The sequence below is a fragment of the Phoenix dactylifera genome, unplaced genomic scaffold, assembly GCF_009389715.1.
Source record: "Phoenix dactylifera cultivar Barhee BC4 unplaced genomic scaffold, palm_55x_up_171113_PBpolish2nd_filt_p 000285F, whole genome shotgun sequence".
Taxonomy (NCBI): Eukaryota; Viridiplantae; Streptophyta; class Magnoliopsida; order Arecales; family Arecaceae; genus Phoenix; species Phoenix dactylifera.
This window is the reverse complement of record NW_024067769.1, coordinates 196,123-268,211: the sequence shown is the minus strand read 5'-3', so window position 1 is coordinate 268,211 and position 72,089 is coordinate 196,123. Positions and strand designations below refer to the sequence as shown.

The window sequence follows — 72,089 nt, the reverse complement described above, 5'->3', positions numbered from 1 at the left end:
GTCGACCCTTCTCCGTCCTTTAGGTTCTTCATTCCATTTTAGGTCAAAATGCCACGTAAGACCGTGGTTAGGAAGAGGTCCCGTCCCGAGGCCGGTCCCGAGCGGCGCTCCAAGGCGCGGCACGATCCCGCGAGGCAACCACCTCCGGCTCGTTCCCCGCCTAGGGCGGTTCCCGCGAGGCCATTGGCCGGGAAGGTCGTCTCCATCGGGAGGTATGTCGATTTCGACTTCCTCTCCCGGGAAGGTTTCACCATAGGTGAAAGACTTAGGGTCCAGGGCTTAGAGTTCTTCCTTACATTGGACCTCCCCACATATCCAGGGCTCGTTAGAGAGTTTTACGGTACCGTCCATCGGGGAGATGGGGGTATCGAGGGCACAGTAGCCGGTGTCCCTGTGTTTGTCACGGAGGATCTTATTGGCCACATCCTCCACCTTCCACTAGTAGGGGTGGCTCCCACACATCCCGAGGACAGAGTTGAGGCCCTTACAGCCGTTCTCGGGCATCCACCCCAGTCACCCGTAGACGAGGTATCCGCCAGCTCACTACCGATTGAGATGCGGATCCTCTTGAGTATACTGTCTAGGTCCATCTTCCCTAAGACAGGGAGATTTGATTTTGTAAATGAGAGGGACCTAGCTCTTATGTTCTATATGCTTCACGACACCCCAATCAACTTCCCTAAACTCATATATCGATACATGTGTGAGCCCCTAGATAGACCTAGGCTCACCCTCCCATATGGCATGATATTCACCCTTCTGTTTAGGGAGTACGAGGTTCCCATTCCTGAGGGGGAGCCCTTTCGCGCTTTGCGATGGACTGATCGCACGCGTGCGGGGACCCTACACAGGATGGGGTTTCGGAAGAGAGAGGGGGTATGGGTTAGGAAGTCTACCCTCACCGCTCAGACCACTAGACCTTCACCCAGTCCTGAGCCCGATTCAGACTACCCAGACCTTCCAGACCATCCAGACCTTCCATCCACTCCTCCTGCTCCTACCACCTCCGCCGGACCTTCCTCCTCGGCACCACCCTCTATGGCGGTCCGGATTGATCCTGAGCAGCTCCGGGAGCTGCGGCAGGAGATCGTCCGAGATCTGAGGGATGAGCTGCTCCGGGAGCTCCGAGGTGCGGTGCCTGCTCCCACTCCTGCACCCGTATCTTCTCAGTTGGTCCCTTCCTTGACAGCCGTGACTGACATGACGGCTCATGTACGGAAAGACATCTACAATGTCCGGAGTTTGGTCCAGGCCCAGTTCCAGAGCATGAGTGAGGTCACGAGCACCACTCGACAGATGCGAGAGGACATAGGTCGTGACATGCACACCACCACCGAGGGGGCCGAGCGCTTGTCGAATGTACTCATCGACAAGCTGGACGCACTTCAGACGTCAGTGACTGGGCTTCAGACGTCGGTGACTGAGCTCTCCACTACACATAGCAGAGCCACTACGTCTATTATCACGCAGTTCGGACATGTTACAGATGCAGTCACCCTCCTCATGGAGCAGGGCCGATTGGGAGGAGGAGCACCATCCTCGAGAGGAGGAGCCACATCCTCGAGAGGAGGAGCCACCTCATCGAGAGGGGGAGATACATCCTCGAGGGGGGGATCTTCATCCTCGAGGAGACCATAGATTTTTTTTGTTTTGTTTTGTATTGTTTTGCTTTACTTATTGTATGCTCAAATGTATTCACATTCATATCAATACAATGAGTAGACATCTTATCTTCATTTCTGTGCCATTTGATGATTGGTTGTGCCATTTGTGCCATTGATTGTGTTTGATTACCTCCTTTTTGATATGATGACAAAAAGGGGGAGAAATATGTATAAAATATGTAAAAGGGGAGAAACATGGATAAAATATGTAAAAGAAATCAATAAAAAGATAAACTCTTAAAAACACACACAAATTTGTTCTAAGTGGATTCGGTACCTCGAGGCTCATTATTTCTCTTTTGGGGCTCCTAATGGAGTAATCTCCAGAATCTATTCAAGGGATATTCGGAGATTAGCTGAATCTTACTCATGAACAAATTGACAGATTTTTCCCTCTAAAAACCAAAAAAATTCAGTTCAAAAACTTCAAAGCATTAAAAGGAAATTCAGAGAATCAAAACATAGTTGAATGCATATGTTGAGGGGGAGAATCTGAATTTTAATCAAACTAAATCATTAATGACATATAAGCCAAACAATTGATTGCATAATATGAAGGCTTATATAATTCCAAATGAAAGGGGGAGCTTTAACTCCGAAATTTAATGTTTCACTCCTTTCAAGCTTGGATAAATTGAATTACCAGACATTTGAATTCATTTATGGATTTTATTTCATTATTTATTGAGCAATTCATTTTACATATACTCAATGTTTTGTCATCATCAAAAAGGGGGAGATTGTGGAGTGATTGATTAAAACCCCATTTGATTTTGATGAGCTCAAAACATTTGAGTATATCTTTTAATTACTAATGAATTCAATTGAGTGTTTCAGTGAAAATCCTGTCTAAGTGTCCCAAGACTTGGTTCATAATTGTTGGATAAGTTAAAGAGTCTGTTTAAACCAATGTCTGAGACTCGAGTCGACTCCCGAGTATCACGAGTCGACTCCAAGCGTATCAAGTTCACTGGCACGAGCTCGAGTCGACTCCAGATGAGTACGAGTTGACTCCGACTGAGAACAGACAGAAGAACAGAAAGGATCAACTCAGAACCTGTCAACGAGTCGACTCCTGAAGTGCGCGAGTCGACTCCAATGTTCACCAAGTCGACTCCAGGGAAGTAAGAGTCGACTCCAAGCAGTCACAGGCAGAAAAGTCAGAGAGCAGTTTTCGGGTCTGAGATTCGAGTCGACTCCAGTGGAACGCGAGTCGACTCCGATGGTTGACAGGTCGACTCCAAAGAAAGCAAGAGTCGACTCTCAGCGGTACACAAAGAAAGTCAGAGACCATTTTATGGACTCTGAGATTCGAGTCGACTCCCGCAATACGCGAGTCGACTCCAAGACACCGCGACCCCAAGACAGACAGAAAACCAAGTTACTGCCTCTGAGATTCGAGTCGACTCCCAGACAGCTCGAGTCGACTCCAAGACAGCTTCACGTCAAAAGGCAGAAGACCATCTTTCGGAAACTGAGAGCCGAGTCGACTCCAAGACTGGACGAGCCAAAAGACAGAGGATCGGGAGTTCGGGCTCTGAGATTCGAGTCGACTCCCAGGACAGTCGAGTCGACTCGAGTGGACAAAATTCAAAATTGGATCCACGGACTTCAGTGGATGAGCCGACTCCAAAATTGCCAAGTCAGCTCCAGAAGTTGACGAGTCGACTCCAGGTCAAGACGAGTCGACTCCCAGTCGTGAAGGCAACTTTAATTCAAATTTGGAACAGTTGCCGAGTCGACTCCGGAAAAGCTTGAGTCGACTCCCGCTACAGCCGAGTCGACTCCTGATCGCGCGAGTCGACTCCAACCCACCAACGGTCATATTGTCAGGCTGCGCAGAGTGTTCAGAACGGGCAGAAAAAGCACTCTAACGGCTAGTTTCCGTGGGGGTTGGCTTAAATAGCCACAGAGGACTGTAGCAAGGAAGAGAACAACTATTCCACTCTAACTAATCAAGGATTCAAGCTCTGCAACGTGCTCTTCAACGAAAAAGGGAAGATCTGCATTTACTGCTCCACCTACATCTTCACAGCAATTAAAGCCTTCTCCTCCAGCATTCAAGTCGACTACACATTCCAGAGGAGACCGGAGTTCAAGAAGCCTTACCTCTTCTTCAGCTTAAAAGCGTTTGAGGGCTTCTAAACTCCTCTTTGATTATATTGTTTTATATCTGCTTTTGAGAAGCTTATTTTCTGTTTTCTTTCTACTACTTGTATTTACTTGGTTCAATCGGGGGATTGAATCAAGGAGATTAAGGTTTGTTGGTGAGCCAAGATAAAACCAACGTGTGTAAGGGTTCGATTGTGATCCCGGGAAAACAATCGGGGGCGGTTCTAGTCGGTGAGCCTGGGAAAACCGACCGAGTTCGTTGTGAGCTCGTAAAACAACAAGTTTGGTTGTGAGCTTGCAAAACAACCGACTGTAATCCAAGGGGGTTATAGTGAATTCCCAAGTGAGACTTGGGGAGTGGACGTAGGAGCAAGGGTTAGCTCCGAACCACTATAAAACTTGGTGTTTGTGTTGGATTGTCTCTTCTTCTTCCCCTCACATCACTCACAGCACTTAGCATAAATTAAATAACTTGCAAAAGTTTTTAATTAATCAACCACATCGTTTTAAATATCTAAATTAATTTAAAAACCCAATTCACCCCCCCCCCCTCTTGGGTTGTCTATCTGGGCAACATAAATGTTTATCCCCGAGCTTATTATTTTCGAGGCAGCTTTGGCCCCTCGGATGGACTTCTAAGTCTCGAATCGGCATCGGCCCTAGAGTGGATTTCTATTCTCGGATAGATGTTTATCCCCGAGCCTATTATTTTCGAGTTGGCTTCGGCCCCTCAGGTGGATTTCGAAGTCTCAAGTTGGCCTCAGCCCTGGAGTGGATTTCTACTCTCGGGTAGATGTTTATCTCCGAGCTTATTATTTTCGAGGTAGCTTCGGCCCCTCGGGTGAATTTTTAAGTCTCGAGTCGGCCTCGGCCCTCGAGTGGATTTCTACCCTCGGCTAGATGTTTATCCCCAAGCTTATTATTCCCGAGGTAGCTTCGGCCCTCGAGTGGATTTCTATGTCTCGAGTTGGCCTCGGCTCTCGAGTGGATTTCTACTCTTGGGTAAATGTTTATCCCCAAGCCTATTATTCCCGAGTTGACTTCGGCCCCTCGGATGGATGTCTAAATCTCGAGTTGGCCTCGGCCCTCGAGCGGATTTCTACTCTCGGATAGATGTTTATTCCCGAGCCTATTATTCTCGAGGTAGCTTCGGCCCCTCAGGTGGATTTCTAAGTCTCGAGTCGGACTCGGCCCTCGAGTGGATTTCTACTCTCGGGTAGATGTTTATCCCGAGCCTATTATTCTCGAGTTGGCTTCGGCCCCTCGGGTGGATTTCTAAGTCTCGAGTCGACCTCGGCCCTCGAGTGAATTTTTACTCTTGGATAGATGTTTATCCCCGAGCCTATTATTTCCCAATTGGCTTCGGCCTCTCGGATGGATTTCTAAGTCTCGAGTCGGCCTCGGCTCTCGAGTGGATTTCTACTCTCGAATAGATATTTATCCTCGAGCCTATTATTCTCGAGTTGGCTTCGGCCCATCGGATGGATTTCTAAGTTTCGAGTAGGCCTCGGCCCTCGAGCAGATTTCTACTCTCAGGTAGATGTTTATCCCCGAGCCTATTATTTCCGAGGTAGCTTCGGTCCCTTGGGTGGATTTCTAAGTCTCGAGTCGGCTTCGGCCCCTCGGGTAGATTTCTAAGTCTCGGGTCAGCCTCGGCCCTCGAGTGGATTTCTACTCTCGGGTAGATGTTTATCCCCGAGCTTATTATTCCTGAGGTAGCTCGGCCCCTCAGGTAGATTTTTAAGTCTCAAGTCGGCCTTGGCCCTCGAATGGATATCTACTCTCAGGTAGATATTTATCCCCGAGCTTATTATTCCCGTGGTAGCTTCGGCCCCTCGAGTGGATTTATAAGTCTCGAGTCAGCCTCGGCCCTCAAGTGGATTTCTACTCTCGGGTAGATGTTTATCCCCGAGCTTATTATTCCCGAGGTAGCTTCGGCTCCTTGGGTGGATTTCTAAGTCTCGAGTCGGCCTCGACCCTCGATTCGATTTCTACTCTCAGGTAGATATTTATTCCCGAGCTTATTATTCCCATGGTAGCTTCGGCCCCTCGTGTGGATTTCTAAGTCTTGAGTCGGCCTCGGCCTTTGAGTGGATTTCTACTCTCTGATAGATGTTTATCCCCGAGCTTATTATTCTCGAGTTGGCTTCGGCTCCTCGAGTGAATTTCTAAGTCTCGAGTTGGCCTTGGCCCTCGAGTGGATTTCTACTCTCTGGTAGATGTTTATCTCCGAGCCTATTATTTCCGAGTTGGCTTGGCCCTCGGGTGAATTTTTAAGTCTCGAGTTGGCCTCGGCCCTCGAGTGGATTTCTGCTCTCGGGTGGATACTTATCCCCGAACTCGCCTATGCTCCTGAGTTAACAAGAGCCCTCGGGCGGGCTTCTATCCTTAAGCTAATCTACGATTGTGTCTTTTCTTCTCCGATTTCACTCTCTTGGGCAAGGCTCCAAGCAGCCCGCACTGTTGAACGAAGAGCTACGAGCTCACCTTACATAGGACTTATTTTTAAAGTTGGGAGAGTATCGAATCCAGAGATTTCTACAAGTACTAAATGCAACCCCTGCTTATGAAATGAGCCCAGATCTGGGTTACAGAATTCAGATCTTGATGTTCGAGCATGGAGCAGAAACAAACTCAAATACTGATTGAAAGAGAAGAGATTTTATTGATAGAAGAGGCCAAGAGCCGAATACAAGGGTGCCCAACATGTGGTCGGGAGAATTACAAAGGGCCTGAACAGCCAATCTTACGAAAACAAAAGTAACAAAATCAATTGACGTGGATGACCTCCGCATTGGTATTAGCTACGGCCTCCGACTTGGTTGTGACCTCGGGAGCGCCGTCTCTGCCAGCTTCGGCAGCTTCAGCTCCAACGCCGGCGTCGGGAATGGCTCTAGATTCCATCCCATCGGCGTCTTCGGGAGCAATATCCGGCCTGGCTATGGCAGCGGCCTCCACAGCATCCTCGTCCGCCTCGGCAGCCCCATCCTGGTCTGGTTCAAGACCACTAAGGTTGACTCCAGGGCAGAATTGCTGGACTTGGAGACGACAATTGTCGAAACCTTGGACCATCGCAATAGCAGCCCCTTTCGCCAGTTCAGCAAGGTACTCCCCCAACTGACGAAACTTCTCGATGGCCTCATGGGCGGACGATTCCACTAGGCCCTCGAGCTGCCCGACCTTTAGCTCCCGCTCTTCTGCCTCGCCCTGAAGGTGGATCAGAGCAGCTTCAAGCTCGGAGATATGGCTTGCAGAGGAGGAGCGAGCCCGGGAATGCTCGGCCTCCATAGCTTGGATCTAAGCCAGCTTATCCTTTATTACGACCTCGGAAGCACGTACCTTCTTTTTGGTCTTTCGAAGTCGCTGTACAGCAGCAGCAGCTTTCTCTTCGGCCTCACACCGTTGCTCCTCAATGGCGGCCGTCCGATTTTCGGCCTCCTGCTAACACTGCATAGCAGACGCCACTCGGACTTCGGCCTCTTGTCCTCGGAGCTTGGCACGCTCTGTCCTCAGCCCGAGCGTCTTCAGCTCCTCCCGATCGGCGAGTATGCTGGACATCAACACGTCAACCATGTGAAAAGACTGGCATAGAAAGAAAGGAGTGTCAGCAAAAACTGAACATCCACCAAAGAAATAAATAAGGGATGGAGGGGCGACATTACTTACCTGCACGCTTGCCGAGTAAACATGATGGATGAGGTCGCCAAGGTCCTCCTCCATCAATGTGCGGTCGCACGGGAGCATGATGCTACGCACGAGCCCGCAAGCGACCTCTACGGATCTGAGGGCCGAGTCACCCTCAGGTGTGCGTCGTGTTTGCTCCTCGCCGGACTCGGAAAACATCGGCTCAATTCTCGCCAAGGCCGGAACCTCGGAGAAGGTTGCAACCTCGGCGCATAATGAAACTGTGGGGGGGACTGAAGTCCCGAGCCCACACTTCAGCTCGGATTCCAGTCCAGATGGCTGGACTATCGCGGCGATCTCCGGGACTTGGTCAGCAGGTGCGACCGTCGCTCCGTCGGGAAGATCCCCCCAATCGTCGACTGGGGCACCTCGGCCTCTTTTGCGGCCCCCGGCTAGGTCCGGCCAGAGCAGGGGCGACAACCTCAGGCTCTTCCTGCTCGACCTCGAAGCCGGAGGCGACTCTTGCCTTCTTTGGCCTCCCCTCAAGACAGACCCCTTCAGGGGCGACCCTCTTCTTCCTATATATGGCCATCAGCATCTTGGTGTTAAAGATCATCCCTGCAATATCTGTAGATAAAAAGTCTTATCAGCATCCCCAACATAAAAGGAAAAGAAGGAAAAATCAAATTATTCTTACCCTCGGGACAAGCCGGACTCAAGCTAAGATTTACCAGAGCCTCCTCGTTGAGCAGGTTCGGGAGCCGGGGAGTTTCTTTCAGTCCGAGCAAACTATCCAAAGTTTTCTGCTCGGACTGCAACAACTGCAAGAGCCTATTGTTTACTGAGGCCAGCAGAAAGCTCCAGGTCGGGTTAAATCCCCACGACCGCTCGGAGGAGATATAGAAAAGCTTACGGCCTTCTTAAAGAAAGAAGTACCACCACCCTTTATCTACAGGATTGCCTTTTAATATAAAGCAAAGAAGACATTCACCAAGGGGGCAAGCCGTGTGCCAGGCAGAGGGCGAGGAAGCCGATGATTAGCCTCCATGAATTCGGGGCAAGCTGCGCAGGCACCAGGCTGTACGCCGTCAGAAGCTCACCCACAAATCCATACAGAGGAAACCTCAACCCTGCTTGGAGTGTATCTACGTACACTCCGACCCAACGGCTAGGTTGGTTGGTGACTCGGCCTCTGAGGTCCAGAAGTTCGAGGACGAACTTCGGAGGAATGAAGAATCGGACTCGGACCGAGCCCAGATCCTCGTCGGTCATGAGCGAGCCAGTTCCATACGGGCTCGGGCCTACCTCGAGTTCAACCTCTTCCATCTCGGAAGAGGCCTGAGCTCGCGATGGACCTACATCGAATATCGATACCCTCGTCGGCGAGTCCATTATCCTGGTCTTAAGATTATAGAAAAAGGTGGGGAAGACGAAAGACTCTCCGAGCGACCGAAAGAAGGGATAAAATGCCTACCCGAAAGCTCGCCGGAAAAGATGGGCGAATAGAGAAGGAGAATATCCGCCAGAAGAAGAAGGCAACAGCCGGCGCGAAAGCTGAAAGAAAGCTTCCAGAAACGTCCGAAAGGAAGCTCCAACACCCCGGCAATGGCGGCTAAAGAAAATTAGAAGCGGGAGAGGGTCGAGTAATGATCCTAAGACCCCCTTTCCAGGCTTTATATAGGCCACTACAGCGGCTCTAGTCAGGCGACCTAAATGATCAGACGACCTGGGATTCGCCACATGGCAAGCCGTAAAACGGCCTCAATAAATCTCCCCGAATCGCCCCACTAAATGCTGACCATTATGGAGGACGCTCTCGAGCTCAAAATATTGATGATTGACCTCTTGTATTCCGCCAAACAAGACGCTTCGAAGAAGGAAGCATTAATGGCCGGCTTCTCGCATTCCGCCAGACGGAGTGCTTCGGGGAATGGGGAATTAATAATCAAAACCTTCCTCGTCCTACTCCAGCAACCTCCCAGAAAAGAATGCCTACGTGAAACACTGGAAAATTTTCACGACGGATTTTACTCAAGAAAATATGGTGGCTCGGACCACCTAAGTCCGATGTCAACTTCTCGGCCAAGAAATGCGCCAAGGCTAATCCGGTTTGATACATACCTCTTCTTGCTTATGTGATTGAAACACTGGACAATCAGGAGTTTGCCTACTTTCATCGTCCGAGCAGCAAGGCAGCTCGACCTCGAATGTGGGGGCCAAATGATAGGGGAAAAATGGATCATCTAGCCCACAACTAAAAGGCCGCCCAGTTTCGACCTAGTAAACATCAACGACAATCGACTGAATCTTCACTTTGGCCCAGAGCCAGCTCGTCCTCGGGACTCCGCCGAAAGCTCCACCAACTCCAGATATTCACCAACTCCCCCGACCAAGCTCAGGGTACCTTCAGACAATCGTCGACCCGCTCCGACCAAGCTCGGGGCGCCAACCCCAACAACACGCTCCGACCCTCGAGCTCGGGGCGCTCCACCGAGCACATCTTAGAATCCGGAAAGCCGAGCTACTCCCAGCACCCGCCAAGTTGACCTCGTCAAACGCGTGACGCGACTACTTAACGAGCTCGGCCTCGCCAATGACCGCACCCATGTACGGGCCTACGCCCACCTACGTGGCCGTACTTCACCACACTACCATGTCATATCTCGATAACCGGCCAACAGCAGTCAGACGACACCTTGACTACTCCGACTATAACCGCCGCGACTGTCAACACCCTACCGTTCTCAAGAACGGACTGTACCACACATCACCAGCCCCCTCATGATGTGGGCTAACAGTACCTCTGTCACTTAGGCCACTCCACCGAGGCTATAAATAGCTCGGTCAGGTAACTTCTAAGGAACTTTTGGCTGGACCAACTTTATCCCACTCTAACTTGATCGTCGGAGGGCCCTCACCGGAAACACCGGTGAGGCTTTGTGCAGGTCTGTGATCGCCGCGCAGGAGGTGGCTCCCGTCTTCTCCTTCCAACCACCGGCGACTCCCTTGACTCTACCGGCGTGGTCACTCTCGGGCCAAATTTGAACCACAATAGTTCTTATATATTCTTTTGTTTTCAACGAAATAGACAGCATAACACTTCAACATATTAAGTGGATACCAATTTTCAATTTTTAGGCCATGACCTAGTCTGCTTGTCTTTTGTTTCATTTCTTTTCTTCCCCCCTCCCTTCTAGTGATAGCATTAATTTTATACTAACAGGAAAGAATTACGTAAAATTGCTTGTATAAACTCAATAATTGATGAAAAAAAATCAGTAGATTAGTCAAAAGGCCCCTTGAAACCCTCTTTGGTTGCTCCTCTCCCTCCTCTCTGAAACCACAGCTTATCATGGGAATCAGCTAAATTGGGGCATGCTGAAGAGTTTCAACAAGTCATATCTCAACATTGGAAGCTCTTTGCAATCACAAAATGCAAACTAGCATGCACACTTCGGTTCTTGGTATGGGAATATGTGAGTGGCCAAAAATAGAGTCCTTTTTGCTAGGTCCAAAAGCTTTCGCCAAAGCGAAAGATCTGATCCAACAGAAATCCCGCATATTGAGCACAGCTGATATGTGGCTTCAAGATGAAGGGGAGATGAGATCTTTTAGCGGGTTAGTGGCATACAACTAAAACAAGAGATAATGACCAATGATATGAGTTTTAAAGTATGGATGAAACCATTTAGTAGGAATTCTGGTTGAAGAACCAATCATCATTCAATGTCCTAAAAAAATAAAAAAGTGGAATCCATCTCAAATTTGCTGTATGAATGATTTGCATGTATTTTTTTTTTTGTAAACAAATGTATATACTTGAAGACAAGCAGAGGTACAAAGGTAAATATGGAGCTGTCAATGCAGCAAGATGAAAACAGAACAAAATCGGGCAAGAACAAACAGGATGCATCCAACAAGATAATAAAAATAATAGATTCTGGGGAGATGAGATAAATTACTTACAGAACTAATTCTACAACATGGAATAAATATGGGATAAATATACAACTTTGGGCAGAAAGTATTCTTCACTAACCGCAATACGGTTTCCAATTTAAATTTTGTTACAAATTTTGCCATAGCTTTAGAGTGCACCATGAAAGAGTCCCTGTGCTTGTATATCAAATCAGTCAGAGCTTTAATTAAAGATTTGGGGTTAAATTTGGTGCCCACCTTAGGAACATGCATAAAGTCTACATAATCTGCAATGACATCAAAGAATAAGTCAAACTATCGCATGCAAAAATATTAAATTGTGCCAGTAACAATCAGAGAGTAGAACAAAACAATATGAAAAAAGAGAAAGCACATGCCAAAACTCTATTCCAATATGACCTAAACCATCGTTCCATGAAAAACAGATGCAAAATTTTCTATGACAAATGTATTCTAGTAATAAACACAAGAACCAATTCAAGCAACCACTGGTTTGCATTCTTAACAATGTACCTAGAAATGTGTTGCAGACATAAACTTAACTGGCTCCAAGTAGCATAATGGTGCAAGACTTTTAGAAATCTGAATTTGTAAGTATATTAGAGGATTCCATAGACATTTGGATTTCCCAGGGAGCATCAGCAAATAAATAGCTAATTGAAGCAGAAAGTTTATAGAGTCCAAAAACTTGTGGAAATTAATGGATTCAAGAATAAATGGGTTTAAACAAGGCAACTCAATCTTCAAGATACTGACTAGAACTAAATAAAAAGTCAAATTCCACTTAAGGTATGTTGAGGGCCAACACTCAAGATGCGGCAAACAAAGTCTTCATCAATTCATTTCTTGTCCCGCATACATCCGAAGTTTAGAAGTACAGATTTTCTCACCCCCCATAATGAAGCATAGTAAAGTTATATAGTCATACAGCTATGTTTTAAACCTGGTGAGTTTAATGAAAAATTGTTTTGAGCGATATATTTTTAATGAAAATTTTATACAGATTTGTATCATATAAAATAATGCTAATAAACTTGTCACATGAAATCAGCTTTTAACAGGGCAAAGTGACAGAATAGGATTTGGCTCTAAATGAAGCTAATGAGTGGTACTCCATGGACACAGATACGAGAATAAGAATCGGACTCATGCCCAAGTATTTGATGCAGCAAGAGAGAAGAGGAAATGCAAGGATACATAAGATAAATTATAATATTGACTAAATTATATATACCTTTAATTGCTTGCCTAAACATTAAATATAAAATGTTAAGAAGATGCCATTTATTAAGGCCTTTCGATAAACATGTTTCTTATTCAAACTTTCCACATTAACCTAAGAATATAAGAAAAATAATATTTTGCAAAGTTATTTCAATACCTACATTCTTGGCCAACACTAAAAATATGAATAACCACTTCTAACATGAAAATGGAGGGTCAAACTCATTATCAGGAGTTTCTCTCTAGCAATCTTTAAAAATGGAAACAATAGAATTTCAAAAATATCCAAGTGCTGACTAGGCATCTGAGTCAGATACATATCCAATATGGATTTTTGGAGCTCGACATGAGTGTCTAGATAACATAGATCTACATAGTTGTGAATGAATGATGAAAGTGTTTATGTTTGATCATGGATTTCTCTTGCTGCTGTTCGAAATTAGAGAAGTGGAAGGTAGTTTTAGAAAGTGCAGAAGTCTCACTCTGCTCATCTCTCTATATAATTGGTAATGATATATTATTGCCTTGATTTTCTTTTGGAACTTTCAAATGACGCTTTTGTTACCTAAGAAGCATGGAGGGTTCCATTGGAAATGGAACGGGATCTTGAGAACTTATCAGGAATGGGACCCATTAGGTGTGGGTGGTTAACACAAAATCAGCGGTTGGAGAGGTAGTTTGGCTAGGTCTTAGATGGGAAAGGTGGGCCAGTGCTATGGCAATGGGGGGAAGCAGGGGTTAGAGAGGGAGTTTTGCCATGTCACAAATGGGGAAGGGGGACAAGTGCTGTGGCAATGGGAGGCAAGTGCTTCAACAGGTCAACATGTATAAGAGGATTTCAGGAAAGCAGGTCTGCCCCCCGATATTATTGGCTTCACCAATGCTTTAGTCAAGATGACTTGACAGCGTTCAAAGTTATAATGAAGACATTTCCTAAAGCAAGATACCTATTTTTAAATTACTTTGCTACACTCTATCAAGGAAGTACTTCAGTCAATTTATTCTGGTGATCATGTTGGTCAAGAAAGCTAAAACAAGTGTGGATAAGTAAGTGTACAAAATATAACCCCAACGAATATGGACCAGGACAATTCATTCGTGATATAAAATTTAAGCACAAACAGAGTTGACATGTCAATGAAAATTTATGTGAAAGATTTTTTTCCCTTCTTTTCTAGTACATAATCCATATAATATACAAGTCTAGAGAATGTCGAATTCAAACAATAGGGGCAGAACCAGGAACAACCTTTTGGTGGGACTAAAATGCACAATGAAGATGTTGAGATCAATAAGTAAAACTTAGGAAGAATAGAGGCGAGAAAATGCCAAGCAGGGTCAGGAAGTACAGAAATAGGAAAAAACTCTCAGATATGCACAGAAGTGGTAAAATGGGATTTGGATAATTACCTAAAATTTTCAAGATGATGTATAGTGTCGAAGTGGCCTGTAGAAGGATGTAAGATCGATTTATAAAAGCTTACAGATTGACTGAAATAATTTAAGTATAAAGCACTGTGAAAAGACACATTTTTAATAGTTCCTACAAACTGATTTATTTCAGATCATTTTCAGGCATTTGAACAAATAACATGCAACTATGAAAGTAAAAAAAGAAATTTACAATTTAAATGGCCAATATGAACTAGAATAATCTATGATGCACTAGCCAGCAGTAATGCATGATGGTGATGGTGAATCTAAGTTATATTAAGATAAGTTCATGATTAGTAATAAATTGGTTTCATTCCAATTCACAGCCATCAATCTCGTTTCCTTCATAGTTTTGAAAATCAACATGACTCGATGATATGATGTACATTTTCTTCCACATTGTTTACAGCATGCAGTAGATAAACATGCTTAATGGCATCATCTCCCACGGATAAGCCCAACTCTTGAGAAACAGAAATGATTTAGTTTACTAATAAATAAGACAAGTTAAGTGGTCGTTCTATTGTTGATTTACATGCAATATGTTGTCCTGTAAACATTGCAAGATTATTTGTAATAACTGGTAAAATATGGACAACATACCACATGAAAAATTCCCTAAGCAACCAAAGAATGAACATCACAGGAACTTGATCATCTCTAGGAACCAACAAAGCATTGATGTAGTCACTGGACTGCACATGAAATGAGTAGGACAGAATCATGAAAGAAAAATAAAACGAAATTTGTTTCCACCTAGTGGCATAAACTATGAGTAGAAATATATCAACCTTAAAAGGTAACTGACAAATGCAATAACCATACACAATAAATCTATAAAGTACGGCTTATATGTAGCCAAGAAGTTATCAGAACCTACCACACAAGGATTAACTTGAGATAGTCTCTCTCTCTCTCTCTCTCTCTCTCTCTCTCTGGTAGAAGAATCCTGTAGTCAATGGGCTTCACAACAAGGTGTCCCTCTTCCAATTACCCCTTAACCCTTAAAACACTAGCAAAGGAAGGATTCCCAAGTCATTTGGTATAACAACCAAGGACTTGCCGGCTTGAGTGAGTGTTGCCTTTATTTCTTTGGCATGCAAAGTGCAGGTATTGTACTTAATAACAGTATAAAATGAGGCACAAGCTCAGGGCTTGGGATCTTGTAAATTAATAGAGGAACCCTAGTCCTCTTCTCTAATACCTATTACTATAAGCAATAATTGCAATCTTTTCACTGTTGTTCCATGCTAAAGAACTTGACTTAAACCTTACCATACCAAACGGGTCGCCATTCGGTACACGCCAGGTACCGATTCAGCAGAACTTGACTTAAACCTTGACTCAAAGTACTATATATTGAGAAGAATAACATGACAAAGTGCAAATGTTGTAGTTGGGGGGGGGAGGGGGGGGGAGGGGTTCGGGGGTGTTGTTCTTATGCAAGTCTAGGTGTGTCCATCAATCCTTGGTGTATACTGAACTAATTATGATACAGTTATGTGTGAATTATCATAATTGGTTTACTAACTCATTACTGAAAACAGAGATGCATAACTTCTAATCTTGAAATAAGAACACTTCCTTGTTTTTCCCATGCCCTTTCCATGATTTAATAGTTGACTTCCTGACAAACATTATTCATAGTATTCAATCTGCAAACTAATTTTTGCTTCTTGCAGACGATCTCTCATAATATTCCACTCGTGGCAACATGATGTGGATTAGCCTTCTATTCCAGCATCTCATAAAGTGTTACAATGTTCTGAGAGAAGAAATATGAATTGTATCAACTTCATCCATCGACAGGAACACTTATGAAAATGATATGCTGACACTGGAAAATAAATTGAAGAATCCCAAAAAATCATTGATATCAAGACCCTAATCCAGCATGATCCTTTGGCTTAGGACTTCCAATCCAAATGAAGCACTCAAGATGACTAGCATGTGACACTTTCATAAAACGTTTGGATAGATTTTGACCTTATAACTACAATAATAACTAAAAGGCCTTGTCACACCTATTAGAAATTGGAAAATGAGTCTTTCACCATTCAGTGAAGACCTAAGGGCTACACCACTATCACTGCCAATTTCCCAGATTTTCTCCAACAGTTCTAGTTGATGTTAACGTAGGTCTTCCCCTTTCATGATCCTTTAGAATAATCCCAGGTTGCTCTCCTCACCTTGGCATCACTATATCACTATTGCACATGCCATGCCATTTTAAATGGTTCTCTACTGATCCTCATCTGGTAATTTAGCATGACATCTCATTCCACTACTATACTTATGTCTAACTGTATTAGTCTAAGTATTGCCACATATCTGACTAGCATTATCTTATCTTCAATACTTATCTTGTGTCCTTGGACTCAATATATTGCCAACATTTCAATACATATGTACAGCAAGCACTGGTCTTATCTTACAAAGAAATAAATGAAGCCTCATTTTCTGAAAGAAGTACTAAATTAAGTCTCGAAAGCATGATTCTAGTCCTGTATAAAAATTTAAAAAAAAAAAAAAAATCAATTCCAACATTTTCATTCAAGGTTTTGCTTTCCCCCAGTTGTCCCCGATTTTCAGTACATTTCCTTCATGGAAGTTCCTCAATTTGCTCCACTTCTTTCCCTCAATAACGATTGACTTGATGAAAAGAAGTAGAAGGCAGATTACAAGCCTCAACCTATACAACCTGCTCAGATATGACAATTTCTCAGCAGATAAAGAAGGCTTGATCAGATCTGGAACGAGAAGAAAAGACCTCTCCATCCTTCCCTATGATATTTTAGATAAGAAGATCCAAATTGAAGGAAAGTTTTCATAATATGAAAGCATATTTCCTTCATGATATGGATATACTTCAGATGCCGGGGCTTATATTGAAATATTTACCATTCTAAACTTAAACTTATAATACATATGCTGATTAAATTGTTTGTCCAACATATGGTGCTTCACTGGAACATGGCTTACTAGCATCCAATGTCTCAAGTCTTCAAGTTTATTGCTGAACGTGAAATTTGAAAGTAAAAGAAGACTTGACATGCCCAGAGGGAGCGTCATTTCTAAGAACTTGCAATTCGCCATAACAAGGACCTCATCTGATTTCTTCTTTTCATTTATATATCCAAACAAGGAAAAAGGAAAGGCAAAAAGAAATGTTCTTGCCTTAGCATATGTTGCAACCTCTGCCCAAAATCATCTTAATTCCTTGGTGCAGCTTATAGAAAAGATCTCAACTAGAGAAAATGTAATCAATGAATCTTCCCCGCTGGAAGATATACCTACTAAAAAAGCATTGATACCACCTTATTTTCATGTAACATTTGAAAAGCTGACTCAGTCCTACCAACGGACTAGTCCCAGTAAATCATTTACAGAAACATACATGCGATATATAGAAGATACAATACAAGAGATCCTACGGAAATTCTGCATCAATTCCCCAAAGATACCAGAATGTCAGAATCAGAGTCCTATCGCTAGGATGGAGTTCGTATCTTCATGCTGTAATAAGAAAGCTAAGAGCTATGAAAGCATTCTATTTTAGAATACCCAGCTGCAAAAGCTCCTAGCCAAAAGTCTGGTGGAGGTTACATTTATTAAATAATGACCAGAAAATCTTTACATCAAACAGAATGTATCTTGAACTAAATATTAGTACCAAAATTTTATTTTTAAAATAATAACACTAAGGCCCCATTTGACAAAGTTTTTGATGGGCTAAAAAGTCCTTTCTGACCCTCTAAAAGTACTTTTGGATAGTATAGTGGTGTTTGGTAAAAACTCGAAAAGTAATTTTGGCTTTGCCAAAAAGTTAAAAATGTCTATTTGAAAAAAGCTATATTTTGGAGCTTCTCCCTAAAAGTGCTTTATGACCAATATCGAAAAGTTGTTTTGGTTTTAATAATTTTTTTTTTTTGATAACCAAAATGCCCACCAACAAATCTCATTATTACATCTTATATTATATCATATTATAATATATTATTATATTATAAATATAATATTATATTATAATAAATTAATAAAATATTGTGTTATATTATATTTATTATTACATTATAATAGTATAATATATTATATTATGTAGTAATACATAATTATATTATAATATATTCTTATATTATATTATAAGCATAATATAACATATCATTGCAATCATAATATTATATTATTATAATAAAAATTATTATTTTATGATAATATGATATATAATTATTATAAATATATTATAATATACTATTAACAATATAAAAAGATAATATATTAGATTATATTACATTATATTATATTATATTATAATAATATTATATTATTATAACAAAATATATAATATAATATAATATTATTATATTAGAATAATATATTCTAATATAATAATATTTAATAATAATGTAGTATCATTATACTACAATATAACTTATTATATTATACTATATTGCAATAATATTATACAAAATAATAATAATTTGATACATAATATTATATTATATTACACTCTATTATGCAATATTTTTTATTGTCATTTTATCATACCAAAAAGACTTTCTTATTTTGGTTACTGAATATATGTTAAAGCTTCATAACACTTTAGAAATGTAATTACCAAACAGCAAATAACTTTTTATAAAAACTCTACTTCCCAAAAGCTCTATTTCTAAAAGCTCTGCTGCCAACAGTAATCCCAAGCAAAGCCTAGGTCGCTTGACAAATAAAGAAATAATCAGTCCAGATTTTTCAATCACTAAGGATAAGGGGCAAAGCAGAATAAGAAATTATCCGTCAGATCCATTCACTACTACATTGTTGGCAGAGGCCATAACATAAATACCAGCATTTTTTTGCATAAGAAAATATCACTTGCCATTGCTGAAACAAAATAATTCATTCAAGCGTCAGAGGCTCAGCAAAACAGGAGCTATCGTATAAATTCATGAAGAATTAGAAAAAAAGAAAGAAAGAAAAGATGGACACTAACTATGTCATCCCATTGTTCACGATGAGACCAACAAACATGCAACTATAAGGACATTTGGCACCACGGCTCCAAGAGTTTTAAAATTAAAATAAAGAATCCAGAATAAACCAAAGTATAGTGTATTGATCATGTTGTTGTTGGTTTACAAATGCCATCAAAGAATACATGATCACGTGATAGGATCATATAGGTGTTAGTTAATAGTGCCCGCAGTCTTCAAAATAACTACAGCCTAGCAATTAATCTAGGAATACTGAGTGGAAACAAGAGTAAAGAAAATCTTCAAGTTGTTATCTAGTCAACTTGAACAACACTATGAAACTTATTCCACATACATCAAACTGATCATCAAGGAGATTGGGTACCTGATTTTGGAAGTAAACCAGAAATAAACAGATTGTTTCCCTGTAAGGTTGTGATACACCATTCCACAAAGAATGCTCCCCCTCAACGATTTCATACCTGTCAAATTCTCAACTCACCACAATATTATTCAATACCTCTATCAACCTAGCAAACCAATAACTGATGTTCAGAAAATATTCTGATAGAATAATGTAGTGTTAAACTAGTAAAATAGTTATAAAGTGAAAAGTGAAACAGCCAATAACATGTCAACAGGTTAAAAAAAAAAAAACCTAAAACTATATGCCTCTAAATCTTTTTTTAAAAAAAAATCATGTAGACCATTGGAGGTTGTAACCCTAACTCCATAAGAATTTTAAATACTAAGAAGTACTGGATTATTATTAAAATATGTAGAACTCTAACTCCATAAGAAATAGTTAAAAAAACATAGCATATCATCCAAAACATAACATAATAAAATGATCTTAGATACATGGTTAGAATTATGGGCATTCACACTGGATTCTTTAAATCTGATATCAGTTGACAGACCAACTAGATATGAAGGGGTGCAAGAACATCTATTACCAAAGGATCTTCTTTCTTTGCTAATTTCTGTTACTTAGAGAAAGTTTTACCTTCTAGTTATGTCAGATAAGAACATAAATGATTCAGCGACTGGAAAAAGGCCAAACTATAATTAAATGTAGCCAAAAAACAAATAGAAGCCTACCAAGTACATCTAGAACTGAGCGAGAGAGCTTTAAACCTACCAAGCACACGAACGATCTCGGTCGTACTTCCTCCACCATCAGAAACCGGAAGAACATGTGCAACTTGAGTTATTACCTTTTTTAACTCTTCAACAACACCATTAAATGCAGTTCCCCCTGAAACAACAACATGACACAAGAAGAATTGGCAATTTGAAAAGAAATTTCATTTATACACACACACACACACACACACACACACACATATATATATATATGCTTCCTTTAAAGGAATACAATAGAGCTTTGACAGAAATGAATACTGAGTGTCTGATGCTCATCTACTCGCAAGCTAGTCTATATAGAGAATGCAAAAATAAAAATATAAACATCACAGAAGTGTCACAAGCATATGTACATAACTATCAATGATCAAAGGAATAAACAAATTATCAATGATATGCATCAACTCCTTGTGACTTTTGGAAGGTGTACAACCTATTTGGCTCATTATGGAAGCAAAAACTTATTGATCTAACACAGCTGAGTATACAGGGTTCAAGGCAATTTCTGTCTGCTAAAAGAATTCATCCTCCAAAAACCTGTCATAAAATAGCCTCCTTCTTCCCTTATTCTAGCAGCCCATCACACCTACTGCATCTTGACCATGAAACACTCATAGTGGTTTTCGGGGAGTTAATGATTGGTTAATCTTGTTTTTTCCCAAAAATTAACAGGTAAGGCTTTAATCTGTCCACAATTTTGTGGCCTCCATTCATCATCTCCCTTCTGACGACAGAACCAATCATTCTTTCACAAACATATGATTAAACGCCACATAGTAAAAGACTGAGATGTTAATCTGTACCTACGCTGTACCTGAGGACTCCATAATAAGGAGTTTGTAGAACTCCTTCTAACATGCTTGAAATTTCTTTTTTAGACAAATATGCTATCAACGATCAAGAAAGCACCGTACCTATCTCTTTTTATGGTGTCTCTTTGTAACCTTCGAGGTTTCTCTCTGTATGAATCCTTCTTGTAATTTGCCTTTTCCTTTTGGAAAGAATGCCGTTAGCAATCAAGAAAGCATCACAGCAGCCATTCTCTCTCTATACGGATATCCTTCTTGTATTTTATCTTTTCTTTACAAAATCAAGAAACAACCACAAGACTCATTCTTTTGGATTCCTATGTTGAAATCCAAGGAAGAATTAAAGCCAAAAGATGATTTGGATTAAGAACGCATCTATCTATTAAAAAAATAGGTACGACGAGAGCAACAAGAATGTAATTAACAATCAAATGATTGAAGACATATTCTTTCGAATTTCTATACTGGAACTCGATGCAAGAATTGAAACAAAAGCATGATCTGGATGAAGAATCCATCGATATATTAGAACAGGAATAGAACAGAGAAAGATGAGCTCGGAGAGAAGCGGCAAGCCTGAGAAGACGAGCAATGAGGGCGGAAGATCAGGGTTAGGGCTCGAAGTGAAAGAAGAGACCGCGCATGGAGAGGAAGAACCGTTGCAATGCCCCGCCGCATGGGGAGAACGGAGACAGAGGAGGAGGAGAAGGGGGTAAGGTAGGGGAAGAGACGGGGAGAATGAGAACCGAAGTAGAGGGCTTCGCACCGCCACGGGACCCAAACAGCCATTGGTCATTTCTTCTCGCCACAGCCATGTATCCTCTCGCCGCTGGTCTCTACACCACCGTCTCCGTTGTCTCTCCCGGCGAGAATGGGACGCCCCCACTGCGCGTTTCTTGAACCGACGGCGTGATTTTAGAAAAGAGGGATGGACGGTTGCTTTGATCGAACGGTGAAACCGCGGTGCTTTTCTTATAAAAAAACGGCGGTGCTTTTTATAAAAGAGAAAAATTCCAGAAAATCTGGGGACTCGGCCAGGACCTATATCCTAGTACGATCTTTAGAAACTTTATTTAGGGAAGAAACGGAGGTGAAAAGGGCATCCATCTTATAGCATGGGAGGTTGTATGTCAGTCGACGAGATTTGGTGGCTTGGGGGAGTCCTTGGTGGCGAGACGGGAGGTCCTAGCGGCACGGCATGCCGCTAGAGTTGTGTTGGAGCCTGATGGCATGTGGTCCTCACTGATGAGGGCCAAGTATGGCGGTCTGGTGCCTGGGGCCCGTGCTGGGCGTCGCCATTCACCGATCTGGAGGGAGATTTGTGCTAGAGCAGGATTAGTGTTTCCCGCGATTAGATGGGCTATTGATGATGAGCAGTCCATTGATGTGTTAGAGGATCGCTGGGTGACGGAGCAGCCTATGAGTAGACTTCCGGTTATGGTGGATACATCGAGGTTAGTTGGTCTCAGGGTCAAAGATTTAATGGAGCCCGGGGGGGACCGTTGGAGGGTGGAGTTGATTAGGGAGGCTTTTGGGGAGCAGTTGGCAGAGATGATCCTAGCTCTACCTATATCTGCCTGGGAGGGGTTGGATAGACTAGTCTGGATGCCGACAGGGCGATCGCAGGTGCGAGCCAGGGACATTTTCATGTTGTTGAGCCGAGAGCCAGCCTGACAGATAGAAGGAGATGGATTTGGAGAATGCGGATTCATCCGCGTGTCGCACTCTTCATATGGAAGGTGGCATAGGGTTGCCTGCTGACCAGGAGTGTGTTAGCACGGCGAGGGGTGAGGATCACTCAGTGTTGTGAGGAGTGCACGGAGACTGTGGAGACGATTGATCATGTTATCCTGCAGTGCCCTAGAGCTAGGGGAATCTGGAGTCGATCACCATCTTTGTTGCCCCATTCAGTCGAGTCGACACAGGATTTGATTCATTGGTTGAGAGTTTCCATGCGGAGGCCTAGTACTGTTGAGGCCGAGATCCGGTGGGCTTATTTGGCTCATTCTATCTGGTTGGACAGGAATGCTAGCATCTTTGAGGGCAGACGGTTACCCCCGAGGGTGGTGGTGGATAGAGCTATGCATCTTGCCAGGGAGGTTACCACTACTACCATTAAGTTTTCTTCTGAGATGGCCAGGGACACCTAGGGTACTCTTTCCGCTGTCACAGCGCCCAGGTTCGCCCTAGTTTCTTGGGTACCCCCACCCCTTGGTCATCTCAAAGTGAACTTCGATGGTAGTATGTCGGTGAACGGGGTGTCAGGAGGAGTTGGCTTTGTCATCAGAGACCATCTGGGTAGTTTGATAGCAGCTGGTGGCCGCCGTGCGCCGGGACTTACTGCAGTCGATGCGAAGCTGCGGGCAGCCTGGGAGGAGATATCCTATGCGAGGCGGGTACTCCGTGCTGAGCATATATGTCTTGAGGGAGACTTCTCTGTGGTGATCGAGTGGATTCGAGGAACGGACAGATATAGTAATTGTCATCCTCTCATCCGTGAGATTCGAAAACTGGCGCAGGAGTCGAGCGATTTCCGGGCTTTACATATTTTTCGGAAGGCAAATAGTGCAGCAGACTGGGTTGCCTCTTTTGTTACCCGGCACTCCGGGGAGGTCACATAGACATCTGTAGGAGATATTCCTCCAACCCTGTACTGTTTACTTTCTTTTGATATGGCTGGATGTACTCAAATTAGAGCTATATGAAATGCCGTTTTCACCCAAAAAAAAAATAGCTGCTGTTGCTTTTTTTTTTGCCCTTTCTTTCTCTTTTTTTTTTGGGGGGGGGGATAGATAATCTAATAGAAAAAATATTAGGCACTTCGATTTCGAATTAAACTGATCTCGATAAAAATTGAGGTGAACAACTTTGACCCCAGCTAAGGATCCATCGATCGAGGTGCCAATCGACATATGCCGACAATGACTAACAGTCCTGACAAGAGTCGTCGTGATAGAGACTAGCTGCTGCTGCAGCTTTTCATCCGATGCGTGGTCGATACCGTATGCCGCCCACACATTCTGGCTCTCACGCCGCAATCGTACTACTGGCCATTATCTGTCATCATTGTACGCCACGTTAGCCCAAGTAAACGACAAAACAGGCTCCCCTATATAAAAAGACAGCTCGGGAACCTCAGGTACGCACTCTATATTACTAATAGAGACCATACTCTAGTGTAATTCTCTTCCTTCTACGTTGTTGCCTCATTATTCTGACTTAGGTATCGGAAAATCCTCTGCCAAAAACTCTTCGGCAAGTAAACTTTTTTGCAGACCATCTCCGGAGGAGATCCACCCCCCGCACCTTGGCCGGCCTGCTTAGCTCATCTCCCGCCAACCTCAGGGTCATCCGAGCTGCTCTCTGACCTCAGCCCGAATTCGGTGGCAACAGATTAGAGCTAGAGGAAGGGTCCAGTCCCCAGCTATATCATCATCAATAGAAGGGAGGAACAACCAGCATGAGGTCGCGAGGAGCCCGCAGCGCGTCACATGCCTCGTTGTACAGTGCTCCGGCCTCGCGCAAAACTCGGCAAAGCACCTCGATGGCACTCGATCTCGCAGACTTGAAACTCTGACAACCTCCGTGTCTACCATCAGTGAGATCCGTTATAGCTCGAACTTATCTCTCATAAAAAATCTCCTTGTTGCATTTTTGTCTTTCAGATCGGACGACCGCAATAAATGTATTTAACTTGGGTCACCCCCGGAGATGATTGGGCCCCAATAGGGGAGACATCCCGGGGACGCCTGGGGCCTCCTTAAACCAAGTCCCATGGAATTCTTCTAGGAGTCAACCTTAGAGATGCCTCCGGGAGCATACTCTGGAAATGAATGAAGTTGCCAACCTCCTAAAGACCGAGCTCACTCGGATTTTCTCTGGTAGGCAACCCTGAAAATACCTCGGGGAGCATACTCCGAAGATGAATAGGAGTGTCAACCTCTTGAAGACTGAGTACACTCGAATTTTGTCTGGTAGCCAACCCTAGAAATGCCTTCGGAAGCATACTCCGGATATGAACGAAGAAGCCGACCTCCTGAAGACTGAGCCTATATGAATTTTCTCTGATAGATAACCCTAGAGATGCCTCGGGAGCATACTCTAGAGATGAACGGAGGTCGGCTCCCATGCCAAGTTGAACGCCACTTGACCTCTCAAGTCATAAACAGCCCAAGAAGGAGACCGACCTCTGTGCCGAAGGCTAGGCGCACCACTCGACCTCTCGGGTTATAAATGGCCCAAGTAGGAGACCAACCCCTGCATCGAAGGCTTGGCGCACCACTCAACCTCTCGGGTCGTAAATGGCCCAAGCAGAAGATCAGCCCTTATACCGAAGGCTTAGCGTGCTACTCGACCTCTTGGGTCGTAAATGGCCCAAACAGAAGACTAGCCCTCACGTCAAAGGCTTGAAGTGCCTATTAATCAACCCGGGTCGTAAATGGCCCGAGCAGAAGATCGAGCTCACTCAAAATTTCTTGGGAGCCGAACTGCGGGAAGATCAACCGATGAGCTCAAGATAGGCCACAGCCCCCCCAAGGGGAATAGCTCGGTACTACGACTCAAGCTCAAACCGAGAAGTGTCGAACACAAGTAAAAATCGAAATCAGGTACTTCAAAAAAAAAAATTTATTTTATTGTCTTTCTGCATATGCATTGATCTTAGCAGAACCCGAGCAAAAAGAGCAACAACAGAAGGTTGAAGGTTAGAACGACGACCTGGACTCAAACAAAAAGCAAACAACAAGGACAAAAACCGAAGATAGGTACTTAGAAAATTCTTTGTTTTCATGAAGTTGTGAACTTTCACACTAACCTCCACAAAGAACAGGTAGAACAAAAAGTACATTGAGCTCAGTTTATTCGAGCGAAAAGAAAAAGGACTTTATTTTTCATCGCCATCTCCTTCGCCTCCTTTGTCACCAACCCATTCAAGGCTCTCTGACAGAAGCTCTGTCCTCAATCGAGATGACGACATAACTTCCACCACTCGAACTGGAATGCAATTCGAACATCGAAAAGTAAGGGGCAAGCGATGGGAGAAATATTGGACACCTCGACCTCGAACAGGCCTCGGTATAAACCGATGTGAACAACTTTGGTTCCAGCTGAGGAGCCATCGGCCAAAGTGCCGATCGACACTGCTGACAAGGACTAGCAATTGTGGCAATGGGCCGTTGTGACAGTAACTGGTCGCTGCAATAGTAACTGGCCGCTGCAACAGCTCTGCATTCGGCGTGCGATTAGTACCGTATGCCGCCCATATAGACTAGCTCCCACGTCGCGGCCGTACTACCGATCGTTGCCTTTCCATCATTGTATGTCACGTCAACCCAGGTAAATGACAAAACAAGCTCCCTTATATAAAGGGGCAGCATGTGAGACCTCAGGTACACATACTATATTACTCATAGAGACCACATCCTGCTGAAATTCTCTTCCTTCTACGTTGTTACCTCGTTATTCTGATTTAGGCATCAGAGGGTCTTCCGCCGAAAACTCTCTGCCAAGCCGAACTTTTTGCGGCCATCTTCAACGGAGATCCACCCCCGGCACCTCGGTCAACATGCTCAGCTCGTCTCCATCCAACCTTAAGGTCACCCAAGCTCCTCTATAACCTCAGCCCAGATACGGCAGCAGCCAATTCAAAGTTGCTCGATATTATAAGCCTTGTTTGGGTTTATAGGGGAAAAGATACACAAATCCACTTCAAAGTGACATAGTTTCTGGACTTGCTCCTACACCAGTAGTCAGGCGACGAAACCGCACCCGCCCCCTCTTTCTGCCGGCATTCCTGCGCACGCTCCCACAATTCTGACGAGCGAATCCGGGGTTGGATTCCCTCTTCCACGGGTGATGCTACGGAACTAGCCCAACTGCCAGCTAGGGCAATTCGACTGTTCCAGGTAGACTGATCATTCATTGCAATAAGCCTTGCTGATTTCTGGAAGCCACGATGCTATTGGAAACATAAACAATGTGACCCAGTCGAAGCAGGACATGCATGTTAGAGCACCTGAGTTAAATAAAAAGGAAAAAACATTGCCAAATTCTAAATTCAGACATTTCTCCCATTTGGTGACGGGGTGCAATCAGTGGACTTTAACCAGATATAACTAGCGAGAACATTTATAACAGGGGGGAGTCATTGAAAAGTGGAACAAGAAGGGCCTCTACCACTCTTACACAGCTTGCTTCGGCCTAGTCTTAGTTTGTCTCGATGTTATCATTGACTCCAAATAGAAAAGGGATAACAAAGTCCTTGCCCAGGTGCTTGTGATTGTTTCGGGGCGGTTCCCTGTTGGACCTCATTTTCACTTGGAAAAGGAGGAAGAGGTGTAGGGTGAAGCCCACAATGCCAGCATCTTTCTGCTAGCAGCTGTTGGCACTCATTTCTGCAGCAAAATATGATCCAGAAATCTTTCTTCCAGATGATTGTATTAGTTATTTGGTGATTGGCAAGAACAACAGAAAATTGTTTACCAAATGAAGCACAGAGTGAATATAATTACTAAAATCATTGATTGATTTGTCAAGACATAGCAGTACGACTACTGGTATAGGAGCAAGTCTCGACGCCCTTACGTGCCTTGCCTAAAAAAGCACTATTGCCACGATTAATCGAAAGCCTTGGCCAAATCTCCCCCGTCGCATCCATCGTTTTCAACATCACGGTCCCCTTGTTGTTGACCAACAGGTTTCCAACGCACAGACGAGAGACCTCGAACTCCTCGTTGGTCATGTCCGCAAACTGGTTGAGGCCGAGCTTCTACCTGCTATCGCCGGCTCTATTGACAGATTCGATGTACTCGTAGCTGTCCTGGAAGATTTGGAACCGTCGCTCCCTCTCTGCTGCGTCCTTGTGGACCCGCCCATGGACGCGTTCACCAATAGCACGAGCCGTGGCCCCAGATCCAAGCACGAGCCGTGGCCCATTGATTTGATCCAAAACAAGTTTCAAACTGACCTAACAATATTCAAAGTTATAATGAAGATATTTCCTAAAACATGATGTTATGCCATTTTTAAATTACTTTGCGGCACTCGGTTTCAGGAATCACTTTAGTCGACTTTATTCTGATGGGCATGTTGGTCAAGAAAGCTAACCAAGCATAGATAAGCGTATGAAATATAACCCCAAGGAACATGGACCAAGATACTTCATAGGTGATATAAAATTTATGCTAATAAAATTTAAGCTTAAAGAGAGTTGACGTGTCAATTGAAATTTATGACTGAGAATATTCCAAAAAATATGTTTTCCTCCTTTTCAAGTACATAATCCATGTAATATACAAGTTTGGATAAAGTTGAATTCAAACAACCAGGGCAGAACCACAAACAACCTTTTGGTAGGGCGAAAAAGCATAATGAAGATGCTGAGATCAATAAGTAAAAGTTGGAAGAATAAAGGCAAGAAAATGCCAAAGCAGGGTCAAGAAATACAGAAACAGGATAAAACTCAAAAACATGCACAGAAGTGGTAAACTGAGATTTGGATAATTATCTAAAATTTTCAAGATGATGTCTCGTGTCAAATTGGCCTACAGAACACTGTAAGATCGATTCATAAAAGCTTACAAATCGACTGAAATAATTTAAGTACAAAGCACTGTGAAAGGACACATAATAGTTCCTACAAATTGATACATGTCTGAACATTGTTCGGGCGTTTGAATAAATAACACACAACTATAAAAATTAGAAAAATACACTAAAATGGCAAACATGCACTAAAAGAATCTATGATGCACAAGCCAACAATAATGCATGATGGAGAATATAATTTATATGTAAAGATAAATCCATGATTAGTTATCAAATGGTTCCCTTCCAGTTCACAGCCACCGATCTCATTTTCTTCATAGCTTCGAAAATGGCTTCATAATCAGCATGATATGGCGTATATTTTCCTATCTACTGCATGCTGCATTGCAGTACATAAACATGTTTAATGGCATCATCTCGCACAGGTAAGCCCAAACCCTCTAGAAACAGAAATGATATACTTCAGTAATGAATAAGACAAGTTAATTGTTCCATTATTGATTCAGATGCAACATAATATGTTGTCCTATAAACAGTGCAAAATTATTTGTAATGGCTGGTAAAATATGAACATCCACAGGAACTTGAACATAAAATAAATCTATGGAGTATGACTCATAAGTAGCCAACAAGCTATCACCACCTACCCCACGGATTAACTTGAGATAGTCTCCCTCTCTCTCTCTCTCTCTCTCTCTCTCTCTCAAACACACACACACACACACACACACACACGCTCACTCACTCTCACTCTCTCACTCACTCTCTCACTCACTCTCTCACTCTCTGAATTTTGCAGTCAGTGGGCTTCGCAATGGGGCAGCCCTCTTCCAACTCCCCATCAACCCATAAAACCCTAGTGAAGGAAGGATTCCCAAGTCACTTGGTATAACAACCAAGGACCTGTCAGCTTGGAGAACTGGCACCTTCATTTCTTTGGCATCGAAGGTGCCAATGTTGCTCTTAAAAATAGTAACAAAAGAGGCACAAGCCATTCTGAACTCAGGGCTTTGGATCTTGTCAAATTAATAGAGGAACCAAGTCCTCATCTCTAATAGCCATTACTATAGGCAATAATTGCAATTAATTTATAGTTGTGCCATGCTAAAGAATCAACCACAATAACCCAGCCTGGCCTATTTAGGGGTTTTATTTTGGAAAAAGAATAATTTAAACCCATTTATATTGACCAAGAGAAGATGATGCTGAGTTTAGCCATTTGAAAACATAAGGCCAAAACAATCCAGCGATCCCACAAAAAGAAGAAAAGAGCATGTTGGATAGGCCGATGCAATAAAGCCAGTGAAAAGCGTGTCCTGGACTCATGCTTGGTGCAGATTTGACCATCCTAATGATGGGCCTCAAACAAACCTTAGTTCCTAGATGTGAGATATATACATGTTGGTAAAATAGATTTTAGCTGAATGATGTCTTCATGAATCTATGATATTCTTATAATCATTTTACATAACACATGTTGCACAAATGACAAATCTCATACAGCAATAACTTCCTCAGCCCCAGGATGAGTAAATATATGAACAAACTGGCAAATACAGCGTGGGCAATCTGAAGATAAGAACTTACAGTTCCTTTAGACTATTAACAGGGTCCCCATAAGTTCGATTTAGAGCATCTGTTACTGCAGTTACAAAGCCAGAAGAAGATAAAGCAGTAGTTTCTCTATAACATCAACCATTTAAGAGAAGTACCTATATACAGCAGAAGTAACATAAAACCTAGAGTGTATATTGTAAGAGATGATAAATCGGTCAATCTTGTTCACCACTATTCAATAAATAAAAAGCAAAGCAACGTAATCTAACATGGAAGAAAATTAAATGTGCTACTTAAACCTTTACTCAAAGTACTATTTATTGAGAAGGATAAGATGACAAAGTGCAAATGTTGTAATTCCTGTGGGGGAAGTTATTATGCAAGTCCAGGTGTGTCCATATTAAATATCACACTGACTCTATACTGTTCTGATTGGCTCCATGAAACCATAAGCATGGGAAACAAAATAACCTTTCACATGTGACAATTCTTGCCAAGCAATGCATGCCTGTGCTATATGAATAACATAGTTTATTTCAAGTGAATGCAGAAAAGAAAAAAATAATGCCTAATCAACATAACAATACAACACATGCATAAGGGGTCAATAATTATATACAACTGTCCAGTTTTCTCTGTGTCATGACAACTGGTAAGATTTCTCCAGGATACAACAATCAGTAATAACATTGAAATATTTTGAATGATAGGTAGTTAAGCTGTTGGCCTTTTAATTGAATTCACCATCAAGATAGATGAATCCCAACCCAATGAAAGTAACTAGAATCCAACTTTGATAATTTTCAAAAAAAAATCAGATAGATGATAAAGTGGTCCGCACATACAATTTGGTCTCTATATTGGTCTTGAGAGTTCATCTGTTCAAACTTCAAAAAGTTTGTGCTGATGGTTTTTGCATTGCACATTACACATATAATTGCTTTCTTTTAACTTTTTATCAGTATAAAGATGCTAGAGAATTTATGGAGGGGACCTAAGCCAAGATACTTTTTATTATCAAGCACTAAAAAAATCCGCTCCTACCTCCAGTGATATCTTTCAGAGAGAAACTTCTTCACAAGTAGAACTGAAGTCATGACATGTCCAATGATGAAACGCCCATAAGTCATTAAGCAATTCATGGCATTTCCAAGTCAAAACTATGTATTGAACACTCAAATCCCGCTTCCCCTCTTCCCTACTTGTAAGTTATTAGAACGTTCATCATAACCAGATAGTCTAGGGAATCCCAAACAACATGGTCATTTGCTTCTTCATGCAAGATTTCTAAAACATTTCAGGGCGGTCTTATGTCAACAGCCAATACCTTGATGAGGTACCATTTTAATTGGGATTCAATAATATTCCACTACAAGCAGCTCATAATTATATGGCATAGCTTTGGCAATAGCCCTGTAAAATGCTAAGATTTCTGCTAAGTTTCAATAGGTCACACATAGAAAGTTTATCAGCTCAAGTCTTTTACATCCTTAATACATCCTTTTATGGAGATAATAGTGAAAGAGGCATTGGGAAACATCTGTGGTACCAAAAACTTTCAATTGAAATGCAAGCAAGTGATGATATGATTTTTGGGAAAAAATATCCTAACATCTGAAAATTAAGAGCTCGTTATACGCAAATATTCAGCAACTTGGGTATAAATCTCAAAGCAATAGACTCACCAATGCCTGGCAATACCTGGGAGCATCTTAAATATTAGGAAAAGAGAGAACTTTCTCTAAATAAAAGCATCTTATGGAAGACAAGAACTTAACAGAACAATACAAGCAATATCTAGAAGAATATATGATAATGCAAAGAAACAGATAGTGCTGGAAAACGCCTATTCTATCAGAGCTGATGCTGAAATACATTAATTACACTTTCATGATTATAAGTACAGAATACCACTTGAGCACCAGTCTTAGGAAAGGACGGGCATGATTTTCATGATGATAAACAAATAAAATAGATGATAAGAAATAAGTTGAATGCATGGATAAAAAAAATAACTGTTAAATAAAAAAAACAAAGAAATAGCATTAATAGTTATTTTTGCAAAGTTTGAATATCAAATCAAACTGCCACAAATGAGGTAGCATAAACTGATCCAGAGTTAAAATCTCAGACTTCGAGTTTGATGTGGTTGAGTTAATGAAACCAACAACAAATTGCAGGCTTTAGAATCCTAAAAGGTTAGTTAAAGACTTTCTTTGTGATTTTACATTGGTCAAATAATGTGAAAATAGTGTTCTTTAAACCTTCTGCAAAAGCAATGCACACTTAGAAATGTAAAAAACCCACCCCTCTCGGTATTTGCCCCACATTTTGAAATAAGGTTTGCAGAGTCAGCTTGGGTTTCAGCCGAGCCCATAAAGTTTTGTTTTTGGCAGTTCCAATCCAGGCCCCAGATTATTGGACAAGAAAAACGATAGACACAGGAAAAGCAGGGGAGGAAAGAAAGAAAATATAAAAAAAAAATCCAAAAAATCATATAGCACATAATTTTAGATTATTTTGTAACATTTGAAATTTCTGGAAGTACGGGTCCCAATATTTTCAGAACAAACTATCAAGAATTGCAAAAAGGGAAAGAAATCTCATTATAAACCAAAGAAAATGTTAAGCATCATGTTATGCACCAACTTAGAGTATAACATGTTCCATTGTTTAATAAAAATCTGACTGCCTAATATGTTACACCATAGATCTTAGACAGAAACATTCATACATAAAGTTAAATATTAATATAAATTTGATATGTTGGTTAGCATTATATTAAGTACCAAATACCAAATTATAAATTATAAGCTACAGCATTTGTTAATAAAATTGTAAATAGTTGCGTAATGTTTCAGATTATATTTGCTAATCAAGCTCCGGGGTGTTGAGGTGGGATGGGCATCAGGTGGCAGCAGGGTGTGCATCCTGTATTTCTGGAATAGAACTCTTCCAGTAACTTAAGATATTACAGCAAAGTGAGCAAACTCAAGATATTGCAACAAAGTGAGCAAACTTAAGATATTGCAGCAAAGTGAGCAAACGTACATTCGATCCTAAGAAAATTCTCCTTTGGATAGATTTAACACCTAGAATTTAGTGCTCAAAACAGGCACTGTTATTCATGGTTAGTTTTCACTTGAAACTAGTCTAAAACTGGTCAGTTTTGGCATTAAATCAATACAAAAGAGTTTCAGAGGTCAGATCAGTTTCAAATGTTTTTTGAAGTATAGTTTGATAAACCTGATAACTAATATGGGTCTCTTCCAAAACATCCATCACCTGGTTATTTAACTTGATACCTCGATACACTAAAGTAATCCAAAATTCATGTAAGAACACCAGGTAGTTAGCCTATTCGATAGACTCAATGGCTGACCTAGCTGATACAATCAGAACCCTTTGTTCTAGGATTATGAACATACACGTACAAAACAATGTCGATACAATTTTTGACCTGTTGTTTACTATCATTCTAGAAGATCTGATTCCCATGACACAGATACCAAGAAAGATGAGTCAAATGGAAGTGATATTGAACAAAAAAATATGATGCAGGGTGGTAGATGGACTTGCATGTTGTAGAGAAACCTAAAGAAATGTGCAGTACAGCAATGTCGGTCATCGAAATTGAAAAGCTGACACAAAATACATTTCATAATTAAAACCAACATTGGATCATCCAAATATGTTTGTAACAGATCAGATCACTGCAAGCTCATAAATGGACATGATCTAGCATAACATAGACACCAATTCTAGTACAGCATAAAAACCATCCAGAATTCCTCATAATGTACAGCGCATGACATTATTGAAAGATGGCATATTAAGAAGATCCACTAACGCTGAAAACAGGATAAATTATGAACCATGGCATTACCAATGACAGACAGATGGAAGTGAAAAGAGAGCCCATAGCATAGACAATGCAATCTACCATACTCAACTGCTCCCAAACTGTAGGGTTAGCATCAGGGAAGACCTACATCTAAGCCAGATGAATTCGGAAGATGTCCGTTTACTGTGCAAGTTGCAGTCGCCTGGCCACCTTCCTTAAGGTCTAACTTCCTATGCGTAGGCCAGCTACTAAATAGGTGACTACTAGGGAACCCTGAAGGGTAGAGTTTGGACTACATTAGGAGATAGCTTGGGCATTACATGGCAGAACAGGATAGTAGGCATATCAGGGGAAGAAATGAATACTGAGTGTCTAGTGCCCATCTGCTTATAAGCTAATCTATACAGAATGCAAACTTTAAAAAAAAAAAAAGTTAAAAACATCATGGAAGTGTCACAAGCATATGAACATAACGACAAATCATCAAAAGAATAAACAAATTATCAACATATATGCATAAATTCCTTGAGACTTTTGGGTAGGCGTACAATCTATTTTGCTTACTATGGAAGCAAAGCTTCTTGATCGAACACAGGTAAGCACATAGGGTTCACGGCAGTGTCTATCTGTTAAAAGAATTCATCCTCCGGGAACCTGTCATAAAACAGCTTCCTTCTTCCCTTATTCTAGCAGCCCTTCGCACCTACTACATCTTGACCATGAAAAACTCATAGTGGTTTTCTGGGAGTTAATGATTGGTTAATCTTGTTTTCCCTCCAAATTAGCAGGTAAGGCCTTAATCTGTCCACAATTTCGTGGCCTCCATTCATCTCTTCATTTCCCTACTGATGACAGAATCAATCATTCTTTCAACAACATCTGATTAAATGCCACATAATAAAAGATTGAGCTGTCAATTTGTACCTAAGCTGTACATGAGGACTCCTTTATGAACAGCTGCTGCTCTTGGTGGAACTCCTTCTAACATTCGTGAAATTTCTTTTTTCGTTTTTTTAGACAAGAATGCTATTGGCAATCAAGAAAGCATTGCGAGAGCCGAAACTATCTCTTTTTATGGAGTCTCCTTGAAACCTTCGGGTACTTTTTCTGTGTTCGTGGACGATATGCCTATTAGCGATCAAGATCTCTCTGTTTAGATCCTTCTTGCAATTTACCTTTTCCTTTTGGAAAGAGTGACGTTAACAATCAAGAAAGCATCGACGTTGTCATTCTATCTACCTTCACGGATATCCTTAACACCTTCTTGTACTTTACCTTTTTCTTTCTAAAATCAAAAAAACCACCGCAAGACTCGCTCTTTTGGATTTCTATGTTGGAAGCTATCCAAGAATTAAAACAAAAACATGATTGGACCAAGAACACATCTAACTATAAAAAACAGGTGGTATCAAGAAGGCTGTAAACGATCATGAAATCATCGGAAGACATATTCTTTGGAATTGCTGTGTTGGATCTTGATGCAGGAATTGAAGAGATCAGGGTTAGGGCTCGGAGAGAAAGAAGAGACCACACGTGGAGAGGAAGCACCGTTACAATGCCCCGCCGCCCTGGGGAGGATAGAGACAGAGGAGGAGGTGACGAAGGGAAAGGGATTGGGGGCGACAAGAAGCGGAGGAGAGGGCTTCGCACCGCCACGGGACCCAAACAGCCATCGGCCATTACTTTGCGCTTCAGCTCTATCTCCTCGTCTCGCAGCTCCGCTCAATCGCAGTCTCCGTTGCCTCTCCTAGCGGGAATAGGAGTATAGGACGCCCTCCCCGTGGGTCTTAAATATGTGAGCGAGGCTTGGACGGGAGCGTTGTTAATGGGCTCACTTCCAAGCCCTGAGTGGCAGCCCATCATAAGCTTCAATACATGGCTTGGCCCATAAGAAAATTAGTTTTGTACACTACTCTTAGAACCAGGGACAAGTCTAAGGCTCCATTTGATAGAATTATTAACATTAGAGCTTTCAGTAGTCGAGCTTTTTGAAGTAGAACTTTTATATTTATAGTATAATATAATAATAAAGATAAAAAATACTTTTTGAAGTAGAACTTTTATATTTATACTATAATATAATAATAAAGATAAAAAATATTATATTTTCTATAATTATAATATTTTATCATAGGTATTTTGGTCCAAAAGAAAAAAGTTATAAATCAAAACAACTTTCTGGCATATGCTAAAAGTGCTTTTCCGAAGAAGTTCCATTTTGAAGTTTTTTCCAAAAAGCTATTTTAGCTTTTTAGCAAAGCTAAAACAGCTTTCCGATTTTTTTATCAAACATCCTTACTCTATTAAAAAGTACCTTTAGAGGAATAGAAAGTGCTTTCTAGCCTACTAAAAGCTCTGCCAAATGGGCCTAAATTGCATGCACACCGATGCTCAATACCATGCCCGAACTCAATGGACCTGCAAAATGCGCTTGTGCCCCATGGTGTGGTGTATATGGAGGACAATCCCGAGATGAATCTAACCTATGAATTGAGATCGTAGAGAAATATGAAATCTCAAGTCATAACTGGGACCTAATCAATAGGTGGGGAAGAAATTAATAGCCAAAATTTAAACATAATTAAGCAATCCATATGGCCAAACTCACCATTTACAAATCCATAAAGCCAAAATTACCGCTTGCCATGTGCCATATGTTTTCCATAGAGTGGCATATTTCGTGGATCACAAAATGAATTGGGTGCTAATTCATAATGTCGTTTGATATTATAAGCCTTGTCTTGGTTTGTAAGGGAAATATATGCAACTCCACTTCAAAGTATCATAGATCCTGGATAAGGGTATCTTTTCTACCTTGCATAGGAAGTTTTGGATGAGCCTCTCATGAAGCTGTGTCATGTTCTGATGTAAAGCCTTTGGCTTTCATAAGAGAAACACTCGATGCTATTTTTTACTTTCGAGTCCCTTGACTCAGATTGGAGTGGTAAGGTTCTTAATTCTCAATTTTGAGTGAATGCTTCATTTAATCCAAAGTTTGGCAATCTAATTTAGTAACCTCGACAAATGTATAAATCAGTAGTTTGGCAATTCGGCTTAATTGAGTTTCCAAAATCGTCTTTGTAAAATATTTTATCTCAATATTATAATACCTAAAAATATTTAAAAATGTGAATATTATTTAAATTATATGTATACATTATGAATGAATCTATACTTATTTTGATATTACATTATTAAAATATTTTTAATATATTTTATTTATATTATTTGATTATTTTATGTTGACTTGCAAGTTAATTTGTTTGAGCCATGGAGGCATTTTAGATCATTAAAAATCCGAGAGAGCTTGATTTCTGTACTTCTAAACAATATTTTTTTCTTTTTTAGAAAGAGTAAGGAAGACCTAGTCCGCTTGTTTAAACATAGACTATGACCTAACCAATGTATTCACTTCTTTATCAATTTGAAAGCCATTGATATGTATAGAAATTTTTATATGACACTTCTTTTTCCAAATATCAAGATGCATTACAATCTTCACCACACGAAAGACTCTAACATTGGCTTATTGATCTTTATCAAACTAATAGTAATGGCAACGAATAGGGTATCCATGGAATTTACCCTTACGAGCTTGATTTAAGTATTTCTAAACACAAATTTTTTCTCTTTTAGAAAGAGGAAGGAAGACCTACTCCGCTTGTTTAAATAAAGATTATGACCTAACCAATGTATTCACTTCTTTGTCCATTTGAAAGCCAATAATATGTATAGAATTTTTTATATGATACTTCTTTTCCAAATATTAAGATGCATTACAATCTTCACCACATGAAAGACTCTAACATTGACTTATTAATTGTTATCAAACTAATGGTAATAACAATGGATAGGGCATCCACAAAAATTATCCTACCCATATCTGAATCCATTTAAAATCCTATTATCCAAACCTATCCTAAATCTGATTAACAACTTGTCCAAAAATTTCAAACACGTCTGATCAAAAAATAGTAAATCCATCGAGTACCCGGCCTTTCCAATTAATCTTTAGTCAGATTGGGCTATTCTGGTTGGATCGGGGACCCGACTTGAAATTACTAAAAAAAAAAAAAGAAAAAGAGAAAGATCTTTGCATAATGACCTGAATATGACTTTTATCAAGTAAAAATCAATAATACATCAAATGTGCTTTATAGCTTAGTGGGTATCTAAGGGTCAAATTCCAAATCATATAGAATTCTGCTAAATAGATCTTATTAGAATTCAGGAGGGATCAGATGTCCAAAAAATCCACTCAACTGTCATGCCTGCAAACTAACCTGCTCCACCGGTACATCCAAGGGCATGCTCTGTCAAAAAATTTAATAATAGAGAGCGAAGTTATTTAATCTAAGCAGGCATGGAAGTTTTTTAGTTTCAACAAAACAAGAATAGCTGAGGAGTAGGAAAAAGCTTTGGATATCCAGTATAAAGAGCAAGACCCTTGGACCTGCTAGCCACTAGCAGCAAAGGGGGAAAACTGGTTTCACGATTCATAATCATCAGAGAAGCACTACTTTAATTTTGGGATAGGTGCTGGCCTAATTGCTTTAAATGAATCAGTGGATGAGTCCACGGTCCTACTTCTTTTAATTTTTATAATAAAATATTGCATATTAACCTCATGATCAAGTTTGAAAGCTATTGATAACCGTGCTTATGAATTACTTTTTTCTTGGCCAACTATACCACCTCTTTGTTAAATTATTATTTATTTTCACATGTAGAGCCAGGTCAGCCTTTCCAGGGACCCAAGTCAAAATGGAAAATGAAAATTGGAGAGCCATCGCAAGAGACTCGGGGATCATTAACGGATTTCACCCGGCAAGAATAGCAAGTAATTTAACGGGGCTCATCCACATGGTCCTCTTTCTCCAGAAAGTCATACTGGGACGTGCAGCTCGAGGTCTCCCGTCTCCCCCTTAAAACCTCTTTACGTTCAATTTATCCCGTAGTCCTAACGATCTCGTTCCAATTTCACCATATTCGAAGGCCGTCACATGATCCACTTGTTTCCACGACTTTATTTTATTTCTCGTCATATTCCTTTCCACATGATCCAGCTGTTGTCGATGCCTCTTCCGGTTCTAGCAGTAATCAGTGACGGTGACAGGCCATTGATGACACGTTGTACTTTACTATAGCGAAGTTTGAAATAGATAGCAATAGATCAGCAAGGAGCAAGGATTGTTGGGCCCGAAAAAATAAATAAATAAATAAATAATCAAGCAAGAGCAGATATAATTTTTTTTATTCGTAATGGTTTACCCAATATAGCAATTTTGGACTTCATTCAAAATAACTAGCCATAAGATATTATTTGAATTCCTTCTCACATAAGTACTCAAGATCTTCTCGATGAATAACCAATGTGGGACTACACATAGTCCGCATGGATCCTCCCATACTCCTTCATTTAAATTTTGATGTCCTTGTCAGGTTAAAAATTCATATCCTTTCAAATCTAATCACATATACCGCGATAGATTCATAACCAATGTAGAACTAAACATTTGTTTGCATGGATTCTCACATCTAATAAATGCAATACAAATTTCTGGCACTTTGTGAAACAAGATCAGATTGCATTTTTCATATTAGGGATGTCAACCATTGAATTGCACGATAATTACTTCAAAATTTGTATGGACATATAGAAAAATAATATTAGGGTGCTTTGAGTACTGTACAATATGCGACCCAATGATAAACATAGCAAAAAAAGATTAAATTCTTTCGCAGGAAAGATACAACCCAAACCTTATAAGGAATGCCACTATAACACGAATTCGGAAGCCAAAAAAAATATAACTAAAAACAAAAATCTATCTATTTCTATATTATAACATGAAAGATTATCATGTCATTTCATATATGGTTGATTACCCGGGTTAGTATTTCCTTGTCACACAGAACTCCTTCTTATAATATATATTTATCCTTTCTGGATAAATATATCTTGGTTAGTAGAGCTTCTCTTTAGCAAAGAGATTAAAGTGGAGTGCACTAAGAGACGGTGAAAATAGATTATTATATATGTAATACATAAAAATATAATTAGCTAAATATTGTCACAACCGCTCCTCTTTCTCTTACATTCATCATGTCTCACAAAACTAAGGTATTTTAGGCAAGGCTTAAAAAGTGAAATTTTGAAGTTTTTAAGTTGTGCTAATAGGAAATGAGTTTGCTTCAATAATATCCAAAAGCAACCATAGATAGTTGCTTACGAAAGAAGTTTAGAAAATAAACTAGCTCCTAATTTGTATTTATCTGGAGCATCTACTTAATCAATTTAAGTTGCCTACTGTATTAGGTAGATTGACTTAACTGTAATTTAATTTGATCCCCCGAGTCAAAACCAAATATTTTAAATTCTCCGGATTAGTTTGGCTCACTTAATCCGAACTCAAATCTCAATGAGATAACATCTAGATCTACTTTCAAGTGCACCAGAAAAACATGCCTTTACATTACGTGTCTTCATTTTAACTCATTTTCTTAGCTTTTTTTGTGGTAATCATTTTATGAATAAGCACAAGCTATGCCCAAGTGTCAGCAACCAAAAGGCCAACTGAACTTCGATGGTAGTATGTTGATAGACGAGCTATTCGGAGGTGTTGGCTTTGTAATCAGAAAACATCTCGGTGGGATGACATATAGCAGCTGATGGTCGTCGCACGCCTGGACTTACTGCAGTTGGGACGGAATTGCGGACAGCTTGGGAGGGGATATTCTATGCGAGGCGAATACTTGGCGCCGAGCGTATATGCTTTGAGGGAGACTTCTTTATGGTGATTGACTGGGTTTGGAGAGTGGACAAATATGGTGATGGTTATTCTCTTATCCGTGATACCCGTAATTTGGCTCAGAAGCAGAACTACTTTCATGCATTACATGTATTTCGGAAGACGAACAACGTAGCAGACTGAGTTGCTTCATTTGTTGTCCGGCACACCAGGAAGATCATATGGACATCTGTAGGAGAGATACCTTCTATCTTATACTCTTTATTTTCTTCTAATATAGCTGGATGTACTCATATTAGCGTTATATTAAATATCATTTTTACCCACACAAAAACAAAAAAAAATAGAAAAAGTAAAAAAAAAAAAAAAAAAAAAAAAAAGAAGAAAAGGGGCCAACTAAACAGGACTCTTTCTTCGATCGAACTCCGCTCGCTAATGGCGAAAGCGGACCATAGGAATGCTCACCGTAAGACCTTTAGCAATGCTTCGGCAACCCTCAAAAAAAAAACACTCAGAAAAGTCACTCAAGTGCGTGGGGCCAATCACGTTGCCTCATTTAAGGGCACACTCGAGGGTGCCAGTTCAAAGGGAGCAATCAGAATACGCCACATCAGCTGAGTTTCCTTCATTATCACCTTTCTGAAAGATGATTCACATGTCATGGAACGAAGTCCGCTTACCAACGTCGTCTGGGCGACGGCAATTCCAAGTCCCATACACCTGCAGCCAGCGCGGCATCTTCAGAGTACCATCCCAAAGAAAACAATCTCCTTATCCCTTTGCCACCAACGGGAGAGAGTAGACTCATGGAGTTCCCCACAGCCAAGGTTGCGAACCGTATGTGGTTTCTCTGCACCCTTTCTAGCTTCCTTGGCTTCATCTTACTCTACTCTACCTTCAGCCGAGGCCATTGGCCCGGCTTAGCCTTTGCATCCCTTGGCAGTTTAGAGGCCACCATTGGCATGGAATCGCCCATGGACTCAAGCGCTCCAGTCCCTTCTCAATCCAAGATGGAGGCACGAGCTCGCAAGTCATATAACTTGGATTTACCTTCTCCAAGTAGTTCTCCAATTCCTACTTCAGCTGACAAAAGGTCGCCAGCTGAATCCAACACAGAGTCATCTCCTCAGTCTTTATGGGCGGAGATGGTACAATCCTCACAATCCACCACAGCCTTTTCTCCACAGCCTAGCGTAGTTGAGGAAACTTCACCAACATCCAATGATAAGCTCTTGTCTTCACAAGTTAGTGCAGCACATGTGGTGTCCACGGAGTCTAGAATCGAGTTAGCCCCCCAGACTAGTGCACAAGATTTAGCCACCTCAGAGGCAAATTTAGAGACGTCTTCACGATCCACAGAGAGGACTTCTTCGTCATGGGATGGGAAGTTGATAGAAGGGAAATGCAACATCTTTGATGGGAGGTGGGTTTATGATCCAAAAGCCTACCCACTCTACCAGGACAACCGGTGTCCATTCCTTGGTGGCCAAGTGGGTTGCCAGAAGAATGGAAGGCCGGACTCGGCTTACGAGCATTGGAGGTGGGAGCCCAATGGATGTGAGATTCCAAGGTATTGGCTGTAGCTTGGGTACGTACGTAGTTACCATGAACAGAATGGGCAGGTTTTCTTTTCCTTTCTTCTAAAGGTTGTGTTCATTTTGCTTGCATGGGTGTCATAATTTGGAAGGTTTAATGGGACCTACGTGCTCGAGAGGCTGAGAGGGAAGCGAGTGGCAATCATTGGAGACTCTCTCAATAGGAATCAGTGGGAGTCGCTGGCTTGTCTGCTCTACTCTTCGGTGCGACCCTCACGTGCCTTCATCAAAGCACGCAGCTCCGGCTTCAAGGTCTTCCGAGCCGTGGTAAACGCTCGCCCTGTCATTTCTATGTTTTCAATGTCTTTTTTTATCTTTACAAGTTTTAAATGTCCGTCTGACTGTCGAAGATAATAAAAAGTGGAACGAACTGCCATGTTGGTGACAAAAATATCAAAAAAATGAGTAGTACTTTTTTTCCCCCGGAATTTGAGGGTCCCATGGCAACGTTCAAGTTTCTCACCTAAAGTTGAGTGGTTCGCATATTGCGATCTCACGGCTACCCAACCTTAAACCAAGGGGAAAAAAATTAAAATAACATTAAAAGTTGAGTGGTTCGCATATTGCGATCTCACGGCTACCCAACCTTAAAACAAGGGGGAAAAAATTAAAATAAGTGAATGTTATAGTTAGAAGGCAACTGCCCTTGTTTACGTTTTGCAAGGCCTAGTGTTTATATCTTCTTATAATTTTGAGAAAGATATATATCCATGCATAGACGCTACATTGGTCGTTGCCCTGTGGACTCGCCAAGACTAATTAGGAAGAGGTTCCCAAATGTTTGACCTAGAAAAATTCGTAGACAGCATCGATCCCTGACAAAATTAAACCAAGTTGAAGAAAGAAATACGCACATACATGTATGCCAATATAAAATCATCACTTGGGGTAGAGTATATATTCGATTCCCATTTTATTATCAGCAGCCTGTAGCTTCGTTGCGATGCATGGCCACGCATCATGCCATCTCGAGGTGTAATCGGTGACTAGTGCTGTTTTCTCGAAAAATCAAATGCCCTGTTGCTATTTGCCTTTCAGAACATTAAACAGAACAAATATTGAATTTTTTTTATAAACCTTACATTGCGTAAGAAGAAGACATCTACGAGTCGAGTTGAACAAACTAAAAGCACACGTTTCCATTTTATTGGAACCTGAAAGCCAAGGTTATGCAAGCCTCAGGAAGGGTTGAAGCAAAGGAAGGTGTGGGTTTGATGTTATGAATATTCTTTTGCTTCAGCTAATTTTTAAGAATGGCATGTATATATAGCTCAAGCAATAATACTTAATTTTGTGCAAGGACTATCATTGCTCGGTGGAGTTTTACTGGAGCCCGTTCCTTGTCGAGCTGAAGGAAAGGGAAGACCGATCCAAGGTGCTGAGGCTCGACAAACTCCCAGGATCAGCCAAGCTGTGGCAGGGGGCGGATGTCATGGTTTTCAACACCGGCCACTGGTGGACTCACCATGGCAACATGCAGACGTGAGTCTTGTTCGCGGTTCATTTCCCATGCATAAAGCTCCTAAATTTACTTGTTCCATTTTGTTCAGTGAATTATGATGTTATATTTTTTGAGTGCTGGGGATGCAGTTATTATTCGGAAAAAAAGCTGAGAAGATAATTTGGTGAAATTGGTGCAGATGGAACTATTACGAGCAGAGAGGAGCGTTGGTGGAGGACATAGATAGCGATAAAGCATTTGAGATGGGGCTGAGGACTTGGGCTCGTTGGGTCGACCGACATGTGGATCCTACCAAGACCACTGTGTTCTTCCGCAGCATCTCTCCAGAGCACAAAACGTAAGAGAACACCTAACTCCACCAGATCACTTAACAAATGGATAAGTTGGTCAGATTGGCAAAATAAATTGCACTTAACTTATGTGGGCTGGTAGATGTCAACCCAATTTTTATCAATCAAACTCGAAATGAGGACCAATTTCCCTCTTTTTTCTTTTTCTTTTTCTTTTCTTTTTTTCTTTATTTTTTTTGAGAGAGAAAAGCCAGGTTAAGTACGTCCAACTATCAACATTCTATTTGATGACCCAAAGTGTCATCATCCTAGGTTGTGCAATATGTGGGATTGGCAATCCACGCACTCATTGATAATAAGAGCAAAGACTTAATCCATCATGTATCTCATAAAACTTAATACATAATTTGTAGTACTTGTTGGATTAGACCATAAAATGATACTTGGTCGCTTCTTCCTCTAGCACTAGAGAGAGAATAGAGCTTCAATTTGCTCCTCTTGAACTGACAATAATAGATAGCAGTTAGCATCCACCACGACCCAATGTATTGTTTGTCATAAGACAGACTCAAAGCAATGTATACGTAGAAAGGGAAACAGCGTAATATTTGAAGATATTATTGTATTCTAACTGCACCATCATCGATCTTCTGTTGGGAATGCTTGTTATGATTGCAATACATGCGCTCAAACGAGCATGTCAAAAATTGCAGGGAGAACCTGCATTGGTGCTACAACCAGACCCATCCTATCACCAACGAAACTTACGTGCAGTGGTTTCCAAGGTCCATGATAGCTACGGTGGAGAAAACTCTCACAGAGATGACGACACCGGTTAGGTATTTGAACATTACACGGCTATCAGAGTATAGGAGAGATGCTCACACGGCGGTGTACACCACGAGGAGAGGGAAGCTACTCACTCCGGAACAGCGAAAGCGGCCTCGAACTTATGCTGACTGCAGCCACTGGTGCCTTCCAGGACTCCCTGATACTTGGAATGTTCTTCTTTTGGCCTCGATCATTGGAAATCCCTCTACTGTTTTGTAGATTGTCCGATCGAAGCTCCAACTTTCTTTTCTTTCTTTTTCTGTGAAAGATGTAGTGTGGGCTGGCTAGGCGTTCGAGTAAAGTTTAAAAAAGAAAACTTACATATTATGGACCAACCAAACAAATTTATGTGAAAAATCCTACAAGCCAAAAATATAAATGAAAAGTTTTGTACTTTAATTTTTATGATAAATTTGCATCACTTTCAATTTAAAATTTTTATTGGTAGTGATTTAGGTTGTCGTAGTGATGATGATGATAACAACCAGTAGTGATTAGCAATGATGGCTGCTGAATGATAATTGGCGGCCAACGTTGGTAGATGATGATGATGGTAAATGGTGGCAAAGATCTTTGGTTATTTTCAGGAATTTGAAAAGTTCTCCACAAAAAAAAAAAAAAGAGAGTGGGTCAAATAGGATTAACCAAACAAAGTGCTTTGCGTTGATTTCCATTGGAAACAAAAAACAATGAAAGTAGCAATTGGCTGGGATGCCTGATAGGCCTTTAAGTTTTTTTTTTTTTTTAAAAAAAAAAAACCTTGTTTTGGGAAAGAAGAAAGTTCTTTTTATTTCTTTTGAGGTCGGGATGCCTTGATGTGAAGGGAATTCTGGGAGGAAAACGCAACACGTTGCCGGCACTTTTTTCACATAGCGTACGGTGGGTCATCTATGGGAAAGAAAAGTCCCAGCTGGACACCGCATCGGCATTAATTTTGCCGGCTTTGCATATTTTGCAATAGGTAGGAAAAAAAAAAAAATGTAGCCAAACAAGTTTTTGGTGAGCAGGAAGAAGCATTTATTGCCAGGCCTCATCTGTCAGGAGCAAGGTGCTTTTGTGGGATCTTCAGCATGTCTGATGGCTGTCAAGCTGGACATAGAACGAGCTTACGACAGAATTCGGTGGAGCTTCTTGAGGCGCGCTTTAGAGTGCTTTGGCTTTCATAAGATTTGGATCGATTGGGTGTTGGGGATGTGTTCGGGGGTCGAGGTTTTCCATCTTGATTAACGATACGCCTTCCCCCTTCTTTAGGTCTACTATGGGGCTTAGACAGGAATGTCTTTTATCCCCGTATTTGTTCATCATCTGTTCAGATGTCCTGTCTCGGGCTCTGCGGGGTGTTTGTGCTAACCAGGAGCTGGAGGCGTTTGTTCCTGCCCCAGGGTCTCGATCTATATCACATTTACTATTTGCAGACGATTGTCGACTCCTGGCTAGGGCGCGGGCAGCGGATGCACAAGTCCTAAGAAGAGTATTAGCGGAGTACTGCGCAGTATCGGGGAAGAAGGTAAACCTCCCACTACAAGAAACTTGGACATTAGTGACGCTTTTTTTGGCTATTAGTGACGCTTTTAAGCGTCGGTAGAAACCATCCCGACGTTTTCCAAAGCGTCGGTAAAGCGTCGCCTATGCTACAGTGGAAAAAAACATTTTCCGACGAATTTAAAAATGTCGCTAATTCCCGACGCTTTAAAACGTCGCTCTTTACCGATGCTTTAAAGCATCGCGAATTACCATTTGCTGTCTGCAACTTCTCCTCCATTTAGAAATACAAACAACCTTCCCGATCGGTACCTTCATTCTATCCGTGCGAAGTGGTTGGGTTTGGCTATATAAACAGTTATTTTTTTTTCAGATCTGCCGATGTGGGACTAAAATGAGGTGGTTTTTTGGATTCCGACGACGCTGTTAACGACGCTTTAAGCATCGTTATTTAACGACGCTAAAAAGCGTCGTTAAAAGTGTCGTCAATTACATATTAACTTCGACAACGCTTCATTAGCCGACGCTTTTAAAAAGCGTCGGCAAATATTGACGGAAAAAAATTTTTGCCGACGCTTGGAATAAGTGTCGGCAAATAAGAGTCGGAAGTTTTCTTTTTTTGTGTAGTGTCCAGAAGTCAACCATCTCTTTCAGCCCTAGCATTGAGCATAGGGTCAGACAGGAGATTCGGGGGATACTGGAGATGCCGGATTAGGATGGAACCTGGAGCTTTTTGGGAGTACCTATTACGGGCTGGAGATTGCGGGTGGCCGAGTGCTCCAGTTTGATGCAGAGAATTCAGAGCAGACTAGAGGGCTAGGGAGCATCTTCACTCTCTATGATGGGAAGATTGACGTTGATTAGATCAGTGCTAGCTTTCATACTTGTCCACTTCATGGCAAACATAGTGGTTCCGAAAACAGTGCTGATAAGGATTGAGCGGCTACTTCGAAGCTTCCTATGAGGGTCGTATGGAGGGGGTCATGGGATACACTTAGTGGCATGGGAGCGTGTCTGCCTACTAGTGAAGGAGGGTGACCTCGATGTGTTGTTTCTTGTGGAGAGACCCGAGGCGCTGATTGTCCAACATGCAGCTCGATTTACGCTGGAGCCGTAGGGGTTCTGGAGTTAGACCATTGCTGCCAGATATGGCCGGACGGGCACTGTAGAGGCAATTCGCAGTGGGCATCGTTGCTCATTTATGTGGCGAGAGATCGCAAGATACATATCCATAATTGTGAAGAATACTAGATGGTTGATAGACGATGGGCGGAGTATCGATGTAGTTGGCGACCCATGGGTGGGTGCCCTACCTTTGAGACTCTGGCCGACTATGGTTGACATTGAGGCAGTGGAGGGACTGCGGGTTTGCGACCTCTTTGTTCCGGGCAGGGCTGCTTGGGATGAGGCTAGGTTGGGTCATATGTTTGGGACACACCTAGCTGAGAAAGTCCGATCCCTTCCAATTTCGGGGTATGCAGGTTCGGACACCCGGGTCTAGAGCACATCATGTAGGACCAGTGTAAGGGTATAGGACCGGCGTGAGAGCATTGAGAAGCAGCCTAAGGTTGGGGTGATTAATGGAGGAGAATGTATAGGAATGGGAGTCTTTCATGTCATGATGATGAATGGGTGCAGAGAAGAGGGTATGGTAGCTGTGGCGGTGCTAATTAATGGTTGCAGCAGCAAGGAGAGACACTATAATAACGTGATAGAGCAATGATGCTCACTTAGCTTGACAGCATCAAGGGCATGCATAGGGATGGAGGCATAGAATCCGAGTTGATTGTCGCCACTTGGGCTTTGTTGGATGCTAGTTCCTAGAAATTGCTGATAATTATGTAAAATAAGATTTGTAAATAATTACATTATTTAATAATAAAGATATATTGCAAAATAATTGGAAGGAAGACATGCTGGAAACGAAATTTGCGAAAACAATGCTCTGAGAAAGAATTTCGCCCCTCGTGTAGGTTTGCGAGGAGATCATCCCCAAAGTACAATGAATCCGGCTCAACTTAATGCTTTCTATCACGAGCACGATTGTATGAAGATCCAACCAAATAGACTCCTTCAGTTGTCCAGAAAGAAGAGTAGAAAAGTATTAGAGAAATTGAATGAGAAAACTGGAAGAAAAAAAAAGAAAAGAAGCTAGCAAGGTCTCTCTTAGAGTAATAGCACAAGGCCTGATTTATTTTCGGATTGTGTTCATGACTCAATACTTGGAGCCTATTTTTCTTATCAACAGGTGTATAAGACAACCAAACAGATCTCGGCGAACGAGTGCGTGTCACCAACATACCCATCATCTCCACAAAAAAAAAAAAGAAATATATTGCATTTCAGTATCCAGTATAAATTGAAGTTTGAAATTTAAATTTTTTTCAAAAAAAAAACTAAAACTTTCTTTTAAAATGTTGAGTATTTAAAAAATTAGAATTTCTAACAGGTTGAACCTGGAGAAGAATTTTTATAAGCCTGTAGGAGCGTGCTTGGCAACCTAGAGTCCAACTATCCCATCATTAATGACACTATTTTTTTGGGAGATGCACCAACCTCTCCTTATTTGCCGATTTCATGATAGTCATTTTTTTGATAGAATGAAATTATGGTTAGGCCACTCAAAGCCGGCAAATTTTGTGATTCTTATGAACCTACCAAAGCCATGGGTCAAAGTTTATATATTTTACCAAACTGGCTGTTATTTTTAGGAGCATCCAAGTCATAGATACAATCCATACCTTCATTGCACCAATCGGCCTACAGATATAATTAATCCACATTAACTATAAAATGAAAGTTGCCATACAACATTATTTTATTATCATATATCTTTTAGTGTAAGATGGTTACTTATAAACAAGCAATAAAATATGTATGATAGCAGAATTTATGTAAAAGTAAATAATATTAATGATTACAATATATATTGCTAGTTTAATAATACAATTAAGATAAGCATTTCAATTAAAAAAAGTTGGCAGCCATAAAACTCCATCAACAGTAGCAGGCACGCTGCTAGAATCGCCAGTCCCTACAAAGTTGAAAAACAAATATTTTAAGAAGATTAAGGCGGTGTAATCATAAGAGAAACTACTTTTTTCACCTATAGAAATTCTTTAAAGCTGTTCTTTTTTTTCACTTATAGCTCATGTGGATTATAAAATACTATATCATGGCCTTATTTGAGTTGATCACGGGCTAAAGTATTTGTGATCAGATTTATGGTACTTATGGTTAGATTTGAATGAATTTAGACCTGCAAAGATACTAGAGCTTAAATAGAGAAAGTATATGAGGATGCGCGAAGATGTGCCTCAGCCAAATAGCTAGAGTTACCGGAGAGCTATTTACAGTGTTGTTGCCTGAGCTATTTTAATGAAATTTTATGGCCTTACATGTGTTTAATTATGGATATTAAGATTTCATTATACAAAATTCTTGGATGTGCAATGAAATTCCATAGTAATCCTTAAATTGTAAATAAAAACTTCTACTTTTGAGTATGATTCACATTTCACCACTATTTGCTTTTTGCTTGTTTTTGAACATTTTGCTTGCAACAACCAAATAGTGAGAACTTTGACGTGCAGAAATCAAAATTTCCAATTTTGTAGTAAAAGAAAAATACTCATAGGTTCAAGAAAGTCAAAAAATTTTCCGAAAAAAGTCAAGAATAAGAATTGCTTTTGTGCATAAATATTACCACACAATATAGGCCTTTTTTCCTTAATCAAATTTAATAACTACACAGAAAAAAAATACACATCAAATTTAATAACTAACTAATATCTTAGATTCATGAACAACACAAAGCAGCTTTGTATCAAAGTATAGCTACAAATAGGAGCAAGTCTCAACACTATAAGATTACTTTGCTTAACTAAGCAATAACACATAAAAGTTATTACATGACAGAATGATATAAGCATTATTTTCTCTCTCTCTCTCTCTCTCTCTCTCTCTCTCTCTCTCTCTCTCTCATTCTTATATTTTTTTGTGTGGGGAAGGATTCCTCTAAGTTATTAATAAGATGTCATTGTAGAAGATCGTTGAATTTATGCTGTTGGGTAAGAAGCAAGCTTGGCCATACCACAGAGCCCTTCCGGTGCACCGACATCACGCTGGATGCGCATGTATCCCGTCTCACCCCAAGTTGTACCCCATGAATTCTTTACCAGCCAATATTCAGTCCCATCCTCAGCTATCCCGTAACCAACAGCGGTCACAGCGTGGGTCATTTCCGTTTCACACGGACCGGTGAAGATGCCACTGGAGTAGTGCCGGAAGTCTTGCCCACTACCATCGATGCCAACTGAAACAGGCCGGTTCGCGACCGCCTGTAAGAGCGAGGACTCATTATTTGCAGGCACGCTCTCGTAGCCGCTGATAGTAGCTGCCGATGATGATGTCTTGTTGGTGTCACAAGTGCCATTAGCTGCCATGTAAGGGTAGTTATCTTCAGTTGTTATCCCTCCATTATCAATGACGTATTGGAAGGCACGAGTCATGAGTCCCCCGTCGCATCCTTGGTTTCCATCGTTAACATCACAGTCCACGAGTTGTTGTTCCGACAAGGAGACCAAGTTGCCGGTCTTGATTTGAGTAATCGCTTCAATGGCAGCCACAGAAGAGAATGCCCAAAAGCACCCTACGTGCATCTTGTTGTTGGTTAGATATATAACTTGTTTGTGAGCCATGTTAATTACTTGATTACATCTTTCATGTATCTTGTTGTTCTTTAAATTTAGATATATAACTCATTGTACGCCATATCTTACCGCACGAGCCTTGATTCTTGACGGGAGTAACTGCACCTCTGGTTCTCCAGTCCATGCTGTTAGGCACGTCGGTCAGGTTGGCGTACTGAAAGCTTCCTGTCGTGGACGCCGTAGGCATGGGCTTGAATGCAAGGCGAGAGGCCTTGAACTCCCCGTTGGTCAAGTCAGCAAACTGGTTGAGGCCGAGCTTATACTTGCGATCGCCGGCTCTATTGACAGACTTGATGTACTCGTAGCTGTCCCTGAAGATTTGGAATCGTCGCTCCTTCTCTGCTGCATCCGTGTAGACCCGCCCATTCTGAGCCATCCACTGCTCGTGCTTTGTCCGCATAGGCTCGTCAGCAATGCCACGAGCCGTGGCTCCAGAGACCCAAACACCCAAGACCATCAATGCGAGCTCAAAGCATTGGTGAGCCATTGCCGTGTAAAGACTTTGGGATATTGCAGCCAAGTGGGTTAAGTAGCTAGATAGCGTTGGGAGGGTGATAGTAAAGCAGAAAAACAGAGGATGAAATCTCTTTTTATTCAATTGTATGACGTCACTTCTATGTGTATATACAAGTTGTCAATATGTACCAATATATCCTAACATCTGAAAATTAAGAGCTCGCTATACGCAAATATTCAGCACCTTGGGAATAGATCTCAAGGCAATAGACTCAGCAATGCCTGGCAATACCTGGGAGCATCTTAAATATTAGGAAAAGAGAGAACTTTCTCAAAATAAAAACATCTGATGGAAGACAAGAGCTTAACAGAACAATACAAGCAATATCTAGAAGAATATATGATAATGCAAAGAAACAGATGGTGCTGGAAATGCCTATTCAATCAGAGCTGATGCTGAAATACATTAATTACACTTTCATGATTATATGTACGGAATACCACTTGAGCACCAGTCTTCGGAAAGGACGGGCATGATTTTCATAAGGATAAACAAGTAAAATAGATGATAAGAAATAAGTTGAATGCATGGATAAAAAAAAAGAACTGTTAAATAAAAAAACAAAGAAATAGCATTAATAGTTATTTTTGCAAAGTTTGAATATCAAATCAAACCGAAGCCGTGATACAGTTACCACAAATGAGGTAACATAAACTGATCCAGAGTTAAAATCTCAGACTTCGAGTTTGACATGGTTGAGTTAACAAAACCAACAACAATTGAAGGCTTTAGAATCCTTAAAGGTTAGTTAAAAAATTAGATAAAGGGTGATATTTTCCACAAGATTTACTTGCAGGAAATGTGAATGCCTTGTATCATATCACAGAAATTGGCAAAAACGCCCAAGAAATACAAGGAATGCATTCGACTTTCTTTGTGATTTTACATTGGTCAAATAATGTGAAAATAGTGTTCTTTAAACCTTCTGCAAAAGCAATGCACAACTAGAAATGCAAAAAACCCACCCCTCTTGGTATTTGCCCCACATTTTGAAACAAGGTTTGCAGAGTCAGCTTGGGTTTCAGCGGAGCCCATAAGATTTGTTTTTGGCAGTTCCAAGCCAGGTCCCAGATTCTTGGACAAGAAAAACGATAGACACAGGAAAAGCAGGGGAGGGAAGAAAGAAAATATAAAAAAAATCCAAAAAACCATATAGCACATAATTTTAGAGTATTTTGGAACATTTGAAATTTCTGGAAGGACGGGTCCCAATATTTTCAGAACAAACTATCAAGAATTGCAAAAAGGGAAAGAAATCTTATTATAAACCAAAGAAAATGTTAAGAATCATGTTATGCACCAACTTAGCGCATAACATGTTCCATTGTTTAATAACAATCTTTGACTGCCGAATATGTTACACCATAGATCTTAGACAGAAACATTCATACATAAAGTCAAATATTAATATAAACTTGATATGTTGGTTAGCATTATATTAAGTACCAAATACCAAATTATAAATTATAAGCTACAGCATTTGTTAATAAAATTTTAATTAGTTGTGTAATTTTTCAGATTATATTTGCTAATCGAGCTCCAGGGTGAAAAGGTGGGATGGGGATCGGGTGGCAGCAGGGTGTGCATCCTGTATGTCTGGAATAAACCTCTTCCAGTAACTTGAGATATTACAGCAAAGTGAGCAAACTTAAGATATTGCAGCAAAGTGAGCAAACGTACATTCGATATTAAGAAAATTCTCCTTTGGATAGATTTAACACCTAGAATTTAGTGCTCAAAACAGGAACTGTTATTCATGGTTAGTTTTCGCTTGAAACTAGTCTAAAACTGGTCAGTTTTGGCATTAAATCACCACAAAAGAGTTTCAGAGGTCAGATCAGTTTCAAATGTTTTTTGAAGTATAGTTTGATAAACCTGATAACCAAAATGGGTCTCTTCCAAAATATCCATCACCAGGTTATTTAACTTGATACCTCGAGACACTAAAGTAATCCAAACAGCAACATTTCATGTTTTTGAACACCAGGTAGGTAGCCTATTTGATAGACTCAATGGCTGACCTAGCTGATACAATCAGAGTCCCTTGTTCTAGGATTATGAAAATACACATACAAAACAATGCCGATACAATTCTTGACCTGTTTTATTTACTATCATTCTAGAAGATCTGATTCCCATGACATAGATCCCAAGAAAGATGAGTCAAATGGAAGTGATATTGAACAAAAAAATATGACTCAGGGTGGTACATGGACTTGCATATTGTAGAGAAACCTAAAGAAATGTGCAGTACAGCAATGTTGATCATCGAAATTGAAAAGCTGATACAATATATATATATATATATATCATAATTAAAACCGACATTGGAACATCCAAAAATGTTTGTAACAGGTCAGATCACTGCAAGCTCATATATGGACATGATCTAGCATAACATAGACACCAATTCTAGTACATCATAAAAAGCATCCAGAATTCCTCATGATGTACAGTGTATGACATTTTTGAAAGATGGCATATTAAGAAGATCCACTAACGCTGAATACAGGATAAATTATGAACCATGGCATTACCAATGACAGACAGATGGAAGTGAAAAGAGAGCCCATAGCATAAACAATGCAAGCTACTATACTCAACTGCTCCCAAACTGTAGGGTTAGCATCAGGGAAGACCTATATCTAAGCCAGATGAATTTGGAAGATGTCCGTTTACTGTACAAGTTGCAGTCGCCTGGCCACCTTCCTTAAGGTCTAACTTCCTATGCGTAGGCCAGCTACTAAATAGGTGACTACTAGGGAACCCTGAAGGGTAGAGTTTGGACAACATTAGGAGATAGCTTGGGCATTACATGGCAGAACAGGATAGTAGGCATATCAGGGGAAGAAATGAATACTGAGTGTCTGATGCTCATCTGCTTATAAGCTAATCTATACAGAATGCAAACTTTAAAAAGAAAAAAAAGTTAAAGACATCATGGAAGTGTCACAAGCATATGAACATAACGATAAATCATCAAAAGAATAAACAAATTATCAACAGACATGCATAAATTCCTTGTGACTTTTGGATAGGTGTACAACCTATATTGCTTACCATGGAAGCAAAAACTTCTTGATCGAACACAGGTAAGCACAAAGGGTTCACGGCAGTTTCTATCTGTTAAAAGAATTCATCCTCCGGGAACGTGTCATAAAACAGCCTCCTTCTTCCCTTATTCTAGCAGCCCTCGCACCTACTACATCTTGACCATGAAAAACTCATAGTGGTTTTCTGGGAGTTAATGATTGGTTAATCTTGTTTTTCCTCCAAATTAGCAGGTAAGGCCTTAATCTGTCCACAATTTCGTGGTCTCCATTCATCTCTTCATTTCCCAACTGATGACAGAATCAATCATTCTTTCAACAACATCTGATTAAATGCCACATAATAAAAGATTGAGCTGTCAATTTTTTCCTGCGCTGTACATGATGACTCCTTTATGAAGAGCTGCTGCTCTTGGTGGAACTCCTTCGAACATTCGTAAAATTTCCTTTTTCGTTTTTTCAGACAAGAATGCTATTGGCAATCAAGAAAGCATTGCAAGAGCCGAAACTCTCTCTTTTTATGGAGTCTCCTCGAAACCTTCGGGTACTTTTTCTGTGTTCGTGGACGATATGCCTATTAGCGATCAAGATCTCTCTGTTTAGATCCTTCTTGCAATTTACCTTTTCCTTTTGGAAAGAGTGACGTTAACAATCAAAAAAGCATCGACGTTGTCATTCTATCTACCTTTACGGATATCCTTAACACCTTCTTGTACTTTACCTTTTTCTTTCTAAAATCAAAAAAACCACCGCAAGACTCGCTCTTTTGGATTTCTATGTTGGAAGCCATCCAAGAATTAAAACAAAAACATGATTTGGACCAAGAACACATCTAACTATAAAAAACAGGGGGTATCAAGAAGGCTGTAAACGATCATGAAATCATCGGAAGACATATTCTTTGGAATTGCTGTGTTGGATATTGATGCAGGAATTGAAACAAAAGCATGATCTGGATCAAGAACACATCGATCTACGAGAAAAGGAACAGAAGAGAGAGGGAGGAAGAGGAGGTGGGAGACAAGCAGCAAACCTGAGGAGACGAGCAATGAGAGCAGGAGATGAGGGTTAGGGCTCGAAGAGAAAGAAGAGACCACAAGTGGAGAGGATGTTGGCACGTCTCCTTAATTCAGGAGACTTGATGGTTATAAATTGGTTATTTTAGAGGGTCTGTCCGAATCAACCCTCTACTTAAACAAGTATGGCCGGAGATCAGTAAAAATTTATAATTATTTTAATTTTTTTTTAAGCAATATCGGATTTTATATGATATCCTTTCAAAATTGATATTTGAATGTATATCCTCATAAAACTCTGTTATTATACATATACTCCTAATATAACAATTATTCTAACAGTATTAAAAAAATCAAATTTATATTAATTAAAAAATAAAATAAAATTATAAAATTACACTATTGTTCCTGCCTTTCTTTGGGATTGTGATCTATTTGCATGTCTACCCATTAAGGATATTTTAGTTATTTTAACTTGAAACCGTTAATTTTTTAACATCGTTAGATAGAATGGGTACATATGCAAAAACAAAAATAAAAAAAAGGTAGAATAGCAAAATAAGTGTTTGACGAAGGTATACCTGCAAATATTAATTTTGGAAAGGTATTCATACAAAATCCAATATTTAGAAGGGTTTCATGTAAAAAACCCTTATTTTTAATCCATACATACATATTCTTAATATTAAAACAGTGTTCTGGCTCATGTTGTCAAGCATGAATGGAGAGCAATGTTATTTAAACATATGTAAGCATTTGGCTAACCTATGTGGGGCTAAAACCCATTTCCTCGCTCAAGCCCATTGCCTAACTTGAAATGGGGAGAACAAGCCTCCATCTCCCTTCGGGATCCTAGGCCGACACCATGGCCGCTGGCCACCCTTGCGGTCTTCGCCCCAGCCTGCCGGCACCGACATCCGGCTCGCTGCCTCTCGGCGATGCTGAACCCGATAGAGCCGCCGGTAGTACAGCCCCGAGAGGGAAGAAGAAGGATGACGACGCTCAAGTTCTCGCCGCCGTACCCTCCTTCTCCCTAATGGCGACCAGACAGTCCACCGAAGGTCGTGACCCATGTCATCCGTGGGTCTGCAAATGGTCGCGCCACCGTGCAAAAGGGACGGGGAGAGGACCTTCTACCCGCTTGTTCTCCTCTCGATCGCTAGTGAACTGGCGATCAGAAGGATAGGGAGATGGCGGCAGGTTGCCATCCAAAGAATTTCGGTGGCCGCCGCCACTGTTTGGGCGAGAAGAGGTCGTCGGTTTTAGCCCTTTCTCTCCTTTGGATCAGATGATTTGGGTAAGAAGATGAAGTCCGAGTTTCAGATTTCAGGTTTTTGGAATTCAACCCGAAATCCGAATCCAGTTAAAATAAAAAAAAGAAAGAAAATAAAGGGATTAAGAGGTTTTGGGTTTTTGGGTTTCAACTCGAAACCTGAAAACCCGAATTCGGTTTGCCAATACCATGCGTTTTACAGTTAACCCCCTGACAGTATGTTATTTCACAAGAGGGTCTTCCAAAATTTATAGGTTAACCCCACAAGAAAGTTTTATTACATAAAAGTTCTCAAATATATTTATTTGATCTCTTTACTAAAGTTTCATTACAGAACAGTACTCTGATAATTATATATTGCTCCCTATAATGAATTTTATTGCATAAATTGAGCTATACTTATGCCATGTATATGTTTTAAAGATATTTTAAGGATGAACAATGTCATGTCATTATTGTTTCTTTGGAAAAACAAAAAGTTATTATTTAGGATAATTAAAATGAAATATAATAATTCATATAGAGTATTTATCCCATTAAAGTTTTATTATGATATTGTTTTTAAAGAGAACATCATGATAATTTGGGAGTAGCCATAGCATCTTAAATTATTGTAACGTGTGATTTTGGGTCACGTTTGGATTTATAGTCATGAGACAAATTAAGAAATTAAATGATATCTAATATTGCAATTAGGTTAATAAAATATTATTATGCCCACAGAAAAATAATTATTTTTTTGTTTTAATTGGAATAAGATAGTGAATTCACCACTGAAATAAGAATTTTCTATGTGCACAGATGATGAAGATTTCTTATTTTTGGTGTGTGACATTCACTAGTCTTATTAATAAATTTTAAATTGAATTCAATGCATATTGCAATCTTTGCCCACAAGGAGATTTGAATTTACTTATATTTGAAATGTTTCATAGCATAATATGTTCTTGGTTTTGGCAGTTATTCCTACTACATTTTGAGTACTGAATCATCTCGGATTCCATTCTTAAGTGGTGATAATTATTTTGATTGGAAAGATAAGATTTTGTTAACTTTGGGGTGCATGGACCTTAATTTGGCGTTTTGTATAGATGAACCACCTATCCCCATAGAATCAAGTTCACTAACTGATAAGACTTCTTATGAGTGTTGGAAATGATCTAATCGCTTAAGCTTAATGCTCATTAAATCTCATATCAGTAAGGGCATCAGGGGTTCAATCCCTGATTGCAATAAGGCAAAGAATTTCATGAAGGCCATACAAGAGCAGTTTCTCAGCTCTGATAAGGTGTTGGCTAGCACCCTGATGAAAAGGCTTTCAGACATGAAGCATAAAGGTTGTAAAGGTGTGCGTGAGCACATTATGGAAATGCGCGTCATTGCTGCTCGGCTCAAGGGTTTAGAAATAGAGATTTCAGAGTCATTTTTGGTACATTTCATTTTGAACTCTCTTCCTAAGGAATATGGTCCTTTTAAAATTTTCTATAACACACATAAGAAAAAAATGGTCGATTAATAAACTCTTAACCATGTGTGTTCAAGAGGAAGAGAGATTAAAACATGAGAGTCTTGAAGTTGCTAATTTAGCATTTCAAGAAAAAGAAAAAACTCATAAAGGAAAAGGTGTTCTTAAAGGGAAGAATGCAAAAGTGTCTTTCAAGTGTGAAGGCAATAAGGTTACATGCTTCTTTTGCAAAAAAAAGGGACACTTGAAGAAGGATTGTACCAAATACAGGAAGTGGCTCGAGAAAAAAGATAATCTACTATCTCTTGTGTGTTATGAGTCTAATTTTGTTAATGTTCCTAATAATACATGGTGGCTTAATTCTTGTAATGCAATTCATATTGCCAATATCATGCAGGGCTTCCTCTCCCTAAGGAAACCAATGACAAGTGAACGGTGCATCTATTCAGAAAATGGGATGAGTTCATCTGTCGAAGGAGTTGGAACACTTAGATTAGTTTTGCATTCTGGTTATGTTTTGGATCTAGAAAGAACTTTTTATATTCCATCTTTTTCTAGAAATTTGATTTCTGTTTCAAAATTGTTGCCATTTGGATATGAATTCAATTTCAGTGGTAAGAAATTTGTTTTGATGAAAAACAATGATGTTGTTGGTAATAATTTTTAGATAGATGGTTTATTCAAAATTAATTTAGATCCTTCGTATGAAACTAATTTTTCAAACTTGCATGATGAGGTTGGCATAAAGAGGAACATTATTAAGGAGAACTCCTCGTATTATGGCATAGGCGATTGGGACATATTTCAATGGCTAGAATAAAGAGGTTAATAGATGAAGGGGTACTAGATACTTTTGATTTTACCGACTTTGGTACTTATGTGGATTGCATAAAGGAAAAGCTAACCAACAAGACCACTAAAGGAGCCAAAAGAAGTTCTGAGACTCTTCAGATAATACACAGATCTTTGTGGACCATTTACCCCACCTTGTCTGAATGGTGAGAGATATTTTATCTTATTCATTGATATCCATTCTCGGTATATGTATCTCTATCTTTCACATGATAAGGCTGGGGCACTTGATGCTTTGAAAACATATAAAGTAGAGGTAGAGAAGCAAACTGAAAAAAAATAAAATTGTTAGATCAGACAGGGGTGGAGAGTATTATGAAAGGTACACAAAATCTGAATAGATTCCTAGGCCATTTGCTGGATTCCTTAAAGAAGAGGGCATAATTGCTCAATATTCAATGCCAAAAACACCATAACAAAATAATTGGCAGAAAGAAGGAATCGTACGCTGATGGACATGGTAAGGAGCATGCTTAGTCATTCGAATATTCCTATCAAGTTATGGAGTAAAGCTTTAAAAACCATTGTATATGTACTAAATAGGGTTCCATCTAAGGTTGTTCCTAAAACTCCTTTTGAATTGTAGAAAGGATGGAAATCAAGTTTAAGACATTTACATATATGGAGTTGTCCAATTGGAGTGAGGGTTTATAATCCACACATTAAGAAATTAGACCGAAACAGTTAGCGGTTTCTTTATTGGGTATGCTGAAAACTCCAAGGAATTTAAGTTCTATTGTTCCACACACATCTAAAATCATTGAAGCTAGAAATGCTAAATTTCTTGAGAATCATGAGTTTAGTGGAAGTGGTTTTCCTCAAACCATATCATTTGAGAAAATAAAGGAACCAATTGGTGAACCAAGTGGTGAACAAAATTGAAAAATGGTTGTTTTTCAAAATCCAGTTCCAAATATAATTGAGGAACAACCTATTCAAGAACAACCATACCTTGAGAAACAAAATCATACGGAACCTCCTATTGAACATCTTGATTTAATATGAGAAAGGCAATCCTCAAGAATAAGGAGACCAGCAATATTTAGCAACTACCTTATATACCTTCAAGAATCCGACTTTGATGTTGGACCTCAAGTTGATCCTATTTTGTTTTTAGAAGCCATGACTGGGGATCATTCCCCTCTATGGCATGATGCCATGAAGGAAGAGATTGAATCAATGGCTAAAAATCAAATTTGGGATCTCGTTGAGTTACCATAAGGAGCAAAAGCCAATGGCTATAAATGGGTCTTTAAGACTAAAACGAACTCCTCTGACAATGTTGAGCGATATAAAGCTAGATTTGTGGCCAAAGTTTTCACTCAAAAGAAAAGAGTTGATTTCCATGAGAACTTCTCTCTAGTTTCTAAGAAGGACTCATTTAGGATAATTATGGCACTAGTAGCTCATTTTGACTTAGAGCTACATCAGATGGATGTGAAAATGGCTTTCTTGAATGGTGATCTTGAGAAAATGGTGTACATGGATCAGCCTGAAGGATTTTCATCTAAGGATAATCATTTGGTTTGCAAATTAAGAAAATCCATATATGGACTTAAACAGGCCTCCCACCAATGGTATATTAAGTTTCACAATATTGTTACTTCGTATGGTTTTACGGAGAATATTGTCGATCAGTGTATATACTTTAAAGTGAGTGGGAGTAAATATATTTTTCTAGTTCTATATGTGGATGATATTTTGATTGCAACCAGTGATTTGGGTTTGCTACATGAAACTATAAATTTTCTTTCTGAACACTTTGAGATGAAGGATTTGGATGAAACCTCATATGTCATTGGCATAGAGATTCATAGAGATAGATCCCAAAGGATATTAGGATTGTCTCAAAAGGCCTACATCAAAAGAGTTTTAGAGAGATTTAATAAGAAGTTTTGTTCACCTACAGCAGCACCCATTTGTTAAAGAAGACAAATTCAATTTAAGTCAATCACTACAAAACAGTTTGGAACTAGAGAATATGAAAAGCATACCTTATGCTTCTATAGTTGGTAGCTTGATGTATGCCAACTATGTACTCGTCCAAACATTGGATTTGCAGCAGGAATATTGGGGAAATACCAAAGCAATCCGAGGCAGGAACATTGGAAGGCTGCCAAGAAGGTTATGTGGTATTTACAAGAAATCAAGAACTTCAAGCTTACTTATAGACATACAGATTTCTTGAAAGTTGTTAGATAATCAGATTTAGATTTTGCTGAATGTTCAGATACAAAAAAGTCTACTTCAGGATATGTTTTTCTCTTAACTAGGGGAGCTATAACTTGGAGAAGCATCAAGCAATCTATAACTGCTTCATCAACCATGGAAGCAGAATTTGTTGCATGCTATAAAGCAACTTCACAGGCTATACGGCTAAAAAATTTCATAGCAGGACTAGGGGTCGTTGATTCTATATCAAGGCCATTAAGGATTGTTACGGGGGAACTAAGCCGCCATGCCCCACGTGACCGGCACGCGCGCCCAGGAAGACTACGGCTGCCCTTTGATCCAGCAATCCGACCCCGAGTCGGACGTCCTCGGCTCCGCAGCCCGACCCCGAGTCGGCTGCCCTTTGATCCCGCAATCCGACCCCGAGTCGGACGTCCTCGGCTCCGCAGCCCGACCCCGAGTCGGCTGCCCTTTGATCCAGCGCTCCGACCCCAAGTCGGACGTCCTCGGCTCCGCAGCCCGACCCCGAGTCGGCTGCCCCTTGATCCAGCGCTCCGACCCCGAGTCGGAGATCTCTTGATAACGACAGGCTATTCCCCAGAGGCACGCCGCGGCCTCCTGCTCCACTACTCCCTGCAACGGCTGTATCCGATGCTGCTCCACGATCTCCTGCATCAGCCGTACAAAGCGGAGCCCCACTATGCCCTGACGTGGCCGTACCCGGTGCTGCTCCACGACGCCCTGTAACGGCCATGTCAGTGGCCACACCATCGTGCCCCACGATAACGAACCCCCCTGAGAGACCCCCCAGCCAGGTATATATGCGGCTGGGGGGAGAAAGGGGGGAGGTGAGCAATATCTCCCAGAGCACTCTCTTACTTGCGATTATCACCTCTCCTCCTCCTCCAATCTCCTCTGACTTGACCGTCGGAGGGCCATCACCACCCTGGTGGTGGTGCAAGGCTTGTTTGCAGGTTTCTTGGCGGAAGGTGGAGCGCAACCAACACCAACCAAGACAACTCAAACGGAACCCCGTTCACACCGCAGTGCCAATCGTTCTCGGTTTGGACCACCAGCAACAGTTGGCGCTAGAAGGAGGGCCCGAATCTTAGAACGATCGTAATGGCACGGCGAGGTGGTCGTGGAGCTTCCAATGCTTCCGGTCGCGGAGCCTCTCGCGCCTCCGGCCGGGAGGCTGCTGCGTCCCCAACGCACTCTCAGCAGCACTCCACCGCCCCTTCTCCCATTCAAACGGTCGAAGCTGCCCAGTTCGACCAGCTAGCCCAGCAGGTTCGCACCCTCGCGGAGGCAGTGCAGAATCTGCAGGGCGTGATCTCTCGGGTGCCGCAACGGGCTCAGGAGCCGCTGCCCCCCGAGCACTCGCCTCTTCCTCACAACCCGCGCTCCTTCCTCTCCCATAGAGAGGAGCGCCGGCGCGAGGAGGATTCTCGAGTGCGGTCCATTCTGCCAGGACCTTCTCATCGGAGCTGTGCGGGGTACGAGAGGCAGACCCGGGCGCGTTCTCAGACACCCCAGTCCTCGAGGGGCCCGCACTCCAGTCGGTCCCCCTCGCGCCGCTCCTTGTCCCCCACCCACCGGTCGCGCTCCCTGGACCGGCGGGTGGACGATCTCCACAGACAACTCCAGGTCCTGAAGGGCCACTCCAAAGATCCCTTCGCTGACTTGGAGATCTCCTCCCAGCCGGCGCTTGCCTCGAGGATCCTGCGGACCCCGAACCCACCGGGGTTCAAAATGCCGGCGATCGAACCCTACGACGGGGCGGCGGACCCGCGGGACCACGTGGAGAGTTTCAGGACTCTTATGCTCCTCCATGGAGCATCGGATCCGCTCCTCTGCAAGGCCTTCCCGGCGACCCTCCGTGGCCCGGCAAGGGCATGGTTCGCCGGCCTGGAGGCTAACTCCATCCAGTCCTTCGACCAGTTCACCCGCTTCTTCATCAGCCATTTTGCCGTCAGTAGCAGGCGGCGACTGGTCTCCGACTCCCTCTTTGATGTCCGGCAAAACGAGGGAGAAAGCCTGCGGGATTATCTCACCCGCTTCAACAAGGCTACACTGGAGGTCCGGAACCTGAGCCAGGAAGTGGCTCTCTCAGCCCTGAAGCGTGGCTTCCGGAAGGGCAGACTCACCTTCTCCCTGGACAAACGCCTGCCGCGGAGCTTCCCGGAGCTGTTATCTCGGGCAAACCAGTATGCAGACGCCGAGGAGGCAGCCTCCCACCGGAACAAGGAGGCCGCCGAGGCCCCTCTAAAGCCCGGGAAGAAAAGGCGAAAAGAGGCACCCCAGAGGAGGAGCCCGACGCCTCAACGCCGGCGCAGAAGCCCGTCACCAGCAAGGAACCACGGCGCCACACGCCCTCGTTCTCCGCACCGACGCTTCAACCGGTACACCCCACTCCTGGCCCCCCGGGCCCAGATCCTCATGGAGGTCAAGGGGCGGGAGGACCTCCCGGTCCCGAGGCAGATGAAGAAGATCCCTGGGAGGAGGCCTTCTCGGGCGTACTGTGAGTACCACCGAGACCACGGCCACGATACCGAAGACTGCTTCCAGCTTCGGGACGAGATCGAGGCTCTCATTCGCCGAGGGCGTCTCGGTCGATATGTAAACGACCGACGTCCCCCGGCAGACCCGCGTCCGGCCGACCCGGCCCCTCAGGAGCCTCGGGAACGGAATCGACCCGTTGCGGGAGTGATCCACACCATCACTGGGGGCTGCTCTCGGCCCGTGAGGAACGCAGGGGGCTCGGCGGGAGCATCAGGAGTGGCCGTCGCGAAGAGGCAGCGGGTCGGAAATGTAATCACTTTTTGCGATGAAGATGTAAAGGGGGTTCAGACTCCCCACGATGACGCCATGGTGATCTCTCTCACTATGGCGAACTATGATGTAAGGCGTGTTCTTGTGGATAGTGGAAGCTCAGCTGATATTTTGTATTACGAGGCCTTCCAAAAGATGAGCTTGTCCCGACAATTGTTGCACAAAACATCCACCCCCCTCATAGGATTCACTGGAGACGCTATCTCGACCGAAGGTGTCATTGAGCTGCCTGTGACTGCGGGCGTTGCACCCGCAGAAGCCACGGTGCGACTCGGGTTCTTGGTCGTCCGTGTCCCCTCGGCCTACAACGCTATCCTCGGACGACCCGGACTGAACGCCCTTCGCGCGGTGGTTTCTACCTACCATTTGCTCATGCGGTTCCCCACGGCGGCCGGGATTGGAGAGGTCCGAGGTGACCAACCAACCGCACGGCAGTGTTTCCTAGCAACTCTCAAAGGGAAGAAGCCCATGGAGGCCCTAAGCGTCGAGTCCCTTGACGCCAGAGACGAAGTGGCCTTGCGGCACGGGGAGCCGGCCGAGGGCGTAATCGAAGTTCCCCTCGAAGAAGGCCGCCCGGACCGCACGGTCCGGGTCGGAGCCAACCTCGACTTGGAAGCTCGGCTCCGGTTAGTGGAATTCCTCCGAGCCAATGCTGATGTGTTTGCCTGGTCGGCGGCCGATGTACCTGGGATCGACCCGGAGGTCATTTCTCACGCCCTCAACGTCGACCCGACCCACCGACCAGTAAAGCAAAAGAAGAGACACTGTGCCCCGGATCGGATCCGGGTGGTTGACCAGGAGGTAGACAAACTCTTGGAGGCAGGTTTCATAAGGGAAGTGAGCTACCCCGAGTGGCTGGCAAACGTCGTACTTGTCCGGAAGGCGAGCGGGAAGTGGAGGATGTGCGTCGACTACACCGACCTGAACAAGGCGTGCCCCAAGGATAGCTTTCCGCTCCCGCGAATAGACCAACTGGTCGACGCGACTTCCGGATATCAGCTGCTGTCTTTCATGGACGCCTTCTCCGGCTACAACCAAATAATGATGGCTCCACAGGACGAGGAGAAAACGGCCTTCATAACAGACAGGGGGCTGTACTGTTACAAGGTAATGCCCTTCGGTCTGAAGAACGCTGGCGCTACTTACCAGCGCCTCGTCAATAAAATCTTCAAGGAGCAGATTGGCCGGAACATGGAGGTGTACGTGGACGATATGCTGGTAAAGAGCCGCCATGCGGATCAGCACATTGCGGATCTGGAGGAGACCTTCGCCACCTTGCGGAAGTTTCGTATGAAGCTAAACCCAGCGAAGTGCGCCTTTGGTGCTTCGGCCGGGAGGTTCCTCGGCTTCATTGTCAACCAGCGGGGGATCGAGGCCAACCCGGACAAAATCAAGGCCATCCAAGATATGTCCCCTCCGACCAAAGTGAAGGAGGTTCAGGAGCTCGCTGGGAGGGTCGCCGCGCTCGGACGATTTGTGGCAAAATCGGCCGAACGCTGCCAACCGTTCTTCAAGGTGTTGAAGCGCCCGAAAGACTTCCTCTGGACGGCTGAATGTCAAGTGGCGTTCGACCAGCTCAAGGAGTACATGGCGTCTCCTCCCCTGCTGTCCAAGCCGCAAGAGGGAGAGATGCTCTACCTTTACCTGGCGGTCTCCCCAACCGCAGTCAGCGCAGTACTGGTTCGGAAAGAGGCAAAACTTCAGAAGCCCGTGTACTACACCAGCCGAGTCCTCCGGGATGCCGAGACGCGGTACACGAAGGCTGAAAAGATCGCCTTCGCGCTGCTGACTGCGACCAGGAGGCTTCGCCCCTATTTCCAGGCTCATTCTGTCACCCTTTTGACCGATCAACCACTGCGGCAGATCCTCAGCAATCCTGAGAATGCGGGACGGCTGGTGAAGTGGGCAGTAGAACTTGGTGAGTTCGACATCCGCTACCAGCCCCGGCCCGCCATCAAGGCCCAGGTGCTCGCGGACTTTCTCGCTGAGTGCACTGTGCAGGAGGCGGAACCTAGGCCGCCGGAAACACCCAGCCTCGATCTCCCGATCTGGACGCTCCACATTGACGGGTCGTCGAACCCTGAAGGTGGAGGGGCTGGGCTGGTCCTTACCAATCCCGATGGAGTGATAGCCGAGTATGCCTTGAGGTTCGGATTTCCAGTGACCAACAATGAGGCGGAGTACGAGGCCCTAGTCACGGGACTCAAACTCGCCAAGGAGCTCGGCATCCGGCGTCTGAAGGTCTTCACCGACTCCCAGCTGGTGGTCGGGCAGGTTCGAGGGGAGTTCGAGGCACGGAGCCCGACCATGCAGAGCTACGTCCGGAAGGTGCAAGCACTCATTCCCGACCTCGGCAGTATTGACATTCAGCAGGTCCCAAGGAGCGAAAATGCCAGGGCCGACAGGTTGTCCCGCTTGGTGGGCGCTGAGGCACACAACCTGTCAAGGGCGATATACCTGGAGACCCTAGATGCCCCGAGCATCGGCGAGGCTGAAGCGGTAATGGCAATTGATCCGGAACCATCTTGGATGGACCCGCTTGTAGCTTACCTCGCCGAAGGGATCCTCCCCGAAGATGAAGATCAAGCTCGACGACTTGTTATGAAGTCCGCCCACTACGTACTCTACAAAGGGAGGCTGTATCGGACCTCGTTCACCGCCCCCCTCTTAAGGTGCCTCCGCCCTTCGGAAGCGGCTTACGCCCTCAGCGAAGTCCACGAAGGCATCTGCGGATCGCACCTGGGGGCTAGGTCCCTGGCACATAAGATCATGAGGCAAGGCTACTATTGGCCAACCTTATTGGAAGACTCAAAGGATCACGTACGGAAATGCGACGCCTGCCAGCGCCACGCCAACATCCAGAGAGTCCCCTCTGTTCCCTTGGCGCCAATCACCGCCCCCTGGCCCTTTGCACAGTGGGGAATGGATATCCTCGGACCATTCCCCATCGCTTCGGCCCAGAGGAAATTTTTGATTGTCGCCATCGACTACTTCACCAAGTGGGTGGAGGCAGAGCCACTGGCCACCATCACGGAGGCGCAAGTCTGGAAGTTCGTAAAGAAGAACATCATTGTCCGATTTGGGGTACCTCGGGTCCTCATCTCGGATAACGGTCGACAGTTTGATAACAAGCATTTCCGAGACTTCTGCGAGGAGTTCGGGATCGAACATCGGTTCACGTCCGTGTCGCATCCCCAAACCAACGGCGAAGCCGAGGTCACAAATCGGACAATCCTCCAAGGTATCAAAGTGCGGATCGGACGGACGGGGCAAGCTTGGGTCGAGGAACTCGAGAATGTCCTTTGGGCGTATCGGACCACGCATCGGACTCCAACCGGGGAGACGCCTTTCAGCCTAACCTATGGCACGGAAGCCGTTGTCCCCGTAGAGCTCGGACTTCCCTCACCTCGGGTAGCCGCACACCGACCCGAGGCCAACTCGGAGCAACTCCGAGGGAACCTGGATCTCTTGGAAGAAGCAAGGGAAATGGCGCAGGTTCGGATGGCAATGTATCAGCGGAGGGTGGCCCGATATTACAACTCCAAAGTCCGACCGAAGCTTTTCAGAATTGGAGATCTGGTGCTGAGGCGAGCTAAGGCATCTCAACCTACGGAAGGTGGGAAGCTAGCGCCGAATTGGGAAGGCCCGTATAAAGTTCGTTGGGTAAACCGACCTGGCTCCTACCAGTTGGAAGCCCTAGATGGCCGAGAAATTCCAAGAGGCTGGAATTCCGCTAACCTGCGGATGTATTACCAGTAGAACAACAAGGCCAGAAAGACAATTTGAAAAGGTGCAACACTTTTTATTTCAATAATTTCTGGTTACAATGGCGTGCTCGTGTGATTACAAGGAATTCCCAGAGGGGAATTAGGGAGTAAAGAAAGCAAAGGAGAGGTGGAGAATCCGTGGAGCTGAGGACCGAGGATCCCAAACCCTCAACCCAAAGCAGCTGCAATCCCACCGGAAGTGGGTGCTTCTAACCGGAGGCGCCATCCAGCACCTCACCAAAAAGACGAGGAGCCGCCGCAGAAGAAGCTCCCGCTGCCCCCAGGGGAACGCCGCCTCCAAAGGATATTCCCATCCTCCCCAGTGGTAGGAAAGAGAAGGAATACGAGGGGGAAGAGCATACGGAGGCGCGGTCCCGGACTGAGCGTCTGGTGCAGAGCTCGATCGGGAGGCTGAACTTCAAGGAGGGGAGATGTGATCCCGGATGAAACGCCTAGAGCGGAGTTCCGCCGGGAAGACCCTCCTTGTTGATCCCAGATGAAACGGCTAGTTGGCTGAAGTCGCAAGGGGAGCGCCTCCCCTTTCCTTCAACAGGAGTCTCTCAGTCATATGCCAAGGAGGAGGTCCGCGATCCATGGCAACCTGAACAGCTCCGGCTTGGCAAACTCCATCGTACCTGCACCTGTATTTATAGCCAAACTGCGGCCCCCTGGTCGTTCCGATGCGGGTGGCTCCAATAAATGCAGGCGCATTGAAACCGGAGCCGTTCCGGCTCCCGAGGCGTATTTCCCCGCGATTTCCTAAGCGTCATTCTCCTTAAACCGCATTCTTTGTGCAGGACAATCCGGGTGTCATGTACCCCTAGGTCCACATATCTCCGCTCGCGCCCAGGCCGTATCCTCCTCGAAGAACCCGCGTATCGCGGCCGCTCAACTAACACTCCTCGCAAGCAGCAGCTGGCGATCCGATTTCCCAGGTAACGTATTAATTAGCGTTTAATGCCCTTCTCGTGTTCCCCCAGGCAACGCTTAGAGAAAAGGAGAAACATGATCGCGGCTGGCCACGGAGAAACCCCGTCGGGCAGCGAGCGACAAGCGCACGACCAGCGAGCGGAATTTCCCGAGGCTCGGCCCTCGGATGCCTGGCTAGCCCGATGATCATCCCGGGAGCAGACTAGCCGGAAGCCCCGACCGGTCGCCTCGGCTTGCGCCAGCCTTGGCCGACCAACGAGTGGAATGTCCCGAGGCTCGGCCCTCGGATGCCAGGCTAACCCGATGACCATCCCGGGAGCAGACTAGCCTGAAGCCCCGACCGGTCGCCTCGGCTTGCGCCAGCCTTGGCCGACCAACGAGTGGAATGTCCCGAGGCTCGGCCCTCGGATGCCAGGCTAACCCGATGACCATCCCGGGAGCAGACTAGCCTGAAGCCCCGACCGGTCGCCTCGGCTTGCGCCAGCCTTGGCCGACCAACGAGCGGAATTTCCTGAGGCTTGACAACCCTCGGATGCCAGGCTAACCCGACGATCATCCCGGGAGCAGACTAGCCTGAAGCCCCGACCGGTCGCCTCGGCTTGCGCCAGCCTTGGCCGACCAACGAGCGGAATTTCCTGAGGCTTGACAACCCTCGGAAGCCAGGCTAACCCGACGATCATCCCGGGAGCAGACTAGCCTGAAGCCCCGACCGGTCGCCTCGGCTTGCGCCAGCCTTGGCCGACCAACGAGCGGAATGTCCCGAGGCTCGGCCCTCGGATGCCAGGCTAACCCGACGATCATCCCGGGAGCAGACTAGCCTGAAGCCCCGACCGGTCGCCTCGGCTTGCGCCAGCCTTGGCCGACCAACGAGCGGAATTTCCCGAGGCTCGGCCCTCGGATGCCAGGCTAACCCGATGACCATCCCGGGAGCAGACTAGCCTGAAGCCCCGACCGGTCGCCTCGGCTTGCGCCAGCCTTGGCCGACCAACGAGCGGAATTTCCTGAGGCTTGACAACCCTCGGATGCCTGGCTTAGCGCCGGAAGAGTTTCCTGAGGCCTAACCCTCGGATGCCTGGCTTAGCGCCGGAAGAGTTTCCTGGGGCCTAACCCTCGGATGCCTGGCTTGGCGCCGGAAGAATTTCCTGAGGCCTAACCCTCGGATGCCTGGCTTCGCGCCGGAAGAATTTCCTGAGGCCTAACCCTCGGATGCCTGGCTTAGCGCCGGAAGAATTTCCTGAGGCCTAACCCTCGGATGCCTGGCTTAGCGCCGGAAGAGTTTCCTGAGGCCTAACCCTCGGATGCCTGGCTTAGCGCCGGAAGAATTTCCTGAGGCCTAACCCTCGGATGCCTGGCTTAGCGCCGGAAGAGTTTCCTGAGGCCTAACCCTCGGATGCCTGGCTTAGCGCCGGAAGAGTTTCCTGGGGCCTAACCCTCGGATGCCTGGCTTAGCGCCGGAAGAATTTCCTGAGGCCTAACCCTCGGATGCCTGGCTTGGCGCTGGAAGAATTTCCTGAGGCCTAACCCTCGGATGCCTGGCTTAGCGCCGGAAGAATTTTCTGAGGCCTAACCCTCGGATGCCTGGCTTAGCGCCGGAAGAATTTCCTGAGGCCTAACCCTCGGATGCCTGGCTTAGCGCCGGAAGAGTTTCCTGAGGCCTAACCCTCGGATGCCTGGCTTAGCGCCGGAAGAATTTCCTGAGGCCTAACCCTCGGATGCCTGGCTTAGCGCCGGAAGAGTTTCCTGAGGCCTAACCCTCGGATGCCTGGCTTAGCGCCGGAAGAGTTTCCTGGGGCCTAACCCTCGGATGCCTGGCTTAGCGCCGGAAGAATTTCCTGAGGCCTAACCCTCGGATGCCTGGCTTGGCGCCGGAAGAATTTCCTGAGGCCTAACCCTCGGATGCCTGGCTTAGCGCCGGAAGAATTTCCTGGGGCCTAACCCTCGGATGCCTGGCTTAGCGCCGGAAGAATTTTCTGAGGCCTAACCCTCGGATGCCTGGCTTAGCGCCGGAAGAATTTCCCGAGGCCTAACCCTCGGATGCCTGGCTTAGCGCCAGAAGAATTTCCCGAGGCCCAACCCTCGGATGCCTGGCTTAGCGCCGGAAGAGTTTCCTGAGGCCTAACCCTCGGATGCCTGGCCTAGCGCCGGAAGAATTTCGGGAGCCAGGAGTCAGCAAGACGCTACCGAGAGTTAAAAGAAAAAGAAGGACGAAGGCGAGATGAAGAAACATTCAACTTGCATTAATTTTCATTGTTTCAGGGCCGAGGCCCATACAATTTGGCAAAACCCCGGTATACAAAAAAAAAAAAAAGAGAAGACAACGAAAGGTACAAGAGGTCAGCTTGGAGGAACTCCCGGGTCGGGAACGTCGGGCTCGTCCGCAGGAGGTAGGGAAGCAGCAGGAGAACCAGCAGGCAATGGCGCCGGAGAGGAGTCGAGAAGGGAAATCTCGCTCAGGTCAACTTCGGGGTACTTAGCCGACACCCTTGCCAGGCCCTCCTCGAAGCCTAAGATAAAGGCTTCGGCCCCCGCGTCCGACGCGTCACGGACAAACTCGTCGGACTGACGATAGGTCTGTACTGCCTCCGACATATCATGAGCGAACTCGGCGGACTGGCGATAAGCCTCTACCGCCTGACGCCCGATTTCCGCACTCCTCTCGGCCAGCGCCGCCTCTGCCCGCTCCATAATCTGGGCTTTCGCCTCCAAGACCTTCGCCACAATCCGGCCTTCCGCCTCGGTGGAGACCCTCAGCAGCTCAGCCCGAGCCTCCTTGTGCTTCGCTTCGGCAGCAATGCGAGCAGCCTCAGCCTCCGTCAGGCGCGAATGAAGCTCCTGATCGCTCGCACGGGACTTCTCCAAGGCCGACTCCAATTCGCCCAGCTTAGCTTCAAGAGACCGGATTCGGTTGCGGGCGTTGTCGGCTGACCGCTGGGCCTTCTCCCACCTCTCCCGGTAGTCGGCAGCCTTCCGGGACTGCTTCTCGGCCCGCTCATCCGCCTTCTTGACCTCGCCCTCGAGACCCGAGGCAACCTTGAGCTGCTCCTGAGCCTCCAACAGTTGCTTCTCGAGGGCAGCAAAGCCGAGTGCCCGCTCTTCGGCCTCCCGGAGCCTCGCCTTGAAGTCCTTGGTCGTCCTGCCTGCCATAGCCTGGCCTCCCTTTTCCACTGCTTTCAGCCGGTCCTCGGCCTTCGCCAGAAGCCCCGCCTGTTCCTTGTAGCACTCC

At 43.3% G+C, this 72,089-nt stretch overlaps 2 protein-coding genes and 1 long non-coding RNA gene across 5 annotated transcripts; 1 reads left to right on the top strand and 2 right to left on the bottom strand.

Annotated features, from left to right (window-relative positions):
* Window positions 1–27,327: 27,327 nt before the first annotated feature.
* Window positions 27,328–35,604, bottom strand: LOC113463705. The gene is made up of 2 exons (XR_005507844.1): window positions 30,055–35,604; window positions 27,328–28,846 (listed from the first exon to the last, which is right to left on the bottom strand). It is a non-coding gene; the product is annotated as an uncharacterized LOC113463705 (long non-coding RNA).
* Window positions 35,605–41,307: 5,703 nt separating this feature from the next.
* On the top strand, window positions 41,308–45,182 carry LOC103721659 (protein trichome birefringence-like 36). The gene is made up of 5 exons (XM_008811952.3): window positions 41,308–42,190; window positions 42,308–42,482; window positions 43,516–43,697; window positions 43,856–44,014; window positions 44,681–45,182. Exons 1-5 carry the CDS (start codon window positions 41,427–41,429, stop codon window positions 45,015–45,017), a joined length of 1,617 nt encoding a protein of 538 aa, XP_008810174.3. The 5' UTR covers window positions 41,308–41,426; the 3' UTR covers window positions 45,018–45,182.
* Window positions 45,183–50,078: 4,896 nt separating this feature from the next.
* Window positions 50,079–55,713, bottom strand: LOC103721654 (ervatamin-B-like). 3 transcript variants are annotated; one of them, XM_039117926.1, is made up of 4 exons: window positions 55,593–55,713; window positions 51,638–51,740; window positions 51,062–51,535; window positions 50,079–50,931 (listed from the first exon to the last, which is right to left on the bottom strand). In XM_039117926.1, exons 2-4 carry the CDS (start codon window positions 51,651–51,653, stop codon window positions 50,339–50,341), a joined length of 1,083 nt encoding a protein of 360 aa, XP_038973854.1. In that variant the 5' UTR covers window positions 51,654–51,740; window positions 55,593–55,713; the 3' UTR covers window positions 50,079–50,338. The 3 variants fall into 3 exon arrangements, with proteins under 3 accessions (XP_038973854.1, XP_038973855.1, XP_026666042.2); XM_039117927.1 differs by having other exon boundaries at window positions 51,693–51,740; XM_026810241.2 differs by having other exon boundaries at window positions 51,062–51,740.
* Between the last annotated feature and the right edge of the window lie 16,376 nt (window positions 55,714–72,089).

What these genes read in the sequence shown, in the direction of transcription:
- LOC103721654 (XM_039117926.1), bottom strand. An exon ending in CAAGAATCAAGGCTCGTGCG is followed by an intron (nt 50,932 to 51,061) that starts GTAAGATATGGC and finishes AGATGCACGTAG; the next exon opens with GGTGCTTTTGGGCATTCTCT.
- LOC103721659 (XM_008811952.3), top strand. Translation starts at nt 41,427, where the DNA reads ATGGAGTTCCCCACAGCCAAGGTTGCGAACCGTATGTGGTTTCTCTGC. An exon ending in TCAAGGTCTTCCGAGCCGTG is followed by an intron (nt 42,483 to 43,515) that starts GTAAACGCTCGC and finishes ATTTTGTGCAAG; the next exon opens with GACTATCATTGCTCGGTGGA. An exon ending in ATCTCTCCAGAGCACAAAAC is followed by an intron (nt 44,015 to 44,680) that starts GTAAGAGAACAC and finishes CAAAAATTGCAG; the next exon opens with GGAGAACCTGCATTGGTGCT.